The sequence below is a fragment of the Phodopus roborovskii genome, unplaced genomic scaffold (genome assembly GCF_943737965.1).
Source record: "Phodopus roborovskii unplaced genomic scaffold, PHOROB, whole genome shotgun sequence".
NCBI classification, from domain to species: domain Eukaryota; kingdom Metazoa; phylum Chordata; class Mammalia; order Rodentia; family Cricetidae; genus Phodopus; species Phodopus roborovskii.
In genome coordinates, this window is record NW_026125059.1 from 20,081,907 (window position 1) to 20,149,615 (window position 67,709).

The window sequence follows — 67,709 nt, forward strand, 5'->3', positions numbered from 1 at the left end:
ACCTCACCCCGCTTCCTGCACTACTCTCAAACACCCACTAACAAAACCCAGTGCAAATCAGGCCAGGCTTCCGTCCACTGCAGAGCCAAGGGGCTTTACAGGAAGTCACAGGAAGGACTCTGTAGCTTGGTACAGGTTGTTACTGACAGGGAAGTAGACATGAAATAAGGACAGTGACTCAAAGTTTCTGAATCATTTTCTCATTCCACACAGCCTGTCTGGTCAGAAGGTTGAACCATCTCCAGCTGCAGAGTTATAGGAAAAGGAATCTGAATGTGGTTGCAATTACTGCCAACAGAAAAACTAACTTAGAGTGCTGAATGGAGGCGGGGCTTCTGGGCTTCCTGCTGGCCCCTTCAGGTGTCTCCAAGCTTGGGGTGCTCTTTCTAATTGTGATGGGAACTGCTCATCACTGTGCTCTGGGGACCCTTGCTGACCGACACTCTCCAAGTGACAGGTGGCCATGTCCCTCCCCACCCACCCCCGTGTGCTCTCCTTTTCCAGGTTCCTCTGGTAAGGGTCACATACAAATGGGCACGTGCCGTTGTGTCCCTCCCTGGTAGCAGGCTTTATTCTTGTTCCAGCTGAAGCCCCTACCCTTTCACTTTCCTGTACTTCCTGTGTCTAAGGGCCACTGGGTACTCACAACCTTGGAATCTGAATTATGGGTAGCCCTGAGTCAGAGATTTTCCTTATGCCTTCCTGGTGGTTGTTCCCAAGAATATATTGAAAAAATATTATTTTATTATAGATAGCTTCCCTTTCATTCCTTCTTTATATCACAGACTAGGCATCACACTGGAGTTTGTATGCATTACCACCATGAGTTCCATTTCAGAAAATTTAAACAAAAAGAAAGATAAAACACTTGATAAAAATAATGGGCTTGGGCGATTACTCTTGTGATTTCAGGCTTGGGAGCTGGAAGGAAAGAGGGTCGGGGGTTCAAGATCACCCTCAGCGTCGGTCAGAGACCCCGTCTCCAACCCAAGCAAAATCTCAGCTAGGAATGGTGAGTTAGCACCGATTGTAACATCCCCAAGCAGGAAATAGCCATAAGTGTTAGAAGGGTATGTTCCCTGAGGTGCAGCACACAAGGCTGTTCTTGAACTCATAGAGATCCGTCTGCCTCTGCCTCCTGAGTGCTGGGATTAAAGGTGTGCACCACTGCCACCCCATGGCATTCTATTATTTTGTCATTTTTTTCCCTCCGGAGATGAGAACCAAACCCCAGGCCTTGCACTTGTTAGACAAGTGCTCTACTACTGAGCTAAATCCCCAACCCCCATGAACTCTTTATAGCAAGGAATAGGAGCCATGCCCCACTGCTCAGAGGGACACAGTTGGACGGAAGAGGAAGTGGAGAGCCAGACACAACGCTGTATCCACCTAGACAGCCCTAAAGCAGCATGGGTTGCTTCTGTACTGCCAGACATGAGGGAGGCACCTGCCTTTGTGGCCAGTGACCCAGTGAAAGTAAAAGGAGACAGACCTACAGGAAGGTGCTTGCCTGGTGCCCCACTTCCTGATCCATCTGTCAATGTGTGAAAATTCACCAAGCTGCTCACGTGTGAACACTTCCTTGTGTATGTGCCAGTCTTAGGGTTTGTTTTGTTTTGTTTTATTTTGTTGTTTTGTTCTGAGACAGGGTTTCTCTGTGTAGCTTTGTAGACCCAGGCTGGCCTCAAACAGAGATCTGCCTACCTCTCCCTCCCGAGTGCTAGGATCAAAGGTATGCGCCACCACCAACCGTCTATATATGCCAGTCTTAAAGCTTTGTAGAAAGCAGAACCGTGTGTGTGTGTGTGTGTGTGTGTGTGTGTGTGTGTGTGTGTGAGAGAGAGAGAGAGAGAGAGAGAGAGAGACAGAGACAGAGACAGAGACAGAGAGAGAAGATAAATGGATTGATAGGTAGATGATAGAAGAGATAGATGATATATATAGCTGAAGGTTGGATAGATAGATGGATGGATGGATAGACAGACAGATAGATGGATGGATGATAGATAGATATACAGATGGACTATTGACACAGGCTTGCTCCTCAGTGTAGTCCAGCAGGCTGAAGTCAGGAAGAAGGCTACTTGAATCTCAACTCAATTATAGGCAAAGACCTCTGTTCCTCCCAAGTAATTGAATGAAGGCTCAATGGCTATACTCAAAATTTATGGATTTAAATGTTAGATGTTTGTTTGTCTTGTCTGAAAAAAAAAAACAACAAAGCAAAAGCCTTTCATAAAAACATCTAGGATCACACCCGATCATATAACAGGGTATCATGACCTAGTCAGTTGGACACATAAAATGAACTAGCACAATGCTACTATTCAATGAAGCAGTCATTAAAGGGGTGGGGAGCTTCTGGTTGACAGGTTTGAGAACAGCTAATGTGGAAATGCTCCCAAGAGGTCTTATTATAGTTATGGTCATTGCAGAGTCATGTCCACTCTGTGAGCAGGACTGTCAGAACTAGATCAAGGGACACTGTGTAGCCATGAGGCCCCCATGCATTGCTTGTCAGTGTATCCTGGAGAAATCTGGCTGCCTTTGTTATCAAACTTGGGGATTATAGCCTGTACCCTAAGGCAGGTTCAACCACCAGTGTTCGACAAGCCAAGTAAAATAGCCAAACTATGAGCTAGCGAGATGGCTCAGCAGTTAAGAGCACTTGTTGCTCTGGTAAAGGACCTGGGTTTTACTCCCAGAATCCATGTAGCAGCTCACTACCATTGTCACTCCAGTCCCAGGGGATCTGATACCCTCTTCTGATCTCCAAGGACACCATGCACAGCCATACATGAAGACAAAACACTGATATACATAAAATAATAAAATAAATAAATCTAAAAGCATTTCAAAAGAGCCAAACCAATAGTGGAAAGCAAGAAAGAGAGGTTTACTCAGTATGGTCACATTGAAAAGAGATCTGGGGCTGGGCAGTGATGGCACACACCTTTAATCCCAACACTCGAGAGGATATCAGTGAGTTTGAGGTCAGCCTGGTCTACAAAGCAAGTTCCAGGACAGTCAGGACTGTTACACAGAGAAATCCTGTCTCAAAAACCAAAAAGAGAAAAATAAAAAGAAAGGAAGGAAGGAAGGAAGGAAGGAAGGAAGGAAGGAAGGAGAAAGGAGAGAGATCAGGGAACACCCTCCCCCTCCTAAGACTTTTACTTTGGTATTGGGGGTGGGGGTGAGGGTGGGGTTTTCTGAAGTGAAGGTAAAGTTTATAAACAGAGAGCCAAGGGTGCACACATGTAAACAGTCACAGTCACAGGTGGTCTGGCAGCCCACTGGCCATGTCTGGGCTTCAGTATCTTCCTGCAAGGTGGTCTGAGGAGTTGTTAGAGCCCTGTGGAATCTTTCAGAGCCGAGCTCCCCCTCTGGCTGGGACCTTTCCCTGTCCCAGCAGGAGATTCCTTGGGGAAATTCCCATTTCTCTGGAGTCCATTGCTTCAATAACCTGATAGTCATATTGAGAGACCCAAGTGTCTTTGTAGAATATCTTCATTTCTGCCAGTCCTGTAACATTTCTAAAACGTACACACTCACAAGTGACCTGGGCGAGGGTACAGCCAGGCACAGTGAGGCCCTGGAATCCAGCGCTTGGAAGGCTGAGGCAGGAGGATCGATAGCTCAAGGCCAGCCTGAGCTACACACCACAACGCTATCTCAAAGAGCAAAACACAAATAAACATAACAAAAACATCACGGTTTGCATGTGTCATAAGCTTATATAGGGAAAACGGTAAGGGACCAACGGAATGTTATCAGAACTCAAGAGCCAGTTCAGTAAGTTTGAGGGGTAAAAGAGCAATATATAAAATCAATGGCATTTCTACACACTGGCAGTGAATGGCCCGAAATGAAATTAAGAAAGCAGTAGGACCAGAAGATTAAAATACTTAGGAACAGATTCGATGGAAGCCCATGGTTTATATAACAAAAGCCATAGTGTATCACTGAAGGGGATGAGGGTAGGGCTCTAGAGAGAGAGAGGCAGAGGTCAGAAGGCTATCAAAATGGCCGCTCTCTCCACAACCAAGTCCGTGCAAACTCTGTCAGTCACTGGGGAAGGGAGATAAATTAGAACCGAGTGAAAAAGGAAATACAAAGGAAATGCCATGACTGCTCCTAGGTATGGTGGAGGAGAAAGTTTACTGTAGATAAAAGGGAGAGCATAAGCCGAGGCAGGGACATGACTAGGCTGAGCTGGGCCATGTGGGGAGAGGGGAAAGGAAAGGGAGAGAGCAGCAGCCAGGAAGCCAAAATGGCTGGATTATATAGGGAAGAGCCCACCAGCCTCCTGGGCTGGAGAGATCAGGGTATGAGGTGCAGTATGTCAGCCAGACCCTGTATCAGGTAGGGAGTGAGGGATGCTGGGAGAACCTGGACACCAGGTCCGATTTGCTTTGTTAAGTAGGCACCTTGGCCTTTTGTCCCAGGTTTGAAACTTAGCAAGAACAAAGCAAAACAGCACATGTGTGGAAATACTGTAGTGAGACTGTTACTCCGGGTGGTAACCTAAAAACATGTTAATTAAAAGAAAAAGAAGAAGAAGAAGAAAATGAAAATCAAGTATGTCTGGGGAGACAGAAAGATGCAAGCATGATGACTTGAGTTCAACCCCTGAGAGCAACATAGTGGGTGGGAAGAACTCACTCCTGAAAGCTGTCCTCTGCTCCCCACATGAGCATTGTGGCATATGTGTCCCATATATATATATATATATATATATATATATATATATATATATGCGCACAGTGTTTAAATTTTTAATCTCATCCTTAATCCCTGGGACCAGCAAGCTCCAAGTCAGTCAACAAAATACTGCCTCAGACCAAAAATAAATAAATAAACAAAAAATTAAATGGATGGCTCCTGATGAATGGCAGTCTTGGTTGATCTCTGGCCTCTAGTGTCACCCATACTGACACAAACACAAGCACCCAAAAAACACCCAGTCACATGCACCCACACATACACATATACACAAAGTAATATAACAAGATGCCAAATTTAACATTAAAAAGTCCTAACTGGTTTCTTCCCCCCCCCCCTCCAGTAAGTCTTATAGTTCAGACAAGACTGCAAGGGACCCCAAACAGTGAGAATGAGCTGTTTGTTTTGAGCCGGGATCTCGTGTAGCCCCGCTGGTTGGGAACTTGATATGTAGTGGAGGATGACCTTGAACTTCTGATCCTCCTGTTTCCATTTCCTGAATGCCAGGATCACATGTGTGTGTGCCAGTACACCCAGCTTCCAGCCCTGAAAGATGAGCCCAGTCGACAATGCAAAAGTAATCAAGACAGTGTGAAATGGCAAAAGGACAGACGCAGATAAGAGAAGTACATTTATGGCAACTGATTTCCAAAAGTAAGCCTAGACCACTCAGTCCAGGAGAACAGCCTTCAAATGTATTGGATCAGCCTAGCTGGGTATCTGCAAATGTCATACCATGTGCACAAATCAACTCAAAATGAGCTGTGGATCTCAACAGATCTAAACCCTGCCAGGGAATGTAAGGGTAGACCTGCATTAGAAGGGGTTTATCTAAGGTGTCTTAGATACAGGACCAAAGAGTATAATACAAACAGCAAGAGAAAAAACAAAACAAAACAACAAAACAAACAAACAAAACAAAAGAAACTGATGGACTCAGCAATGAAAACCCTCGTGCAGAGCTAGAGAGAAGGTATAGAGATAGAGTGCTTGCTTAGCCAGGCTAGTGGCACGTATCTTTAAACCCAACACTCCAGAGGCAGGGGCAGGTGGATCTCTGAGTTCCAGGACAACCACAGCCACATAGTGAGACCCTGTCTCAAAACAAACAAACAATAGAAGGCTTATGTTATAGACATCACCAAGAAAGTCAAACAGTAATACACAAAACAAGAGAAAAATGCTTGGAAAAGCACATAACTTCTTAAGGAACTTATATCCAGGCTGCATAAAGACATTTAGAGCTGGGAAGGAAGCCAAATAACTCAGCCTAGGATAACAGATGTGTGCCGCCACTGTTCACTGGAGCCTGTTCCGGAAGTAAGACAGTATCCTAATACTGATGACAATGGTGAGCTAAGCTCTGTAATCTACTAGGCTCTGTGGTGGTTGGTGCATTTTACAGCAAGTACCTCATATCTCAACAACAACCAGAAATGAGGGAGCCTGACCTAGGTCTACACAGGGAGAAACGATTCTGAAGAGAGTGGCTGAAAAGCTCAAAGACACAGTTTCTATTACTTGGGGTACATGCCTAGGATCCAGAAAAACCACATTTACTGTTCTAAACAAACATAATATAATGCAGGAAACCGAGTTCTTGCAAAATCATGGAAAGACCTGGAGAAGTAACCAAGGACTTTTAGGATTGACTCCCAGATGTCACCACAAAGTTGGCTTGTCTTGAGAAGCCATTATCTCTGTTAACAATCCAGAAGCCCAGGAATCATGTTTGGGAATGTGCGTACCTTAGTTTTAATATAAGGATCAAAGATACTGCTGTAAACCCCAAACCACTTCTCAGCCCAGGAGCCAGTGACTGGCACCAAGACCCAGCCACAACAAGTTTCAATGCCTCCACACCCATGACGTGAAGAGGTTATCTCTAGCTTCCTTTGTCCTTGAATATCACACAGATGTTTGCTTGCTTGTTTTTTGAGACAGGGTCTTACTGTGAGATCTGACTGGACTCAGACTTGAGCCAGGCTTCCTGATTCTGCCTTCCAACTGCTTGGTCCATTCCATGCAAATACATTTAAAGATTTAAGTTTATATGTGCTCTCTCTCTCTCTCTCTCTCTCTCTCTCTCTCTCTCTCTCTCTCTCTCTCTCTCTCTCTCTCTGTGTGTGTGTGTGTGTGTGTGTGTGTGTGTGTCTCCTCGTGTGTGTGTGTGTCTGTGTGTGTGTGTCTGTGTGTGTGTGTCTGTGTCTGTGTGTCTGTGTGTGTGTCCACAGAAGAACTGAAGTCACAGGCAGTTGGGAAGAGCCACCCGACATGGTTGCTGGGAACTGAACCCAGGTCCTCTGAGGAAGCAGGAAGAACCCTTAACTGCTGAGCCATCTTTCCAGCCATCCCACCTCCAGGCACCCACAAGTGTAATCTAATAGGTAAAACCTAGTTGATCTCTAAACCCTAGCTGCAAAGGAGCCTGGGAAATACCATCTTCCTCCTTCCAGACTATGCATACCAGAAAGCATACAGAAGGATGTTGAAATGGACATTGAATGAGTCAACCTACCACATGAGCCCATGGCTACAGGGATGCCTCTATTTGCAGTAATGAAAACAAAGGAAATGACTGAAGTGTACAATAAAATGGGATGGACATAACAGCGTTCATCTACTGGATGGAATTCTAGGCTGCAGAAATGTAAGTGGCTTGAAAAGCATTAGACACATTGAAAGGGGGCAGGTGGCAAACACATCACATGGCAATTTTCACAAGGCACCATGTCCTTCCTGTCCATCACCTGACACATACTCAGCATGGAGGAGACCCTCAAAACACAAATTGTGAATGATATAGTGGTTCTGTTTTTAGGAACACAACGCATAGCTATGCAAGCTTGCTGTTGCCGCGATGTAATAGAGCAAGGAGGGAGAGATGTCAACAGTTGCTCTCTCTCTCTAGGCTGGTGATTTTCAGAATGACTTTCACTCTCCTCTTTTAGCTCTTTGAACTTTGTAAATGTCAAACAGTGAGCAGGCGTCAATATCAATTAGAGAGAGCACAGATGTTCTGGAAGAGCCTCAGAGGGAAAACACACTGATCTCATTGCTTTCCTCTCTTAGGGCTGGCCAGACTGGGCCACCAGTGGGTGCTACTCCCTGATTGCTAAGCAGCAGTGTGAACCTTATTTGGCATTGGGATGTGTGTGTGTGTGTGTGTGTGTGTGTGTGTGTGTGTCTTGGGCAGGCAGGAACGGGGCGGGGGGTTCCTTGTGTCTTTCTCCAGGAGCCTGAGGGGAGCTGAAGCTTCCAGGGTGATCCTACCTCTTTGGTAGTGCTTCAGTTGACTGAGCAGCAGAGTTTGGGGCCCTTTGAAAGATCCAGTCTTAATTAAGTACTGCTAAGGCTGGCTCAGGCCATGCTCAGGGTCTGTAAGGACAGGATCCATGATTCAGATCAGCTGCTCCATACACCCACCAGGGCCCTAGGCCATTGCTGTGCGAGCTCCCAAACCAGGCCTGACACCAAAGCTCCCAGCTCTCCCTAGAAACAGAGGCTTTCTGGAGATGGGAAATTAGGAAGGCTGCCCAGCATATCATCAGAAGACCCTCACAGGGGTGTGTCCATGTCACTGTTGGGCTGGAGAGGGGCACAGGCCAGAGTCCTAGAGACCTCCGCCAGCCAGAACACATTGGGTTTGATGAAGCAGTTATATGCCCCAGTTTTCCCACCTTTGCCAACAGCCAGCTGGTAGATTGGACTCCTGGTGACAGCTACCCTCTTCCTTCTTGGTACCCGTGTAAGTCTGGAGCCCTTGTAGCATCGGTCACACCTGTCTAGGGGGACAACACAACCAGGGTCACACACTGGGAATAAAATGTGCACAAAGAGGATCATTGTCCCCACCAAGGTCTTCTGTGAATCCAGGGCAGGACCAACAGGAAGATATGGAGAGGGGTGTCACTAAAGGCCCAGGGGCTAGTCAGCCTCAGCCTCAACCTCTATCCCCCTCCCCCGACAGACTAGGTGGGAGCTGCTGCCTTGGGTAGCTGCAGGTACCACTGCCACCTCTGGCCTCCATGTATTCATATTTCAAAAGAGCCCAGGGATGCTGACATCACAAAACCCAACTCCAAGAGCCATAGCTAATGTCATCATCCCCAAACACGCCACTCTCGTTGCTTCTAAATAACGGGCTTCTTGTAAGTCGAACCCCAAAGCTGATGTACTTTGCTGTCTAAGCCACACTCATCTACTCATTCCCTCCATGGCCTTGAAGTTCCTGTGTGTTGAACTTTCCTTTGAACCGCCAGCTCACAAATAATGACATGGAGACTTATTATTAATTATGAAAGCTTGGCCTTTGCTTAGGCTTCTCTCCAACTAGCTCTTATATCTTAAATTAACCGGTTTCTATTAGTCTACCTTCTTCCGTGTGGCTCGGTTACCTCTCCTCTGTACTGTATGAGCAACTTCTTCAGTATCTCACTGGCATTTCTTTTGTGTGCTTAGATCCATCCCAAGTTCCTCCCTCTGCCTGGAAGTCCTGTCTATTGGCCATTTGGCTCTTTATTAAACCAATCAGAAGGTACTTTAGGCAGAGACACATCTTTACAGTGTAAACCAGTCGGCAATACTCCTGTCGTGTGTTTCTCCACATCTGTTCACCTCTGTGACTTGGTCCAGTGTGTACACCTAGGTTTCTGGTTGGAAATACTGTACTTTGCCACATCTGCCTAACCCACACAGCAATGATCAGACTGTCACCTCTGTGAAGTCTGTCTTGATCTTTCAGGCAACTCCTTGGGCCTCACATCTTTCCCTCTGCAGCTCTGAGCTCAGGCTATGAACCCCTTACACAGTGAGCAACTTGGAACCTGCTTGTTTACCCCACCGAGGCAAGAGTTTCTTAACAAAACCCTATTTAGAACTAAGGATACAGAAGTTGCTCAATACATATTCAGGAAATTATCCTGTCAGTTAGTCAATTTGCAAAACACTCTTTGGCTGTGCCTCTAAGTGTTTAGGGGTCTCTGACAATGGGAGCTATCACTTGTTGGCCTGGGTTGTGGCAGAATGGTAGAGAGCTGGCCCAGCATCTTGGTTTACCCTGAGTTATACCACTAGCATCAGAAAAGAATGTAGAGGAAGGGAGAGGGGAGGAGGAAGGAGGGAGAGAAGGAAGGAGAGGGAGGAGGGGGAACTGAACTAGTTGCTTCTGAGGTCATGACCTCATGATGTCTGTCTTCACACAGCTGTGGCCTGCCTGGGCCCTGTGAAGCTGCCAGCTAGTTCCACTATAGAGGAAAGAGACAGAGAGAGTGAAGCTGACTTCGAGGCCACACAGAACCTAACACGTGGGGCCAAACCTCCACTGTGGAGTTCCCTTCCTCTAAGATTCTGAAACTGAGGCACAAAGTTGGGTCAGTGTGTCTGTTCTGTCCAGACAGAGGAAAGAGCCAACACAAAAGTGATGAAGGCCAACTTTTGCTGGAGCAGGGACACTATTGGTAGAGAAGGTTCAAGAACAATGGTCAGGCCATACAAGAGATGCAAGCAGATGTCTTATCACCCCAGACTGGCACCAATGACAGACCAAGTGTGATGCCATAAAAGTCCAACTTGTGAGACCAATGAGTTTATTGGCTTTCCTACAGAGCGTAGGTGAGATGCTTACAGGAATGGGAGTGGTACCCAGCAATTGTATCCCAGCAAAGCCCTACCCCATCATACAAGTTCCTGCTTTTAGTTAGCCTTTCTCTTCTTGTATATCCTGGCATCTCCCCAGGTCACGTGCAGCTGTGGAAGGAGCAATGACAGGAATGCCAGGCAAGCGTCTGATGAACTCTTCAGAAGGTCAAAACTCCAGCCCCATTACCACAGACCTGGCTACCACTGCTCTAGTTGCCATGGCTACAGGGCAAAGTCCAAGGATGGTATCTTGTTCTGGCCAGAGGAAAAGTGCCATACAACAGGAGGTGAGTGAACACTTCAGTCCAAGTGAAATGGAGAGGAGCCATTGCCTGCTCTGGAGCAGGTTGGTGTGATCTTCCTTAGGTCTTAACGAGCTGTTCTTGGCTTTCTGTTGCTGTGATTAAACACTCTGACCAAAGGCAACTTAGGGAAAGGAATGGTATAGTTTATCTTACAGTTCCAGGTCACAGTTCATCACTGGGGGAGTCAAGGCAGGAACCTGAAAGCCGGGCTGCCTGCTATTTCAAGCAGGCAGCATCATCTCCAACCAGGGGACTCACATGGAGAAACTCTGCAGGAATGTTGGCTCACTCAAGGGCTCATGCTTAACTAGCTTTCTTATACAGCCAAAGACCATCTGTCTAGGGAATGGTGTCGTCCATAGTGGGCTGGGCCCTCTAACATCCATTAACTATCAAGACAATCGCCTGTAGACATGATCAAAGGCCAGTATGGCCCGAGCAATTCCTCAGTTAGAGCTCCCTTCACAGGGAGGGAATCTAGGCTGTGTCAAGTTAACGGTTGAATCTAATAGGCCAGGGGTCCTTCTGACCACTATGTGGAAGGAGTATAGATCAGGGACAAGAGAAGATTTAATGCAGGTGAAAGACACTAGGACTGGGGTTGTCCTTTCCAGAGAAGCATGAGTATGGGGACCAGGTAACCCTAGTCCTGAGCAAGTGCCTCAGTTTTCCCATCTGTAGGAGGGTGGGCCATTAGTGGTAACTAAGCTGGTATTCTGGGCCTCCTATGAGCCTGGTGGGGAGGAGTGGTGGAGGTTAAAATCATGCGGCCTTGTGCCTTAAGGAGTCCAGGAGACAGTCTCAGCCAAGCCAGAAAGGTGATCCCAGTGTGGGGGATTGCTGCTGGTGGTTTGGGGGAGACTGAGCAGGGAAGGGACAGTAGAGCAGCTGATGCAGGATGTGTGGGATCCACAGAGACAGATTCAGTTCAAGAGTGAACCTGGCCCATAGATCCAGCTCTCGGCCCAGCACAAATCCCACCAGAGGCCACAGGCAGGTGCCCCACCCACGCTCTTCAACCTCGGGCTCCTCCACGAACACAAGACAGAGAACTTCCCAGAGAATGACAATATGGGATCAGGTGAGGCTGCAGACAAGCAAGCGTCAGTAATGGGCCGGAAGGAGGTGGGAGCCTGCACAGGAGGGGCCGCCCAAGTGTTAATATCTTCCACATCCTCGTCCAGCCATATCTACTGCACAACGTATAGCCACTGGGAAGTGACAGGGTTAATCTAATCAGTCTCCAGATTGTGCAGGGACAATTCGCTTTATTTTTAAAAGATGGGGAAGAAAAAAAAAAAAAAAGCCTGTCAGGTCTCATTTAGGAACTTGAACATTCTGAAAATATTGGCTACGAGAGGGGGCTGGGCCTGCTAGACGATTTCTCTGGAGGAGTGACACTAATGCAAGCTGACAGGGGTATCTCTCTTTTTAAACCAAAAAGGCAGACAGTGCAAATTGCTCTTCTGGGATTGATGGCCTGGGATGCTAACTCAGTGGGCACTCAGCAGCTCCAACCCCCTGGAATCAGTAGAGAGGCAGATGAGCCCCTCTCCCACACCATCCCCCATCACAGCAAACATAGCAGGAAGTGAAACCATCAGCAATGCATTGCTTGATCCCACTTAATCTCTTCACAGATGGGAAACTGAGGCCCAAAGAAAAGATATACAGAATTCCTCCAGCCAGTGGGAAGTTGCAGAACATTCCCTGCCTCCTCCATTGGGGAGATGCTTGCCCACCTCAAAGGCCAGGGAGCCCAGACAAGGGCACTTTACCTTGCAAGGAAGTCCCCAAGACCAATGTGTGTCCATGAGTGTGCTATGTGGGGTGTTTGAGTCTCACTCTTCTAGGCAGAATGAAGACAGATGTCATTAAAGGTGAGAGGGGTTCAGGGTCATCACTACAGCACTAGAAAAGGAGGCATGTGAGAATGTCCACGCAGTTCCCAGCTGATGGCATCCTCCAATTCGACTGGAGAGACAGCTAGAAGACATTTACCCAGAAAGTGAAGACAGTGGTCCTTCCAGAGCAGCACTTGGAAGGTTTACAGCATCTCTTCTGTCATCACCCAGAACAAGTTGAAACCAGTCACATGGTTCACACCAAAATAAATTGTGGAGCACTAATTATATGGAATCCTACTTGGTAATAAAAGGAAACTGAGGAGCTCTGTGGAAGTGTGGGAGAATCCACCACGATACTTTAAGTGAGAGAAGCCATATCTGGCACAGGATTCCACTCATGACATTCTGGAAACAGTGAAAAAAGAGACCTAACAGCCAAGTTGGGCCTGATAGCTCAGGCCTACCATGTGCTTAGGAGGAGCTGATGCTGGAGGATTGCAAGGTCAAAGACTGTCTGGATATAGCTTGGGCTCCTTAGTGAGACCTTATCTTAAAATAAACATTTTTGAGAAAAGAAGGCTGGGGCTGTAGCTCAGAGTAGAGCCATGGCCTCGCATGCCAGAAGTTGTGGGTTTCAAACTTATCACTGTAGACAGATCAGCTGTTGCTGCGCACAGAGGAAAGGGAGCAGTTGTGTTTGCAAAATTGCCTGAAGACAATTTGGGAAGCAACAGGAACAACAGGAAGCAACAGGAGTCTAGATCATGACTATCAATTAGCACCCTCACTGAATCATAGCTGACCTGAGTGAACTGCATGGAATCCAGCATGCGAGAACGGCATGTAAATTATAATTCAGAATCAGGAGTCTTAAAAATATCGAACAAAACTAGAAAGGGCCAACTTGACAAAAGGACCAAACCGAAGCCCACTAGGAACGGATCAGCAACTGAACCTTGCTGAAAAATGATGTCCATGTTGTAAAGATCCTAAGTCCCAGGAGGAGAGTGTCCCATTGGTTGAGTTTGACTATGAACTGGAATTGGATAAGACCACTTGATTGACAGTCCCATAAGCTTGTAGGAAGGGGCCACTATCCAGCTGCAAAACACTGGGCCAGCTGTGTCTACAGAGGGCTCTATCAATCTAGAAGCTCTCCTGTGCTGGGGGCTCTGATCCAGGGCTCAATCCATGCCCTCCCAGGTAGGAACCAGACCTTTCTTTCCTCCAGAACACGGTGGGATCCAGCCTCAGGGTGTCTCACTGATTGCTGCTACGGATCTACAAACCCTCAGGAGGCTCAGGATACATGCGGTAGACAGCGTAGTGGATGTGTTTAAATTAGTAGGACAACCTCAACTGGGGCCCTAGAGGCTCATTTGTTTCTATGAAAGAAAGTGCACTTGGCTGTCTGACTGAACTGGGTGTGTCTGGCAGACACAGCCCTGAGCCTGAGTCAGAGGGAGGGATGAGGAGCCGAGCAACCCTGCAGAATCCGGGGCGGAGGATCCCAGCTTCTCAGGCAGCCCCACTGGGCCTTGGAAGCTTGGATGATCATCTATGCCCATACCCAGATGACTTTCTCTTATAGCTCCAGCAGCATTGAGCCATCCTCCATCTCTTCTATGCTCTGTGACCTTGGACCATTGGCTTCACCTCTCTGAACCTTGCTTTGTGGAAAGTTATGGTCCTCAACTCTTTTGGAGACTTGAGTCTGAGGAGGCGGAGTAGTCCAACATCATTAATCCCAGCTACCAAAGGCAGGACAAGGCGGGATCTCTGAGAACTCAGGGCCAGCCTGGACTACATAATGAGTTCTAGGCCAGCATAGTGAGACCTGACTGACTTTTTTTAGGCGCACAAACAAGGCTGTGAGGTGTACAGTCTGGAAGCCACAGGCTTCAGATGTGGGGGCCCTTTCTTCCTCTTTCTTGCTAGCTCTACTTGTGGCCTCGGCAGGAGAGGTGGTACCAGTGCCAGCGTTGACAGTAGGATTTTCTGGGTTGACTGCGGGTGTAGAGGAAGTGTGTCCCTTCTCTTTTCATCTCTGTACTTCATCTACCCACGTCACCAGCACCCCTCTCTCCCGGAGAATCCCCATGTTTTGTGAAAGGTCCATTCTGAGAGTGCAGAACAGGCTATTCATTCCTAAATTAACCTTCACCTAAGTGAGGCGAAGGATCATTTCTCCACTTTAAAAAAAAAAAAAATGTTTCCTCCTCCCAGGGAACACTGAAACCTTTAAAGGGCACAACCCACCCCCAGCCAGGGCCGGGGCCCCTCCCAGCACTGTGGGCAGCTTGGCTGGATTTTTCCGAACCCTCCCCTGCATGTTTATACTCCTCTGTCCCCATACAACAGGGCTGGTCTGTAGAGACCCCACCCCGGCCCTGCAAATTGCTCTTCTGTCTTCGCTCAACACTGAGACTCAGATTTTATTTTCTTTAAACTGAGGAAGGTTTAATTTGGAGCCAAGCTAGAGCTCTGCCACAAAGCCACAGTCCTAGCTCTATCTCTCCTTTTAAAAAGTGTGTGTGTGTGTGTGTGTGTGTGTGTGTGTGTGAGTGTACGCTCGCGCGGGCACACGCGCATGCTCACGCTAGTCCGGATGTGTGCAAATGCAGGAAGAGACAAAGTCCACATACAATTTATTTTCTTGCTCAACTCTTCACCATCATTTTAAGAAAATTGAAGAGGGGTGACAGGGGTGGGGGGCTGGATTAAGAGCACTGGCAGCTCTTGCAGAGGATCTGAATTTGATCCCAGCACCCACGACTGTCTGTTCCAGGGGAAACAAAACCCTCCCTTTTCTGACCTCTGAAGGCACCAGACTTGGTTCATGATATATATATATATATATATGTATATATATATATATATATATATACACACACACACACACACACACACACACACACACAAAACACCCATAAGCAGGAAAAAAAATCAATCTTTAAAAAGTGGCAGGGACTGAAGTGATGGCTCCACAGTTAAGAGCACTGGCTGCTCTTCCAGAGGACCCGGTTCAATTTCCAGCACCCACATAGCAACTCACAATTGTCTGTAACTCCAGTTCCGGGGTGGGGGGGTATCTCATATCTTCACACCAATGCACACAAAATAAAGCTTTTAAAAAAAAAAAAAAAGTGTCTAACTCATTGCCAATTATATAACGCACATACTCAGTTTTCACCCTTCATCCCTTTCTCTTGCTAAAACCTTTCCCTTCTTATCAAGTCCCCTCCTACTTCAATGCCTTTAGCTCCCTTGATCTGCTTAGTTCTGCTGTGGCATGAACACCACATGACTGGGAGGCTGGAACATGGGCCACTTGCGAAATGCCCCCCACCCCCACCCAAGTACTGCCCCTAGTGGTCAACGAAGGGTCGGGCCTTATGAATTCCTCCCTCCTGCAGGACATGTCTGCCTTTGTTTTTTGAGGCTGGGTCTCCTACTTAATCTGAAGTGTATGGTTTGGCTGGGCTGGCTAACCACAGAGCTTCAGGGTTCTGCCTGTCTCAGCCCCACCCTAACCCCAGTACTGGGATTACAGACACGGCCATGCATAATTCTTATGTGGCTTCTGGGGAATCCAAACCAAGGTCCTCAGGCTTATTTACTGACTAAGCCATCTCGTCAGCACCCTATCTCTTCCCTTTTTATTTTATTAGCTAAATAATACTCCTGGGCACGACTTATTTATCAAAACCCCTTTTGGGCATTTAGGTTGTGGCTGATTTCTGATGTAATAATCAAGGTTGTACACAGTGAGCGTTCAGCTCTTTCCTGGATGTGGGTCTGAGGACTTAGGGTGGCCCCCTCCCTCCTCTGAACCCATACTGTGAAAGGAGAGAAGGACTCCCACAGGTTGTCCTCTGTCCTCCATGTGTGCCTTGTGGTACTGGTGTGTCCTCACACGTGCACAAATAAAGAAATCAATGTAACTTTAAGAAGACCAAGAGCTGTGAGGGGGAACTGAGCATTTGGGGTCTGAGAACTGCTGTACACTGCTGGCCAGATGTGCACTGATCCCTCTACGTGCAGGTCAGTGCTTGTAGAAGCTTGGGAGCTTAGGCCTGGCTTTCTGCTTTTGTTTTTAATGACCCACCTTCACATCCTGTCATTACACGTGTATCATTAGCTATAAATCACACATGAGAAAAAAAAGCCATCCATTTAACGTGGTTTTGGCAGACTCACAGGTGTGGGCAGCCACCACCACACTCTAATTTTATAATACTTTCTTTATGGGCCCCAAGAAATCCCTTTCTCATTACCCATCATTTCTTGGTTTTGGGTGGTAAAGATCTACTCTGTCTCCAAGGATTTGCCTGTCCTGGTGTCCTGTAAGCAGAGCTCTGAGGGACCAGGTTGGACAGTGGCAGCTAGTTCATCTATCCACACGCAATCCTGGGTTCCTAGGATATCTCAATACTCTATTGTTACTTTTTTCCCAATAAGCAGCCTCCTTCAGTGAGTGTTCAAGACCTACCAAGTGTGGTGTTAGACTCAAAAGCCTGTGAGGTTGGCCCTCTTGTCACTTTGCAGAGGTGGACACAGAGGCTTGGAGTAGTACTGTTGAGGCCAGATAGAAGACAGGGAAAGTTACGAGGCCACAAGAAGGGTAAAGATATGATCTTAGTCTGCCAATCGCTGTAATAGGTGTTTCTTCAAAAGTAAGAGCTGTGAAGATTGCCTGCATAGAGGTAAAAAAACAAAAAAGGTGCCCTTTTCTAGTGATTCCTTGAACACTATTGTTAAAACAGCAAAGGAACCAGCCAGAACACAGTGTGACCTTATCACACTGCCTTCTGTAAACCTGTGTGCTTCTACGATGCTCACAGACATGCTTATGACTATATTTATATTTTTTTGAAAGTCTTTTTTTTTTTTTTTTGCCTTTTTTTCTGAGATAGAGTTTCATGTAATTCAAGCTGGCCTTCAGTTTTTCCATATAGCTATACCTAAGGCAAATAATAATACAAATAATAATGCTCCTCCTCCTCCTTCTCCTCCTCCTTCTTTTCCTCCTTCTCCTTCTTCTTCTTTTTGACAAGGTTTTTCTTTGTAATAGCCCTGGCTATCCTGGAACTTTGTAGACCAGATTGACTTTGGATTCATAAAGAACTGCCTTTCCTCTTAAGTGCTGGGATTAAAGGCGTGCACCACCATGCCTGGCGATGCCTCTCTCTCTCTTTTTTAAAGGATATCTTTATGTTTGGATGTTTTGCCTGTATGCATGTGTACCATGTGTATTCATTCAGTGCCTGTGGAGGCCTGGAAGTGGAGTTGCAGATGGTGAGCTGACTTGTGGGTGCTGGGAAGAGAACTCAGAGCCTTTGCCAGAGCAGTAAGCTCCCTTACTCCCTAAAACATCTCTCTCCAGCTCCCTGGTCCTTTTCTTAATAAACCTCAACTTGGCTTCATTCTGGTTGGCCCTGGAATACTTTGCTGTCCTAGCCAAAATCCCAACTGCACCTGAGTGGACAGCCCTGTGACAAAATCCTGCCAGCAATGTTGAGTTTCCTTCTCCAAGACTGGTGACTCTGTGATACACCCTAGATTACAATGGAAAGTAGCTGGCAGGGCTGAACCTGGACTTAGGTCTGTCATGCTCCCAGCCTGTGTCATGTTGCTTGGCTGAGGCACTGCTGTGGAAACCTCAAAAGGGCCTGGAGGCCATTACTGCTAATTGCCATTTGACAGAATCTGGGATCGTGGGGGACATGGACCTCTGGGCATACCTGTGGGTGGGTACCTAGATTGTTCCAGTCAACTGACATGGAAAGATCTGCCCACCGTGGGTAGCACAGTGTGGACAAAGGATTGGACAGACAGCAGCATGCATTCATCTCTCCTTTCTTCCTGACCATAGACAGCAATATGGTTAGCTGCTTCAAGCAGCTGACTCCAAACTTCCTTGAACTGGGAGCTAGGGTAAACCCTCTCCCTCTTAAGATGCTCTTGTTGGAGGATTTTAACAGAGGGGCAGACGAAGAGTGAAAACAGGAATGCTGGAAAGATACCTCAGTTAGTACAGGATCTGCCAAGCAAGCTGAGCACCTGAGCATTACATACAAGCTAAATACCATGGTGAACAGCTTATGTAACCCCAGTGCTGGTAGGGTGTAGACAAAGACTTCAACACTGACCTCTGGATGGAATGCCTTCAGTCAGAGCACCACCATTCTCCACCCTTCACCTCCCCTGCAGCCTAGACATGCCATCCTCTCCAAAGGCTTGCAGGGTCTGGCTACCTCTTGACATTTCCACACATCCCCCATGCTAATGGCCCCACAGCACCATCATCTCAGCTCAGGGGAGTGGCCCAGCTGCCCTGGGTGGCTCACACCAGATATGCTCATTCTTGTTAGTCACAGTTAGTATGGTAGAAGATGGAAGGCTTCCTAGTACCCCATCCCTGTCCACCCTTTCATGCACCCCAGGGTCATCAGCTCTGGCCCAGGGTCCTTTGCTCTATGGGGATAGGCAATGTCTGGGAGCCCAGTCATGCTGTGTGACCTCAGGTTTTGCTCCATCTCTGACTTTAATCTTGCCCTCTGACTTTCCTTGCTATTTTTTTTCCAACTCATCCCTTTTTCTGCAATGTCACAGACATTTTGGACTCCCACAGCGTGTGACAGACCATAGGTCAGATGTATGAGCCATAGCCCTGAGGGCCTCCCTTGCAGAGGGCTGTAGACTAGTCTGACACAGGAAGCCCGAGGGCTTCCCTAGGGCTACTGGAGACAAAGCTGGCCTGAGTCCTGGAAGAATCAGCCTAGGTCTTTTATCTAGAGCCCTTGACTGTGTGAAGTCAGGCACGACAATTCACCTCTGTTGCCTCACTTAGCAAACGACAGAAAGCATGTAGCAAGGCTCCAATAGGACACATGACCATAAATGGAATATTCAAGAATCCAAAAGCTCACCCTTGTCACCACTGTGAGACCCAATCGTCCCTTCAGATGAGAGACCAAATCCTGAGAGCTATAGGACTCAGCACTCTGTCTGACCCAGGCACACAGAGACCATGAGGGACAGAGAGACATTTAGAGCACCCCCAGCAAACAGTGTTCAGCTTTTGTGAATGGCTTCCCATGCCTGGGGAGCCCCATTTTGTGAGGAGGCACCAGACACTTATGATTAGCTGCGTCTACTGATTCTGTGTGTGTATGTGACCAACACCAGGCAGACAATGTCTAATCCCCCAGCTGGGGACCCATCCATCTCACAGATGGAGGGACCAGAGCTCAGGAAGCTCAGATTTGGGGGCTAGAAGGATGGCTGAGTGGTTAAGAGCACTGATTGCTCTTTCAGAGGACTGAGGTTCAATTCCCAACATCCACATGGCAGCTCACAACTGTCTGCAACTCCAGTTCCAAGGGACCTGACATCCATGGCAAAACACCAATGCACATACAACAAAAATATCTATTTTATTTAAAAGAAAGAAAGCTCAAAGCTCAGACAGTGGGCAAGGGACCCTGGTAATAGGACTGGGAACCAAGTCTCTGGGTCCAGCTCTGCCCTGGCCCCTGCCTCCCACCTTACCTGAAGCCAGTCCTGGTTTAACTACCCCAGCCCTGTATAGCTTAAGGCCCCAAGTCACTCAAGTGGCTATAGTTCTGAGGAAAAAGACAGAGGAAGGATGCAGGGGCGGCCGCTGGGTGAGGGGCAAGTCTTCGGTTTCATGTTGAGTCCTTTGCAGGCACCGGGAACAATTGATGGGATGTCCTCCCACCATCTGCCCCATGAGTCACTGCCTGCTAACCCCTGCACAGTCCTGTCAATGTCTGACCCCACATGGACCTCTCAAACCCCGCACGGTGACACAGTGCATGCCTCCACCTTACAGGTGGGGACTTGAGATACAATGATTAAGCCACACCACTGTGGGAGTAACAGACAGGACTTCAGGAGAGGGGGGCTGCCGCCAAAATAACAGGGCCACTGTGGCGGCAAGGGTGACAGGCCTCCGCATCAGCCATAGGGGGCTGGTTGCAGGCCCTACGGCAGTAGTAGGAAGGGGCTGGACAACTCCACAGCATTCCTCTGAGGTACTTAGGGTGGTGACAAAGGTAGGCAGAATGTACCCTCCTGGAACGAGAAAGGTCAGCAGAGGTATCTCTTCCCTTCTGAAGTCAGGGCTGACAGCCTGGGGACACCAGGCCCTCAGGCTAACCTGGGCTCAAGAGTCCTTAGTTGTTGACCATTTTGACTGTGCCCCATTCAAACTTGTGAGGAATGAATTCTTGTCCTTGTTCTTCACAAGGCAGGATGGAAGCCCCCAGAGCTGAGATAGCTTGAGTTCCTAGCTGTCAGGGCCAGCATGGGCACTCAGGGTTAGCCTCTTGGCTGTCAGTCACTCACCAACTCTTCCCTCTGATCCCTCACCAGCCACAGTGAGCAATTCCAGAACAACTACCACAAAGTGGGGTGACCCAAAGCCCCCAGAAACTGTGTGGGTTAGTCCTGGCCGCCCAGTGACATTCTCTCAGGCCAAACTGGTCGGTCAGTCATGTAAAATGGTCCAGAAAAAGGGCACAGGCCTGGGCCTCCAGGAAGCACCCCACTCAGACTTCCTACTGGCAAGGGCGTGTACCAGGCTGACACCAGATGAACTAGGATGGGAACTGGTCCTCGGGAAGGGGCAGAGGTCCCGTCCCTGGAAGGGGGTTCTCCTTGCTTTAGTTCACAGTGGGCTGGCTACAAACAAGGGGAACGCGGGGAGGGAGAGAGGGAAGAAGGGAATAGGTGAGTGGATGAGCGAACAATGGGTGGGTGGGGGATTAACGGAATGAGTGACTGGCTGAGACAGGAAGGGTATGGGTGTCTGTGGGTGTCCACAAGCCAGTACCTGTGCTCCTGTCTGCAACAGTCTATAAGCTCCCACATCCAGATACCGATTCATTTGAGGGCTATCTATGGCTTTGCCGGAACCCAGCCTCACGTCTAGGTGTGTCTATATCCTGTCTGATCTCTAAGTGTCCAGTGTGATTTAATGTCAGATGTGATCTAATCACTATGTGTCCAAAATTGTTAGTGGATTCTGTGGGGCTATGCATGGACCTCTATGTTTGTCTGTTTGGTTGTGTGTGTCTACTCCACATGTATGTGTGTGGTGTGTTCACATGTATATGCATGTGTATCCACAGTGTGTAAGTGTATGTGGTGCATATATGCATGTGCTGTGTATCTGTGTGTGTGGTATGTGTGGTGTGTGGTATGAGCATATGTGTGTGTGGAGCGGTGCGTGTTTGGGGCCTGTGAATCATTTCTGTGTATTGCGTTTTCAGTGGCCCTGGTCTGATCTGGGCATACAACGCGGTTCAGGGTTCTGTTCCAAGATCACCCTGTGTCCGGCAGGGGGCGCCCTTGGCCGTCTTGGTCTCCGAACTGATTGCCCCGGTGTCCGCCCCGCCCCACCCAGGTCCGCCCGGCCACGGGCTATAAGTTCGCGCCGCTCTGCCGGCCAGCAGCACCGTGCTGGTGGTCCGCGCCCGAGTGTCCCGCCGCGTCTGAGCTGTCGCCGCTAACCTGGCCATGGCCGAGGGTGAGTGCCTGGGCAGCAGGGAGGTGGGGTCGGGAGCAAGCCGTACTGTCTCCAAGTCCCCAGATAAGAACAACAGGTGGGACCTCTGGCTCCAAGTTGTGGACCTTAGTTTCCCCAATCCCAGGCACAGCTGTTAGCCCTGCCCCGGAATGAGGTGAAAATGCTACCAGAAGGTGTCCCTGGAAGGGTAAATTACTGTCACCTTTCCCTAACTATCTAGTTGGAGCTGTGTCCCAACTGTGTGCCAGGTACAGGGATGCTGGCGGGCATGTGGTACTTGGTTTTCCTTGGTGCCTGGAGAGGGGTGCAGCCTTCCTGTTTGACTGGGTGACCTCAAGTCGAAGGGACATTCCAGCATTTAGTGGAGCACCGCTGAAGCCAGGCCTGTTCTCTAAAGTCCCTTTGAGCCTTCATGTTCTCTGAGCCCAGACCTTGACCACCTGTTGAAGCTCAATGTTCCCTGCTGTAAGTTAGGGACAGTAGTGCCAGCCTTGGTGCTCCCACGAGGGTTGAGAGGAGTGGAAAGGGTCCAGGGTCCTGTCCATTTCCTGCCTGCCTCCATCTTGTGGCGTGAGCTCACTTATGTAGGTCCGCAGGCAGCACACGGGCACTCATGGGTCAGGACTTAGACGGTGGAGGTGTCTAACACTGTCAGACCCAAATCCCAGCCGACTCTTGGGTCAAATCTACTCAGGAATGGTGTCTGCCTGCACTGTGACCACAGAAAAGAGACCTGGGGACAAGGAGAGAAGGGGCATGAAGAGGGACCCGAAGCAAGGAGACAGGGAGGTTGCAGAGAACTAGCCCTACTGTGCGGCCTTGGTCACTCCCTTCTCTGGAACCCCAGCAGGCTGTGATATGTCATCTAGGAGTCTGCTTATCCACAAGGCAGTTTCTCATCCCTAGTTCCAAAAGTTGGGGGACCTTGGGGATGCCTCCAGCAGGGGCCCCACTGGCCCAGAAGGCATAAGACCATGAGTTCTGTGACTCAGCCCTGTCTGCTATACCCCCAGCCTGTGGATAGGGTACTGCACCGTCTCCCCAGGCTGGGGGATGGTCAACCCCAGGGTTTCTAGAGAGATGGCCTCTTTATCACCTGCCCTAGCTTTCCAAGGTTGAGTATACTGTGGGTCTGTCCTGCCTCAATGGTGCATCAGAGGGGCTAGAGGCAGGAGTATTCTCCCAAATAAAAGCTTGTGAGTATTACAGGCCCTGGGCCTCGGTTGGACCACATGTCCTTCACTGTCCCGGCAACTCTGAGAGTGCTGTGCCCATTCCTGACCCGAAGGACTCCCCAGTCCTGACCGTGAGATTGTTTAGACCTCTACCCCCTGCCCCTATCTGTCACCTTGTGCCTGCCCAGGTCCTAAGCTTTTTCTGGAACAGGAAAATCAAACTTCCACTCCACAGGCCTCTCTCCTGGGTGGGGCCCTCTCTTTACTTCATAGCACCTCTTGAGGTTTTGGAGAAGGAGGCACAGAACGGTAGGGACACTTGTCTAAGATCACAGAGCAACATGGTGGAATGAAAATGTAGGTCTATAACACTCACAAACTTTTATTTGGGAGAACACTGGACATCTATAAAGCAGAGAGGTTAGCACAATGCAATAGATCCTTCTGCTGTCACTACCTAACCTACCCCTGCCTCCAGCCCGTCTGCTATGCTTGGGAAGAGTATCTCATGCTGTATCAACTCCTCTTCACAAGCAGACAAGTCAGCAGAGTCCCTTGAGGTCTCCATTCTGTTACCAATCCAATCCCCAGCTGTCTCCTGCATATAGGAAATGTTTTAAAATCATCCTGTAAAATCAGTCTCAGTAAGTCCCACACGTGGCAATGGGCAGAACCACCCTCAGTTTCTCATTACAGGGCCTTCCTTTAAGCTGTTAGGGTTGTCGTTGTTTGTTTGTTCTTTCTTGCAGTGGATGTGTTAGGGAAAACAGGTCCGTTGATGAAGGTCTCCTAGAGACTAAATGTTGTCAGGGCTCTGATCCTGTCCTTTAGCCTGGTCCTTAGTCAATGGTATTTCCTGTACCTTGAAAGTTGTGTCTGAGCCAGACAGGATGACACAGGCTGTCTTCAGGCAGGAGGAACTGGAGGTGAAGGCCAGGCTGGGCTACATAGTGAGACTCTGTGTAACGAAAGGGAAGAGGGAGGGAGGGAAAGGAATAGAAGGGAGAAGGGGAGGGGGAAAGGTATTTGGCTCAGGCAGCAAACGCTGAGTAATTTCAGCAGATCCCGCCAAAGGCCCCTGGAGGGTTGTGACCTTGTGGTAGGCTGTGTGGACCAGGTGCCTGTGTATTAAATACCGTGCTATACTTCACACACATCAGTTGATTTAATGCTTGCCAGGACCTATGAGGTAGGTCCTGGAAACTGAGGCCCAGAAATTTTCAATTGTTGGAGGTCACATGACTGGGGCATGCCAGAGGCCCCTCTTGCTGCAAACATGACCTTGTGATTGAAAGCACTAGAGCTATTTAGCCTTGTCAGGCTCTTGTGACCATGGGAAACTGTGGGCTTGAAAGGGTCAGGGCTGCTCCTTATAGAGGTACAAAAGAGTGTCACCAGGATCTAGAGAAGGTCACAGGGGATGGAGAGCCCCCATATGCAGGGAGTGGGAATATATCACTGAAGACCACAGCCCTCTGAGATGCCATAGTAGCTCATGCCTGTCCCTTGTTTCTTTCTCTGTAGAGCTGATCTTGGAGAGGTGTGACTTGGAGATACAGGCCAATGGCCGTGACCACCACACAGCCGACCTGTGCCACGAGAAACTGGTGTTGCGGCGTGGCCAGCGATTTCGGCTGACGCTGTACTTTGAGGGCCGTGGCTATGAGGCCAGCGTGGACAGCCTTACATTTGGTGCTGTGACAGGTGGGTGCCTTTGCTGTCCTCTGTGTCTTGCTTCTTGTAGGCCACGGGACAGGTGCATTCCCACCTCTTTTCACAGTCTCCCAACCTGTGAGAATCTCAGCTGTCATTAACCCCATATTACAGATGAGAAAACGAGGCCCAGAATGGAGAGGGAGTGGCCACCACAGGCCACCCGAGCCTGCATACTGGGTTGCCACTTTCCACAGCTTTCTGCCTTGCAGGTTCATCATGATCCTGTAGGTGACTTTTCTGTCTTGCCAGCCAGTTCCCAAATAACCACACAGAGACTTATTACTAATTATAAATGCTCAGCCCATAGCTTAGGCTTGTCTCCAGGCAGCTCTTACAACTTAAATTAACCCATTTCTATTAATCTATGTGCTACCCCATCATCTATAACTTCCCATGTTACATCTTCTGAGTCTGGCTTGTGATTACTCCAACTCTGCCCTCCTTCTTCCCAGCATTCTCTCTGCCCCCCCCAGAAAATTCTGCCTAGCCATTGGCCAATCAGCTTTTTATTAACAATGAGAGCAACCCATCTTCACAGTGTACAAAAGGATTATTCCACGGCATGATCCAGCATAATGTTTCCCGAACCAAACAACGTCCTGTCTTTTCTCACCAGGGCTCCCCAGAACCCACCAGGCCTCTGAAATCTGGTTTAAACCAGTTCTGGGTAGTGGGGAAAGAGTCCTACTAGAGGTGGTGTGGACTGCTGACTTGCTGTGTGACATTAGGACAAGACACTTAGCCTCTCTGAGCCTGATTTTCAACAGCAATTCACTTTGGAAGGTTAAGTAAGATGGCTTGTCTCATTCCCAGGGCTCCTGGGATGGGCAAAGAGATGTTGGACCCTGTCCACCCTGTTCCCAATCTCTCTGGCTGACTGTTCCTAGGAAACTGGCCTTGAGTGTCAAATCAGTTGTCTGGCTTCTGGTAGGAACCACTCCCTTTGGGTCAGCAAGGGGCCACCTGACCAGGATTCTGGCCCAAGGGTGTTAAAGGCCAGCTTTCTCCAGTTTTGGGGGGTAGAAAGAGTGGCAGGCAGGAGGGGCCAACCCAACCCAGCTGAGGCCCTTTCTATTTAAGGGCCGTTTGATAAGCTTATCTCGGGGTTTCAGGCTGCCAGGATATCCCTTCCATCCCTACCTCCTCCCTCCTCATCCACAGACGAAACCATTACCCAGGTCACTCCACACTAACACCTGTAGCGCTCTTTCTACACCAAAGGGTCCTAGTCAGTACCTGGCCTTCCAACCCTTGCAGAGGAGAAGGCTGGCGGCATGCAGTTGTGCAGGCCTGGATCAGGTTTGGAACGGTGACACACAGTGTTACAGTCCACATGCCCACCCTAATGCTCCCAGTGTGGAAACATAATGGGCTCCCATTTTACAGACAGAGTGCTTGAGGTAAGGCTAGATGGTCTAGGAACTCAGTAGGTCATGAAATGGTTAGAAGCATTGCAGGCTTCATTCCGTCCCTGACCCAACTGTGAGTTGAGGCTCTCTGTCACTTAACCCAGTGTCCACCCGAGTGCCTGCCTGGCCTCAGTGTACTCCTCTGTGACATGGGTCACAGGTGAGCTGCCATCCTGAGCAGCCAGTGAGCATCCACGTTCGCTCTCCTCCCTGATACAGACCCTCCTTCTCCATCTCCACGGTCTGGGGAGTGTAGCAGAGGTGCTTAGCATCCTGAATTCAGTGCTGGGAGGTACAATGACCTCCTGAACCCTGCAGCTAATCTCTGTTCTCCAGTCCCCATGGGTCACTTCCATCTGTAGGCAGTCGTGGCTTCTTTGTCCACTATCCAAGACCCTCCCGGGTGCCTGGGAAGCCTGAGGGACAATACCAGGAAGCCAGGCTCCTACCTCCAGGCCAGGCTTGAGTCCGTGCCCAGCCCAAGCCTGGCTAGGGACCTCCTTCTCCTTAGATGTCTATAATTTATGCTCAGCCTGTCCTACCACTTCAGAGAAACTGAGGCCCAGAGAGGGGAGAGAGTTAGTCAAGCCACTCAGTGAAGGAATTTGGGGCCCCACCCCAACTGTTTATTTTTCTCTAGGCAGTTTGGGGTCTGGTGGGCTCTGCAGCAGTCCTCAGGCCACAGTGGACAAACAGCCCTTGTTAAAGGATGAAGCACTCCCCCTTTGGAGGGTGGAGGCATGAGATGAGGCCAGCCCAAGGGGCTGAAGGGAGCAATTGTGAGGCTAACTGAAGGTGTTACCCTAGAAGCCTCCCTTACCTCAGCCCAGCCTGTCACCATCGTCTGGGCAGTGCCAAGACCCCTTGGGTCTCTAGAATTACATGGGTCTAAAGTGGTCATCATGGCACCCTTGACCTCACCAAGACTACCTTGTAGAGCCCCAACCAGGAATTTTGCAATGACAGGTACATAAGCAATGGTGAGACCAGGGGACATTGTGTTCTTACCTGTCCTCTAGCAAGCCCTCTTGGAAGAAAGGAGTGTGTGTGTGTGTGTGTGTGTGTGTGTGTGTGTGTGTGTGTGTGTGTGTACACAAGTATGTGTGTGGCTATTCCCGGACAGAGAGGTGGGATGTGTGTTTCCTGACTTGCCCTAGGGATGGTATGTCAACAGAGACAGGGCCCGTGGGACCTGGCCCAGGCAGGTTACCAGAGTAACCAGATGATTGATCACCCAAACAAGGACATTTCTGAAAAGGGAAGGGCAATGGTCAGGTTGTGCTAGGGCTGCAAGCATAATTATGACTGCCCTACCCCACCCACTCCTAACCAGCCTTACTCCCTGTGCCTCAGTTTCCATATCCGTGAAGTTATTTCATCTGTCTTGTGTCGCAGGCCTCAGAGCCTGCTCTCTGACCCGAGAACTCAGATGTCTCGTGTCCCTTTGGAAGGAGCACATCTGAGGACAGTCCCTGCTCTAAATGCTTTCAGGGCCCCCCTGAACCTGCCAGCTGTGCCAGGACTCAGTGATGAGAATAATAGGCCATACTAACTCTTTACTGAATGCTTACTGTGTACCTTCTTCAAGCTTCTTGGCAACCCAAGAAGGAATGACTTCATTTCATAGACAGAGGAAGGCCCCATGTCACAGACAGTGCAACTCTGGCTTACAGAAACAAAGTCCCTTGCTTCAAGGTTACAAGCCAGTTTCCAACTTGAGACTGGACCTTCCGGGGCATGTGGCCCAAGCCTGTTTCTTTAATGGTGATACTGTGGGTCAGAGAAGCCTGGGTTCTTGGCTTGGATTGCACAGTGCTGGGTTGGGGTACAGGTGGGGATTAAACTCGGGATAGCTCTCTTGAGTCCCAGCGCTAGCTGGTTCTTGTCCAAATGTCAGCTCTGGAAGTGAGGGAGGGTTTGGATGCCTCCACCTCAGCCCCTGGCACCCAGACAGCCTCTTGAGGCCTGTGTCATGCCTATTAGCTCACGGTTATATTTGGGCCTGGGTGCAGTGGTGCTGGCAGGCAGGGAGGAGGGGCGGAGGCTGGGAGGGAGCCCCTCAGTAAGCAGGCCCTGATATTGTCAGCAGTGGATGGCAGAGCCACAGGGAGGGGGTGGAGAAATAAAAATAAACCGTCAGGCTGCCTCCCAGCTAGCCAGAAAGCTCCTCTGTTTCTCCGCGCTCTCTGCCCAAGTGGCCAGCCCAGCCCTCTTGTGACTCAGGCCTGCCTGCGTGGGCCGGGCCACCCCTTACCTGGAAGAGGTCTGTGCAGACCATGACACAGGACCTTTATAACCCGTCAGGAAGCAGCGTCTTTGGAAATGAGTAGTGTGGTGGTTACCAGGGCCTCAAGACCCCAGAAACCCAGGGTCTCCTAAAAGTCTTCTCTCTGGGCCTCACTCCTCTCCTCTCTGGCAGTTGAGGGAAACCCCCCAGTCATAGCTGTGTGTAAGATGTACAGGGCTAAAGGGAAGTGATGGTCCTCATATGCTGCTCATGGCATAGCCAGAGGGTCCCTGGTAGGCCAATGCCCCCTACCAGCCTGTAGCCAGGATCTCAGACTTTCAGCTCCTGTCTCAGAGTGTGTGGCTATCTCAGGAGAGGCGCAGTGATGTTCAGGAGAGGGACCCAGGCAGAACTGAGGGTCCTTGGGAATGTCTGCCTTCATTCCTGCTGGTGTCACAGACAGGCAAGCTGGGCCTGTCTAACGTCACCTCAGATCCGAGGTGGACAACCTCGGCTCTCCCAGGTTGTACTGTCCTCTTGCTGGGGACTCTCTCTGACTGTAGACTCACCGCGGCACTATGACTTCTCAAGTGGGCTTGCAATGCCACCAATGAGAAAACAGAGGTTTAGACCGTGGAACCTCTTGGCAGAGTTCCTCCAGTGGCTGGAGGGGGGACTGGGCCTTGACCCCAGGCCTGGGAGTCTGGACAGTGTCCTGCCAGCCATGCTCATTCACAGCTGTGCTATCTCCCCTCTGCAGGCCCAGTTCCCAGCGAAGAGACACGGACCAAGGCCCGCTTCCCACTGTCTGACAATGTAGAGGAGGGATCCTGGACAGCCTCCGTGCTGGACCAACAGGACAATGTCCTCTCGCTGCAGTTCTGCACCCCAGCTAATGCTCCTGTTGGCCAGTACCGCCTCAGCCTGGAGGCCTCTACTGGCTACCAAGGCTCCAGCTACATTCTGGGTCACTTCATCCTGCTCTTCAATGCCTGGTGCCCAGGTGAGCCATTTTCCATCTAAGGGGGATGGGGAGTGGCAGGAACCATAAAGGAAGTGATGAAGAGGATTGCTTGGGTGGGGCCATGGGTCAGCTCTTCTCCAGCCTCAAAGTAAGGATTCTTTTGGCATTCCAATTCATAGACAGGAAGCCAGGCGACTCATCCGGTGCCAAAGGATGCAGTCCAGGTCTGTCTGGGGCCCATGAGTTCCTACAGCACTAGGAACCAGGTGTCTGAATCTATTTGGCTGACAATTCTGGGGATCAGGGGGTGCAAGATCAAGATTGTGGGTTATATCCAGTAAGGGCTTCCTTATTGTGACCTCACATGATGAGAAGCATCACATGGAGAGAGAGGGAGAGAAGGCTAAACTCCTCTATAGCTACCCCAACCTCGAGGTAACTAACCCAGTCCTCTGCTAGGGACAGGAGTCCATTCATCAGGCCCGCCTCCTAATACCATCACAATGCAGGAACCGTGGGGACACAAGGTGGGAGAGGCACCCCCAACTTACAGCCAGTGCCAGACGCCGTGCTCATTTTGTTCACAAGGCCCAGGTTTAAACTCATCCAGGTTGGCACAAGGATGGGAAAGCAGGGGTGGAATCTGGCTCATAACTACACAACTGGGTCCGGACACAGCCGCCAGGGGGGATGTCAGTATCCTTATTGCCCGGACAGGAAACTGAGACTCAGAGAAGTGAAGTGACCTTGGAAGCTCCTTCAGTCAGCCGGGGGACAGTGGTAAGGGAGGGAGGGAATGAGTGAGGAGAGTTGGGAAAAGCCCAGGCCAGCCAGGCTGGGGCACACCTCCCCAGCCTCAGTCCCCCATCTCAGCTGTTTCCTTCTTCTGACACAGTGCGGCAGGAGAGGACCCTCGGGCCGCCCAGCTTGGGACTTAGTGTCCTTCCAGGCCGCCCAGCTTGGGACTTCAGTGTCCTTCCAGGCTAGGCCCCGTGTCTGAACTCTCTGCTATTAGGCAACCTCTTCCTCTGGGTCATTACTTGTTTTCTTTTCTCCTCTATTTTAGGAAATTTTATGACATACTTGATAGGGAGGCTTTTAAAATTCTCCTGCTGGGCCTACTTTGGCCTTTCTAATTCTAACAGATGCCAGAACAGTCTTTTTATTTATTTTTTATTTTGTTTATTGATTTTCTGAGGCAGGGTCTCATGTAATTCAGGCTAGCCTTTACTCACGGTAGCTGAGGATGATCTTGAACTTCTGACCCTCCTAACTCTACACCCAGTTAAAAATACACCCCCCATCCCCACCTCCCATGAGGCTGGAGAGATGGCTAAGTGATTAAAAGCACTGGCTACTTTTCCAAAGGATCAGAGTTTGAATCCCAGTACTCACACAATGACTAGCAACCATCTGTGACTCCAGTTCCAGGAGATCTGATAGCTCTTCTGACTTCCTTGATGGTGCACATACACCCATGCCACCCAAGTACTCATATATCCATGCACACACACTCACACACATATACATGCACACTCACACACTCATATGCACACATATGCTCTCTCACACACACATGCTCTCTCTCTCTCTCTCTCTCTCTCTCTCTCTCTCTCTCTCTCTCTCTCTCTACTCCAGGGACTCTGTTGTCTGGTGATTTAAATTAATCTTAGCTCTGTCCATACACACCTGGAGAGATTGCTATTTCCAAGATGGCCTCTATTAAACATGAAAGGCCAGGCCTGGTATTGCAGGCCTATGAGCCTCATACTTGAAGACTGAGGCAGGAGGATTGTGAGTTCAAGGCCAGACTGGGCAATTTGGTGAAATCATGTCTCAAAATAAAAAAAAGAGAAGGCTGGGAATGTAGCTCTTGAAGGTCTGGGTCCAATCAGCTAAAATCTTTTTTTTTTTTTCCTGAGACAGTGTTTCTCTGTGGTTTTGGAAGCTATCTTGTAGACGAGGCTGATCTTGAACTCACAGAGATCCGCCTGCCTCTGCCTCCCAAGTGCTGGGATTGCCCAGTCTTTCCAAGAGTCCAAACACCTTGGACCTTGCCAACACAGACTGCATCTGCCCAGTGCCCCATTAATGGCTCTGAAATCATCCCTAGTGACCTGTGGGGTATCTCTCAGAGCATACAATGCAGTGGTTTTTGGAGCAGAGGTAGCTTTGCTGAGACAAACTATACTTTGTTTGGGTGGAGAAAGAGCCCTTGCCAACTCACAGGGTTTTAGAGTTCAGGGCAGGGAGAGGGCAGCTCCTGGGGATGTCCCCCTTCCTCTGGCTGTACCTCACCCTGCCCTGAGGCCCGGAGTGGGTCTCAGCCAAGCAGTACAATGAATGACTAAGGTGACCCACATTGCAGGGTCTAGAGGAGGCCAGAAGTTGGATTCAGATGGGGACAGCCATGGGGGTGGGGAGAACTTCGAGGATGGATGGGAAAGGGCTGCTTCTGCCTGGAAAAGGGTGCCTCTGCCCTGGATCTAAGGCCACAGAATAGTGTCAGCATGCATATGGCTTCATGTCCCCGGTGTATTCAACTTTACCAGAAATCAGAGCCATGATCCCAATACCACATGTGCTAACCACACTCCACATGGCAACCCTGAATTTAACTTTCTCTTTTACTCTCCTTCATTCACTCTGCACAGAGCTCAGTAATGGAAAGCTACCCAGCCCCCAGCTCTGGAGCCAAAGAGCAGTGTGCCCAGGGTGCCCATCACTCTCCCCTTCCTCCCTGCAATGCCGAGGTGCTGGATACTACACAGGTCTCTCTGGAGGTCTAACCTTGCCTCATAGTAGCTCCTGGAGCCCTTTCTCCAGCAGGAACTAAAGTTTGCCATTTTTTTATTTGTTTGTTTGTTTTTAGACACAATTAAGATACTTTAATTTCTTTAAAAAGGGAGGCACTGGGAATTCACCTCAGTTGGTAAGGTGTTAGCCTAACATACAAGGATTCCTAGCACCCCAAACGCTAGACAAGGTAACACACACTTGTGATGTCTGCACTCAAGAGATAGAGACAGGAGGATCAGAATTAGAAGGTTACCTTTGGTTACATAGGGAGTTTGAAGTCAACCTGGGATCCATGAGACCCTGCCTTTAAAAACGTTGTTGTTTAAGTGAATTGTTTCATTGTGTGATATCAAGACATCAAGCACAGTTGAGTTTCTCTGTGATGGAGGGAGGGAGGAATTCAAGAGAATAGACATAGGCTAGGGGCTCACCGGAGTCATCATGAGGTCCTGGGTTTCTCCTCCCAGCCTCAGTTTCCCTGTCTATGAAGCAGATATCATAAAGCCAGCCCGACAACTAAGCCACAGTTTCGTTGGCCCAGTGTACTCCCCTCTAGTCACGGGGGACCCTGTAACCTACACCTTTTTGCGCCAAATCTTTGACACGTGTCCTCAATTTATGCCATCATCTTCCAGCCTCCTCAGTCATGTCTCACAGAGCATCCTTAACCCCAAAGCTGGCCAGGCTCTGGCTTCCTAGGACTGTGGTGACCCTTCCATGGTGTCATTTTGGCTCTGGAACCTTCTCTCCAGGGAGTCCTGGTCCTTCCTCTGCTGGTTTAGGATTCTGTGTCCAGTGCCCACATCTGCCACACCTTTCACTTTAAGGCAGCACCAAGAGGTGCTGAGATGGACTCAAAGGCCCAGGTCACATTGAAAATGAGCCTCAGAGCCAGGCAGTGGTGGCGCCCACCTTTAATCCCAGCACTCGGGAGGCAGAGGCAGGTGAAGCCCTGTGAGTTCAAGGCCAGCCTGGTCTACAGAGCTAGTTCCAGGACAGCCAGGTAAACAGAGAAACCCTGTCTCAAAATACAAAACAACAAAAGAGCATCAGGACCACGGTCTTCTTAGCCCAGACTCCCCCATCACTTATTTGGCTGTGAAATATTTCTGAGCCTCAGTTTTCCCTCCCATGTTTAAGATGGGGAGGGTAAATGGGTTCATGTGTTCTGCTTTCGTCAAGGCTCTGGGCATGCTAGGAAGTGGATGTGTGGCAGCCTTGCCTCTAAATGAGTAGTTTCTTTAATTGAAAGAGGCTTGGACATGGGGCTGGAGAGATGGCTCATAGGTTCTGAGCGAGCACTGACTGCCCTTCCAGAGGTCCTGAGTTCAATCCTAGCAACCACATGGTGGCTCACAACCACCTGTAATGAGATCTCATGCCTCTGGCCTACAGGCATACATGAGGACAGAACACTGTGTACATAATAAATAAGTAAATCTTGAAAACAAGCAAGCAAGAGGCTTGGGCTAGGGAATTAGCCCCCAGCGGCCATGCTGCAAGGCCCCTGACTTGCCAGCTGAAGCTGGGTGCCCTCGCTTTTTTCCACAGCGGATGATGTATACCTGGACTCAGAGGAGCAGCGACGGGAATACGTCCTTAACCAGCAGGGCTTCATCTACCAGGGCTCCGTCAAGTTCATCAAGAGTGTACCTTGGAACTTTGGGCAGGTAGGACAGTGCCTGTCTCTCATGGTGACCAGCCTGTGTCTGGGGAGCCTGAGATTTCAAGATGTGAGGGGGTTACAGAGTCACCCATTCCATCCTGTTAGAAATGCAGGGTGTCCATACAGCTGCCCGACCAGAGTAGTCTAAGGCTTGCCTAAAGTCACACAGCAGAGTCAGCATCCCTGGGCTCAGGGTGGGGAAAGACTGAGGAGAATCTGTGGAGCAATGAAACCAACGGGTTCTTGGAGGAGGGGGCAGTGGAGGCCCCTTGACACAGTAATTACACTCAGTGGATATTCAATGTGTGTCCAGCTTGTGTCAGGAAGTGGATGATGATAGCCTCCCTGGGATACCTGAAAACACAAGTGGCCAAGCCACACCCCTAGCTTTGATTTGGGCAGGGCTGGCGTGTACCTTCTCAAGGCATTCCCAGGGGTGCTGATGTTGCTGTGCAGAGAACATGTGTTTGTATCAAGTAACAAACAAGCCTACCACATAAGTGGCTGGAAATCATGACCATTATCACATCATGTCTCCTTACAAATCAAGACCAGCCCCAGCAAGGCTATGGCATCCTGGCTGGGCTGGACCCAGACAGCTAGCTGGCTACTACTGTTGTTTCCGGTTCCCAGCCAGGGCTGGTTCTGCAAACCCCAGATCTCATTCCCTTCATTAACCAGACTCCCAGAAGAGTTCCTGTAGAGAAAACTTAGAAAGCAGAACCATGGCATCCGGCTGTTGGTGCGTTGGGGGTCTCCTAGGGTGCAGCTCATCTTGCGATGTCCCCCCACCTGCCCCGCAGCCTGTGGGTCAGAAGTCTGGTGTTCAGACCCTCCTTGGGTGGAGTGAGGTCCTTCCGTATGCCTCAGGGTCAGGCTGACCACAGCTTCCTCCTGAGGGATCATAGCCACAGAGATTCTTACCCAGCCCAGGCAGCCTGGCTGTGGGAGTGAGTGACCCATGTCTTCATGACGCATACCCTCACCCACAAACCAGTCTCAGCTCCCAGGGCTTTGCATCCTCTTCTGAGAAACAGGGCCACATCCCTGCTTTGACCTTCAAGGGTCTACTTTGCAGAGACTTAATGGAAAGGAAGCCCATGGTGATCTGGGAGGGCTTCTAGAAGTAGGAAGCATTTGACCTAGGCTTTGAAGAGCAAGGAAGAGTTAGTCATACAAGAGGCTAGCCCCATAGGGATAACTCGGGGTGGAAAAACGTATATCTGTTGTGGGTAAAGGAACCCCAATAGGTGAGATGGGGAAAAGTCCTGGTTGTAAATATCTCTGAGCATCAGGCTGATGGGAGCTACAGCAGGGAGCTGCAGCAAGTCCTAAAGGGCTGTTCTGTAGTATGGAACAAGGCTTGATCCAAAACAGCACAAGAATGAGGAGCAGAGGCAGGAAGGAAAACCCTTGAGGTGCCACATGGGCATGCCCCTCCCCCTCTTCACACCCAAGTCCCCCAGATGTCACCCTGTTCCCTCCTCAGCCTTCAGCAGCTGGCATCCTAAAGGTACCCAGGACCAGCTGGATTCCCATCTACTAGCGAGATGGAGTTGTGGGGGTGTAGGACAGCTTCCTGGAGAGGCTGGCATCCCAGCTTCCTGTTCTATTGTTTTCTTGGACACAGTTTGAAGATGGAATCCTGGATACCTGCCTGATGCTCTTGGATGTGAACCCCAAGTTCGTGAAGGACCGTGCCCGGGACTGCTCACGTCGCAGTAGCCCCATCTATGTGGGCCGGGTGGTGAGCGGCATGGTGAGTGTGGGGGCCCAGCAGACTGCTCCCTTCTAGGGTGATGCTCAGTAGGTCTCAGCAAAAAGAAGTTTGGAAAGCTTTACACAAACAAGGTTCCCCATGCAATTCATTTAGCCATTCACCCAGCAACTATTGAACAATGGCCACTAATGTCCTGGGCACTAGTGTAGAGCTGGATCTAAACTGTGTGTGGTCCCAAATCCCATAGAACTCTATTCTAGTGGGTGGGAGGAGACAGACACCAGTAGAAACATGAGAAATGAGTACACAGGCATCAATCATGCATGTGCTGGTGGATAGGGTGGATGAGCGGCTGAGCACAGGGTCCTGCCACAGGGAGAGGCTGAGGAGCCTCCCTCAGGTGTGGCCCACAGAGATGACTAGAAGGAGAAGATACACAGCCTATGCTGAGGGCCTGAGGAGAGGCTGGAGTAGAGTGAGCAACGGGAGTGGGTGGGTTCAAAAAGATGTGGGTGGACAGGGTCAGGGCATCCAAGGCCATATGGGCTGTGGACCAGAGGCTGGATTCTATTCTGGAAGCAGTGGATGTTTGAGAGATGTGTGGGGCCAGAGTGGGTGTTTGGAAAACTTAAATCACACCACGCCACTTGTGAGTGACCCTGGATTCACAGGGCGGGTTCAGGCCCTGAATCAAATTCTTGACCATGGTTTTGCTAGGATTCTGCCTTCCTGTGTCTCTTGAGCACTTGGCCGCACCCCCAGTTATCCCTGAGATCCCTTTCGGTGCACAGTGGCACACTACATCTGCAATCCTTCATCCTAGGATGGCCTGACTTTGATCCCTTGCTGTATGCCTACCCCTCCTGACCTAACCTCCACCTCAGCCCAGGCTCTGCCTCCCGTGATGCTCTGTTGATTGCAGGTCAACTGCAACGATGACCAGGGTGTACTTCTGGGCCGATGGGACAACAATTATGGGGATGGTATCAGCCCCATGGCCTGGATTGGCAGCGTGGACATCCTGCGGCGGTGGAAGGAACATGGCTGTCAGCAAGTGAAATACGGACAATGTTGGGTGTTCGCGGCTGTAGCCTGCACAGGTAAACTGTGGCTGGGTAGCCTGGGACCAGTCTCAGCCCCAGGGTCCCATGGGGACACAAGGAGACTTGATTTCAGTACTGTTTCTGCCATTAAGATACCATGTGGCCTAGACAATATGGCAGCTAGCTGGTTCTTTTCCTGCCTCTCTTCTTCCCATGGATTCCATACCCTGACCCTTTTCTCTAGGGCCTACACCTTCCCTCCAAGGGACTTCCTGAAGTCTCCTGGAGAGATCCCATACCTCAGCCTCCTACCTAGGTGCCTTCGTCTCTGGCTGTGGCCACCTTCTAGGCTGGTATGTAAAGAGACCTTCAGTCAAGTCCACAGCTCAGAGACCCAGGGAGCAATGCTTAGTCTAACTGCCCAGTCTCTAGGTGGACTTAGGATAGAGAATGGGTGTCTCCAAGCCTCAGTTTCCCCTCCTGAAAAACAGAGTCAACAGTGATAAACTGATCACAGGGATCCCTGAGGCCTAGGAAGACAGTACCACTCAGCAGAGTCTCAAGCCAAGGACGGCTTAGCCCTGGGGACCCTGGGGACCCAGGGCATCAAGGACCCAAGGTATCTTGGTGGCTCCCTGGGCATTTTATCAGTGCCTGGCCCTCAGCAGCACCTACCACACTGACGTTTGCCTTGGAGGACATATGACACACTGTCTGCCCCATAGTACTTCCCAGTGCTTCTCTGGGCACAAGGCAGAAGAGCCTGCCACACCCACTCCTACTCTGAATCACTACATCCTAGCAAGCTGCTATTATAAGCTCCTCTTCCCCAATGGGAAATGGAAGCGCAAAGAGAGGAAGTGACTTGTCCAGGATCACACAGCTGACTCAGGGCACAGTCCGGCCCCGAACCAGGTATGTGTGGCTCTGGGGAAGCCCCAAGTCCTTAGGCTGTGGTGATGACATCTCTCAGGACACTGTCCTGGAGACAGTAAGGGTGCTGAGTCTATGACAGCAACCAGGCAACACAGAGCCTCCTGTCTGTATCTGGGGGCGCACTGCATATGGAACAAGGCCTAGGGTTTACATCAGCTGAGGCTGAGGCTGCAGGAATCAGGCAAGAGGTAGCAGGTCACTGCTGTCCCTCCCCCTCCAAACACCTCTGTGTCTCCTGGCCAGAAGCCAGGGCCATCTGGGAAGCTCCTTCACAGGCCAATGTAAGGCAAAAGGCAAAGGCCACACCCAACTCCCCCTTCAAACATTCATAGTCAATCAAAACGAAAAATAAAACACAGGTTCTATGGCTGTCGTTCACCATGAACTCTTGTCTGGCTATACTTTTTAGAATTTCACTTTCCTTTCCCCACCTGGGGAATCTGTCCCTTTTACAGCAAGGGCTGGGGCTGTCTCAGGGTTGTCCTGCTTGCCTAGTGGGCCCAAGGCCCTTGCAAAGAGATGCTGAGTGCTTTCCTAGCATATACAAGGCCCCCCTACCCCACTACCACATAAACAGGTGTTATAGTGATGTCCCACAGTCTCAGAACACAAGAGATGGAGGCAGAGTCAAGATGGAGGCCGATGGAGGATCAAGAACAGAAACTCAGTGTTCAAGAGTTCAAAGTCATCCTCAACTACATTGCTGGGCCACCAGGGTTCCATGAGACCCTGTCTCAAAAGAAATTAAAGTGGGGAGAGGCATTCATGATTCTTGCCCTCCTCTTTGTGATGAGCCTGCAGAGTTGAGCTTAGCCCCACCCAGAGCACTAAGCACCTTGCTCTATACCCTGCTGTTTCTGACCAGTTCTGAGCTCCCAGGGCTTCCAGGCTAGTGGGGTACTGGAGGTCAGTGTGGCCAGAGTGAAATGTGCAAGGACGCGATCAGGAATAAAGGGTCACAACAGAGATCTGGCTTTAATGTCCAGTGCTATGGGAAGCCACTGAAGATTTTATTTGTATTTTAAAATGATAAAAGAGGAACATAGTGGGGATGGGGTGACCAGCCAGGTCAGTGTCATGGCCAGGCAAGCGTGGCTGGTGCATAATATCACCATCTGTTCAGTGGGCCCGTTGTCCCTTGGGGTGCCGATGGCCCTATGGAGGCCTGGGTAGGGCAGCTTTGTCCAGAGCCTCAGCAACAATGTGAACCCTTCTTCATTCCCCACTACCCAACCTCCAGTGCTCCGGTGCCTTGGCATTCCTACCAGAGTGGTGACCAACTACAACTCAGCCCACGACCAGAACAGCAACCTGCTCATTGAGTACTTCCGCAATGAGTTCGGGGAGCTGGAGAGCAACAAGAGCGAGATGATCTGGTGAGGGGCCTGTGGCGAGGCCAGGAGGGGAACCTTAGAAGCTTCCTGGGATAGGCCACACTTGAACTGGACCTCCATGGCTGAGCAGGAATGGGCAGGGGGACTGGGCTGGAGGCTGAGAGGCAGGAGGCCCACCACAGACAGCCCTGGAAGGGAAGGAAGGCAGCAGGAAGCGGGAGGGGCGGAGTGTTATACGTACAGCACGGGGTGGGACCCTGGTGGATCCCATGGCAGGGCACAAATTCGCCATCAGGCAGAACACACGTGAGAAGGACGTTTTATTGGGAAGGGAATGGGGGAAGTGGGGGAGGGAGAAAGAGAAGAAAAAGAGGAAAGAGAAGAGAGGAAGGAGAGACAGAACAGAGATCTGTCTGCCTCCTCAGAGAGATGGTGGAGAGCGAGGAGGTGGGCAGAGCTTGCCTCTTAAAGAAACCTTTGCATCTGCATGCCGTCTGTATAGTGACACAGCAGCCATAGGACTCTGGGCTGGCCAGGGTACTGCCTGCATGCATCTTGCCAGGAGACAAAGGGCAGGCCAGCATAATGCCTGGATCCTATCAGGGACTCTGGAATGTGAGTTGGGATCCTGGCTGTCTTCCAGGACCACTCTCTGCTCAGAGGGGGCTGAGCCATCCCTGTAGACCAGGGCTGGAGCAGGGAGTAGGAGCTGGGGTGCTCATGGGGTGGAGAGGGGGCCTGGACCCGGCAGGAAGTAAGGGCAGGAGAGGAGCTAGAGCCAAGGAAGGAGAGGTTAGCGAGACCTGGAGGTGCCGAAAGGGCTCCAGAGATTGTGAAAGGTCGGAGGACAAGGAGGCCCCACTAAGGAGCATGTTGCTGAGACAGCCCCGGGAGAGGTCAGAGAGGTGGGCTCAGGACTTCCCGCTTTCCCACAGGCATGGTGAGTAGGATCTATAGGGAATGACAACAAAAGTGTCTTCTGACTCTGTCCCCCAACTAGGAATTTCCACTGCTGGGTGGAGTCCTGGATGACCAGGCCAGACCTAGAGCCGGGCTACGAGGGGTGGCAGGCTATTGACCCCACACCACAGGAGAAGAGTGAAGGTGAGTAGGGACAGCATTCCCTGGAGGGAAGCTGGGGTGCAAGAGGCCAGCAATGGCATGGCAGCTCTTCGTCTGTGTTCACAGTGTACTTCTTTACAGTTAGAAATCCAGCACGCTCCTTGTACAGTAGGGAAAGTGCGAACGAGCACAAAGAAAAAATAACATCCTCACCCTCCCCCAAAATGACATCCCAGCAATTCCAAACGTGATGCTTGTATGTGTGAGGGAGACAGACACATAGCACCAAGACATAGTACATAGACATCCCCTTGGAGAATTTTTTGTAAATGCACAGAATCCAAGGCATGGGGATATAAAGAGCATTAATGTTCTAGAAAGTTCTAGAGAAAACCCTTCATGGCATAGCAGCACTTGATCCTTACAGAGCAAGTTCTAGTGCTGGGAACAGTGTATGCGACAGCTCCTGCTATCTGGGACAACTGCAAGGTGATGAGAAATGCCTCTGGTTCTTATTAGTGTCAGTTGTAAGTGCCCCTGTGCTTTGTCACTTGATTTTGTCATTAGAGGACAGCTGCCAACGCTCAATAAGTTAAAAAATGTCATTTTTCTACATCTAACATCACTGAACCTTTAGGTTCTGTTGGAAGCTGGGCAGGGACTGTGGAGTCGGTAAAGAGTGTCAGTGTTAGGTGGCCTCTTTGTAGCCCAGGGTGACATTCCTGTGAGTTCCATTTTCATTTGCTGTGACTATGTCCCATCTTGGTACATGCCACGATATCCCCACCCATCTCTAGCCCCTAACACTGTAGGTGTGGACAGTGTTGGGCAGTTTTACCTCCGTAAACCCAGGTCCCACATTCAGCATTGGCTGAGACCAAGCTGTCGCAGGCATCAATCTCCACTCAATGTGTCCAGCTGGTAGAATCAAGACCTGGCCTTCTGGTGTTCTTAGGAAGCCTTGGGGGAGTACATTTCTGTTTGACTTAGCAAAGACTGTGGAGCTTTAGACAGAGAATTTATCTCTGTGGTTCATGGGCCGTCATTAGGTGGGCGCAGATACAGCTCCACAGTGAAATGCAGCTTGGAGAAGTAACTGGCTTACCCAAAGTCACACAGCTAATAGCAAGCCAAACTTGGACTTGAATGCCAACATCTGGTTCTGGAATCTGTATCCTGGTGCATTCTGGGAATGGCTTCCCTGGCCAAAGAGTTGTCTGGTCCTGAGAGCGAGCTTCTGCTTCACGTGGGACAATCATGGAGGGGTCTGCTGTCGCCCTCTATGTAGCTCTGCCCATTCCTCCCTCTTATCCCAAACAGGGACATACTGCTGTGGCCCAGTCTCAGTGCGGGCCATCAAGGAGGGTGACCTGAACACCAAGTACGATGCGCCCTTTGTGTTCGCCGAGGTCAATGCTGATGTGGTGGACTGGATCCGGCAGGAGGATGGGTCTGTGCACAAATCAGTCAACCGCTCCTTGGTGGTGGGGCAGAAGATCAGCACTAAGAGTGTGGGCCGTGACGATCGAGAGGACATCACCCACACCTACAAGTACCCAGAAGGTAGGCACCCGCACCCTCCGAGCCTTTAACCTACCCTTGCAGACGAGCAGCTAGTTTTACTACCCATCAGCCTTGTGTATACATGTGTGTTACATTTGGTGACCTATGTATGTCAGTGACCCACATGTTACTGGTCTATCTTAAGACACTCCTCAAGAGCAGGTATAGACACTGAAGTATGTAGTCAAGGGCTGCTTGTTAGAAAAATCATTCAACAAAAAAGATTTCGTCTGAGCCGGACACAGGGGTACGTGCCTGTAATCCCAGGTCCTTGGGAGGCTAAGACAGGAAAATCACGAGTTCAAGAATAACACAGTGAGGCCCTTTATCTTTCTTTTCTAAATGATTTGTTTATTTTTATGTCATACGCATTGGTGTTTTGCCTACATGTATGTCTGTATTAGGGTCCCAGCCCAGCTCCCCTAGAACTGTGAGCTGCCACGTGGTTGCTGAGAATTGAACCCAGGTACCCTGGAAGAGTAGCCAGTGCTCCTGACTACTAAGCCATCTTTCTAACTCTGAGGTCCTTCATCTTTAACAGGGAGTCCAGGAGAGAGTGCTAGAGGCTCTAGAACTGGAGTTACAGACAATTGTGGGTTAACTACTGTGGGTGCTGGGAGCTGAGTAAGGTCCCCTGAAAGCACAGGAAGTGCTCTTAACCTCTGAGCATCTCTCCAGCCTCACCTTATCCTTTAGTCAGAGTCTTCTCTTTAGCCCAGAGCTCACCAGTTGGCTAAGCTGGCTGGCTAGCCCACTATGGGGAGCCTCCTATCTCTAGCTCCCCAACAGGGGTTACAGACATGCGCTACCATGCCTGGTTCTCACAAGGGTACTAAGGATCTGAAGTGAGTCCATAGCAGGCACTGACTGACCCATGCACCCATCCTTGTCCCCCTGGTTCGTCAGCCTCACTTTTTCATTGATTTGATTCCCAATAAAGCTGGAGAGCATAGCTGCTCAATAGGAGAGACATGGATCTCAGGAGGAATATTGATAATATCCATGTTGTGTCTTATGTTATTAATGGGGTGTGTCGGAGCAGGGTCTTTAGCTGTTCGTAGACCATGGTTACAGTACATCTGTGCCAGAAGAGCTTGCAGTCCAGAGAGGCCATGATGCATATTCCTGGAAACCAGACAGTAACAGGTTCAATCCTCCCAGAGGGCAGCATCTTTCTCTGGCTAATGGAGAATCAGTAAGGAAAAGGGTTTGCAAGACTGACTGGGCACATCTACTAGCCCACTTGGTATGATAGAGGTTTCCCAAGTCCCACCGTGTGCCAGCCTCCATGACACTTACAGAGGCGACTGGAATATTGCAATCCTAGCCCTGGCCTGGCCCCCCCTGAGTCCAAGGCTGCCTGGGGATTGGTACTGTCTGGACACGCTCTAGCTGGAAAGGAGACAGAAGAAAACATCCTTTCTCTGACCTTCAAAAAGTTTAGGCTGATGGACTGATAGAAAAACGGAGGTGGGGCTGAAGGGGTGGCTCAGAGACAGAATGCTTGCTGCTCTTACAAAGAGTCAGGGTTTGTTTCCCAGCACCTACAAAGTGCAGCACACACACACACACACACACACACACATATACACACACACGTGTGCACGTGCACACATGCATTCACTCATTCACATACACACACAGTGGCTCAAACCATTGGTAACTCCACTTTCATGGAATCTGACCCCCTCTTCTGGCCTCCATGGGCCCCAGACATGCTTGTGGTGTATATACATATATACAGATAAACACCCATAGCGTACAATACATAAATCTTTTTTAAAATGAAAAGCAGCTGTGTACCTGATAACAGTGGGAAGAAAGGGGCACATGGGAGAGAAGGTGGATGGAACACAGAGGAAGGAATGGTCGTTTCCGATGGAGACCTTGACAATAGGAAGAGGAGGGAGGGGCAGTCCTGTACTGACACATCAGTGTGTCCCTGCTTCATGAGTACCAGTCACTGTCAGAGCTCTGAATGTGGTACAGAGGTTTAAACAAAAATGTAACCTTGACTCTTGAGCTGTTGGGGTGGGGGATAAACACACACACAGAGAGCAACTGAGGAAGGAGTGGTGAGAAAATCTTTCTTGGGGGAAGGGTTGCTTACGGCTAAATCTTGAGGGTTCAGCTGTGGAGAGTGAGATCCAACTTCCTCTTCCTAGCACAGGGGTTGTAGGGAAGGGGTTGGCTCCCTCGGGGCTGCTTGGAGTCACCAGGACTCTGAAAAGGCCAGCAAGCCTCTCCCATTGTCACAGGTAAGATCTGAGTTCTCTTCCCTGTACAGGGTCGCCTGAAGAGAGGGAAGCCTTCACCAGGGCCAACCACCTGAACAAACTGGCAGAGAAGGAGGAGACGGGGGTGGCCATGCGGATCCGCGTGGGCGAGAGCATGAGCATGGGCAACGACTTCGATGTGTTTGCCCACATCGGCAATGACACTTCTGAGAGCCGTGATTGTCACCTCCTGCTTTGTGCCCGCACTGTCAGCTACAATGGGGTGCTGGGGCCCGAGTGCGGCTCTGAGAACCTCAACTTGACCCTGGATCCCTTCTCTGGTAAGGCTCTACCTTCCTAGAGCATCCAGTACTTCACGTGCCAGTCTTACCTCTCAGACCCCTGCCTGGCATCACCAGGGCCAAGTGCCATGCTAAGCATGTTCTTAGCGCCATGGTGTGTGTGCGTGTGTGCGTGTGAAGGCCAGAAGGCACCACAGGTGTCATCCCTTAAGTACCATCCACCTTTTTTGTATATGACAGGGCCTCTTACTGGCCAGCTGGTCGCAGGGTTCTGCTATCCCCACTCCTCCCAGCACTGCAATTACAAACCTGACCTTTTTTTTTTTTTTTTTTTTTTTTTTTTTTCCCGTGTTCATTCCAGGGATGGAACTCAGGTTCTCATGCTTGCAAAGAAAAGCAAGCACGTTATTGACTGTGTGGTCTCCCCAGCCTCCCGGCATGTTTAATTCTTACATCTAAAAGAAAAGTGGGAGCCAGCATGATGGACCACACCTGCAATCCTAGTTCTCTGGAGGCTGAGGCAGTAAGGTTGAGAGTTTGAGTCCAGCTTGGGCTACGTAGTGAGATGTTGTCTCAAAAAACAAAAAAACAAAACCAATGGTGTGTGTCTAGGGGTGTATGGATTCTGTCACTGCACCCGTTTTCTTGAGGCAGAGGCTCAGAGTAGACAAGTCAGGAGTTTGAGCCTATCTTGTTTTATGACATCTCCCCACGACCCTGCTGGCTTTCCCAGAAGCTGTGTTCCCCTGTCATAGCTAATTCCCTTCCTCAGTGTTCTCCTAAAATTGTCCTGGGCCCTGAGGTCATACACTGAGCTAGCACGGCGCCAGGACAGTCCAGCTCCATAGCCCATCTGTCACTGGTCAGTGTGGACAGCTCCATAGCCCATCCATCATTGGTCAGTGTGGATTTTGTGTACTGTTGTGCTCTCAACATTCGGTGATGGAGAGCCCGTGTGACCTGCCTAGAGGAGGTCCAACCTCTTCCTACTCCCACTCCTGCCTACATACAGAGTGCTCCAGGCCCTCCACCCAGCACTGGCATAGCTCAGCTTCCCCGGGCAGACAGAACTGTGTTTGGAGCCAGCTCTTGATTCTTCTCTCCTGGCCTGGAAAGCCCCCTCAGCCCCAGGCTGGGGTCCCAGCACTGATACTATTGAAAGATGCGTTCTGAAGCCAGCTGGGCTCACATAGTGTTTGCCCCTGCCACCCTCACAATGCACAGGCTGGCAAGGCGACCACACCTGCCATGTGAGGCAGCAGCACGCTCACCTGATGGACAGCTTCGGGGAGGCAGAGCACACGGGGAGCCACTGTAGCCAGGACCTGGTGCTATGCTTCTGCTTGAGCGTGACATCCAGGGAGACTGAGAGGCTGCAGTGACACGAGGCAGGATCAGCTCAGGGTATCTCTGCCACCACCTTGATGGCATGGGAAGAACACAACTGACACCACTATGTCTGGATCCCAAGAGTAAGGGGCAGGGCCTCATCACCATGGCTACATGGGGTAGCCTGGACACCCATGTTCTAGCTGCCACCTCCTGCTGCTATTGCCCTGGACACTTCTCTTTCCCATATAGGTCACAGGCCCCCATTTGTACAAAGGTCAGTCCATCTTTTAAGGCCCTCCAGCTGATACCAGTCACTTGAGCCTTTAAATGAGCCACCCCGAGGGAAACGGTGCCGGACCAGGGCCAAGCCCTAAATGCCAGGTGCCTAATTCCCAGCCATGGAGTCACCTCTGCCCCACAGATAGGATCAGAGCTCCTGCATTGTACTGCAAGAGCTCCAGCCAGGACCACAGTTCAACTGAGGGTGTCCTGCCTGCCAGGAATCCACGAGGGAAGCACAGGGCACAGGGAGAACAGGACAGGACGGGGGCTCTGTGTGCTGGGCTCTGGCTGGAGGGTACAACTAGTCCAACATGGCCTGCTGGGGCTTCCAAATCCAAGGAGCACTTGAGATGGATTCTTCTCCCTCTTTGGCAGCATTGCTGACGATTATTGTTCTTTGATGATACGATCTGGGGACTTCCATGTGCTAATGGACAGGAAGCCAGGCCCAGGATAGTTGAATGAAATCCAGTTGTCCCAGCCTGGCCACAGCCCAAGCTGCTCTCCCCTTCCTCCACCCTGCTCTCTCTCTCCCCCCCCCCCCAGCCACCAGCAGGTCAGGAAAGCAATCAGTGTGGTTCTGGGACCATTCCCAGGGAACCTTCTAGAACAGGGCATAGTGTTCAAGGGAGGACTGAGGCTGACCACTTTCAGTTTCTCCTCCCAGCCAGCATTTGGCCCAAGCCGAGGCCTGGTTACTGACCTGTGAACATTGGCTCTCCAGGTCCTGGCCTGGCCTGGCCTGACATTCTGGCAAAGCCCACAGTTATAGCCACATCCTCCTAGTGTCCAATGTTTCCTCTTTCTATTATGCCCCAGGGTGGGGCTGCTCATTCCAGTCTTTCTTCCTCATGGGCATGGGGCTTTGCTCCCCAGTCATGTTGTCGGGCTGGAGTAGATCCCTCTGGGGACAGTACAGCTGGGAAGGCCACCCACTGCCTAGCTTTCTAAAGCCTGTGCCACCTGCTGCTTGAGCCAACAATGGGCAGGCCACTGTCCCTCAGCTTTGTCAATCCTGCAGTTGACCTGAGTGGCAGCCCCATGGTGGGAGCAGAGCCCTGCTAATTTGTTTTTGGCTCCCCAGCCCTTGTGAGTCTCCTCATGATCAATTAGCCCTGGACTCTGTGACATCATTGTCCTGCCAGAGTGCAGTAAGCAAGACTTTGTTGATTTGTATTTATATTTATTATGGTGTTAGTTTGCTGCAAATGATGGTGAAAATCTCTTAGCAAAAGAGGATGGTGGTGATGGTGGTGGTGATGGTGCTGATGCTGCTGATGGTGGTGGTGGTAGCAATAGTGGTGGTGATGGTACTGGTAATGGTGGTGATGATGGTAACGGTGGTAGTGATGGTCGTAGCGGTGATGGTGGTGGTGTTGGTGGTGATGGTGGTGGTGGTGATGATGGTGATGGTGGTGGCAATGGTAGTGGTGATGAGGATGGGGGTGGTGGTGATGGGGGTGGTGGTGAAAAGGGATTTGCCCAGACCTCAGTGAATGAGGAAACAGAGTGGGTTGTGCAAGCCAATAGATTCCAGCTCTGGCTCCTTTCTCCAAAACTTCCTGCATCCAAAAGACCCTTGCTACCCTCAGGTCTCCACATTTTCTCTCCAGAAAAATGAGATTAAGCCCACCCCCAGCCTTTAAGCTGTGTGCCAATTTTCTGCAATCATCTCTGGTCAAAGCTCTGCCATTCATATGCTGAGTGACCACAGATGGTTGGTTGGTGAGCACTTCCTGGCAGAGGTATGTGTTCATCTGTAAAATGGGTCAAGGCTGTGGGCCCAGGGGGGAGTGAATTCACCCTCAGAGGGCAGGTGATGCTGGGGATCTGACTCAGATGCCTGGGTGGCATGTTCAGCTGTGTGATGATGTATGACAATACCATTTTACTTGCCCAAGCCTTGGTTTTCTTGCCTATAAGCCAGGTGGTGATCCAAGCACAGCCACACTCGGGTGTCAAGAAGGTAAAACGGGAGGCACTGGGAGAAGTGTGGTGTCTGGCGGTCACCTGCTGTCCTCCCCTTGTGGCAGCCAGGTGCCTCCATGACCCATTCAGGAAATCTTCCTAGCCTCCTAAGCACCCATACTGCCCAGGTACTATTAATAGGTCCTAGAAGGTGAACGCTTGCTGGTCATTGGCTAGAAGGAACAGAGGCAAACTGGGAATGCAGCTCAGTGAGAGTGTGCTTGCTTGGCGTGCATGAGGCTCTGGGTTCTGTCCAGGTGTGGTGGTACGTGTCTGTAATCTCCACAGTTGGTAGGACCCAGCCCTTACAACTCACACATCACACCGCCCTTCCTCTCTCTCATCACAGAGAATACTATCCCCCTTCGCATCCTCTACGAGAAGTACAGTGAATGCCTGACAGAATCAAACCTCATCAAGGTGCGGGGTCTCCTTGTCGAGCCAGCTTCCAATAGCTACCTGCTGGCCGAGAGAGACCTCTACCTAGAGAATCCCGAAATCAAGATCCGGGTAAGGAGCAGATGGGGCTCCAGGTCAGACAGCCCAGGGCTGGGGAGGAGGCAGCCTTCACCCGTGCACATACCTGCTTCCCTGCAGCCTGAAGCCTTTCTGAGCCTCAGGATCCTTGTGGAAGGAGGGTATCATAAGGCTAAGAGAATGCAGGACTCCGGGTTGCCAGGTTCTAGTGCCCAATTATCCTATACTTGGTGATCTGCTGGGGCCAAGAAGGGTGTCAAGTATGGTGGCCCAGGCTTGTGCCTAGGTGGCGATGAAGATGCTATTTCACCCTTCTGAGGCCCAGTTCACTCCTCTGTGGTACTGGGTAAATGCTGGCACTTGGGGATGCTGGGAGAATCCCAGTGCGGCCACAGGAAGCATCTAGGGCATGTCCTGCATGTTTGGAGACTTGGTGAAAGCCAACTGCATTGTCACCACCATCTTCCTCCTAGCCCTCTTCTGAGGTGCCCCTGAGCCCCAGATGCAGTTGCTCTAGAGTGTCTTGTAGTCATAGGCCAGAGTCTGCCAAAGGCTGTATGCCATATCTCCCCTGTTCTGAAGACCTGGCAGCTTTCACAGAGCTCAGAGAGAGTCCAATTTCCCCAGTATCACACAGTAGAAAGGGCAGGGCCAATAAGCTCCAGTCCTGACCTGTCTTTTAGCTTTGGACCCCGGGACACAGGAGGCCCTTCATACACCCCCAGGGTCCTGGGGAGCTCCATGAAAGAGATCCAGGAAGTAGACATCACCTGCATTTTGCAAATAGGAAACAGGCACTAATACTTGTTCTGGACGTGTCAGAGCTGGGACCAGCTTCATTTAGCAAATGTGGACAAATTCTGTAGGCATCTAGCCTGGCCCCCTGCCCTAGCCTTCATCTGCCCCCCCCCAACTACAGGTGCTGGGAGAGCCCAAGCAGAACCGCAAACTGGTGGCTGAGGTGTCCCTGAGAAATCCACTCTCGGAGCCCCTGAATGATTGCATCTTCACTGTGGAGGGGGCTGGCCTGACCAAAGAGCAGAAGTCTGTGGAAGCGTAAGTACTGGGAACCTAGGCCTCAGGGAGGAGGAGGCTGGAGCCAGGAGGCAAGGCCCTTGAACCCAGCCTGTAGCCCACTCCACTCATCTCCTGCTCACCTGTATCCACCTCTCCTAAACCCAAGCCAGAGTACCCACAGGCACCCTTTCACCTCTCACAGTGTGCTAACTGTAGGCCATTCCCACACCAGCACACACCTGACCCGAGACACACCAGTCACAGTGTGCTGCCTCCAGAGTCCCCACAGAACACAGATGCCCACACATGTGGGTATATCTTCATCCATTCACGTCTATACACCTGCGTGTAGGAATGCATGGTGTTTTCCTTTTCCAGTGCCATGTAACTCACACAATCAAAACAAATGGGGCGCATGCACAATTCACGCAATGCGTTGTCTCTCCTGCAGCCACTGAACAGGTCCATGTTATGCCACCCCACCACCTACTGCCAGCACTGCCAGCACACTCACCACATATCCTTGTCCGTCCACACCAACATTCTTGTTCACACCTACACGTACTTGTATACACATGAACACATGTACTTATTGTCTCATACTTACCTGAACTTACATACACAGTCAAATGGCACACACACACACACCTCTAGGAGACCCAACTCTGTCGGCCCTGCATAGGCCACGGGCAGGACCCATCATTAATACCGGTCTTTGTGTATCTTCACATGGCAGCCAGGCCTGTCTCCTCACCTTCTTTCTTTCTTCAGCTCAGACCCTGTACCAGCAGGAGAAGTGGTTAAGGTGAGGGTCGACCTGTTCCCGACTGAAACTGGCCTCCACAAGCTGGTGGTGAACTTCCAGTGTGACAAACTGAAGTCTGTGAAGGGTTACAGGAACGTCATCATTGGTCCAGCCTAAGGAACCCCTTCACCCAGCTCCACCTCACCTGCTGCCAGCCCTCAACCAAACCTGGTCTTTATCCTGAGATAATGAGCAACTTCACTCCTTCAGGCCGACATGGCTGCCTGGGGGCTCTTTGGAAGGAAATGTACTTCCAGTCCATCCTATTCCTTTGGTCTAGTTCCCCATCTGTCCCCTTAGCTGTGAGAAATGTTCAGTGCCAACACAGTGGGAACCCTGGCCTTGGCATACAAGAGCTAGGGGAAGAGGAGAGCCATTGGCAATGCCCTATGTTGTTCGAACTGTCCCTAGATCACCAGAGCACACACAAAGGGATGGTAAGCCCTCTGGCACAATGAAGGAAATCAGCTGCCCCGGCCGTAGGTATCCCAGCCACCTCCCCTCTGAAAGGGAACTTCTATGTGCTAGGCAAGTTCTCACAGGGCCACCAGCCTACTTAACGTCCATGAGAACCTGCAGGATGGAAACAGGCTGTCCATGCTGTGCTGTGCCAGCCATTGCTTGTATGGTCAGTGCGTGAGCCTGGAGACAGGGCCTGTGCCATCTGGACTCTAGTACTCCATCTGTGACATCAGCCCTGACCTGAGAGAGTCAGAGAGGCCATATGGGACCAATCTGGAAGGACACAGTTGGGCGAGGGGGTAAGGAAAGGGCAGCAAGGCTGGGGACCTGGGAGTCGGAGCCTAGGTTTGAACCCCAAGGACAGCCACATTTTGCCCTCCTCTTCTGGGCTTGATGCTCCTTCATCAGAGCAAGGTTGGTGATCCCATCTCCGGAGTCCTATGGCCCTATGCTTCTGAAGCCTGTCACCCAGGTCCAGGGCATGCTGGGCAGGAGACGGCAGCACCAGGCCTGGACCTGGACCATCCTGCTTCTCGCCTATGCCTGGTCCCTCAGATGCAGCTCCAGGACTGCCCATAAGCTGCCTGCAGTGAAGCCTTAACTGTCCATGCCGGCCACTTCCACCAGGGTCACGACTCCACCAGCCAGCACCCCAGGCACAGAACTTGTCCACAAGAAAGCATGGGAGCCTATGGGTCACCATCCCTTACTACCTCTTCATGGCTGGGCCCTCAAGCTGGAAGACTTCAGAGGTGGAAGGGGTCTCTGGGTGACGAGGTCAGAGGCTCTGGGACCCCCTGAGGTCCCAGAGAATAGCTTGAGAAGAATCACACTGATGCCTTTAATACTTTCCGCTTCACACAGAGAATTGCACCACGAGCCGTGTGTCTACCCCATTCCCACACAGCTCTGCTTCTGTTGGTCTGGGCATGCTTTGGGTTCCAAGCAGGCAGCTTTTGAAGCACACGTGAGCACTGAAATAAAGGTCTATTTTTCACATTCAAACAAGGTCTGCCCTTATCCTTTGGGAGCTTCTGAAAGGGGGTGGGCGAAGAGGCTTGCTCACACCTGTGCCCACTCCCTGCTTCCTCATCCAAGCCTTAACCTGGTCCTACACTTTCCTGGCACTTAAGGCTCTACTCACAAACCTCTCTCACTAGCAGAGCCAGGAACTTCCTGTGTCCCCCAGTGTCCTTCCCTCTTATGCACCTCTTACTTTTTACATGCTGTCTGTGCCCTGTGCCCAGAATACCCTTCTTTGCCTTTCTTTATCTACTTGGCTTAACACGAAGGTCACCTTTGGTTGTGTGTTGGGGTAACAAACCATGGTGTGGTGGTGCCCATCTATAGTCCCAGTTCTAGAGATGTAATTCCAGCTCACTGGCCAAACAGCTTAGCCTACATGGTGAGCTCTAGGCCAATTAGAGACTACCTAAAAGACAAGATGACCAGTACCTGAGAAATGACACTTGAGGGTTGGCATTTGGTACACATAGACATGCATGAGTGCATGTGCACACATACAATGCACTCACAGATACACAGATGCATGCATGCCTACACAAACACACACACACACACACAAATGTAAAATAACACCAACATCATCTTTCCTGGGTGCCAAGTCCCTGTGATCCCTGAATGCTATATTCCTGTGTGTGTTGTCTCAGTAAGTGATATGCTAGAACACAGGGCCAGAAAGATGGCTCAGCAGGTAAAGGTGCCTATCACATGACTGAACCCACATAGTAGAAGTGGAGAATTGACTCCTGAGTGTTGTCGTCTGATTACCACATGCAGATGAATACACACAATAAATAAATAAATAAATAAATAAATAAATAAATAAATAAATAATTGTAGCTGTCTTTTCCCATGGAGAAGGGTTGTGAAAGGCCTGGAAGGGATTGAAGGCCCAGGAATCTGGAAGGGCTGTCTCACTGTGGAGGGGGCTACCACAGAGGCAGGCTGGTCTAGCTAATCCCCCTTCATGTCACCTGCTGGCAGTTACCAGATACCAGCTGGCAAAGGACTCTGGGAAACTCCTCTGGAATGCAGAAGCGGTCAGGAAAGGAAAGGATGGGCTGGGTGGAACCTACTGTCATTGACTCTTCCTGTCAGCCCCACATGGAGGACTCTTACTGGGCTTTCGGACACCTGGCCCCAAGGGGGCCACCTCTCTGAGGTCTTCCCCGGCTGTGCCAGATGCTTCTGCCTCTGTGAGTTTTAGGCAGATGTTTACGAAGGTGGCAGCCAGGGCTGTGAGCAGCCATTTCCGCACCTGACTGTGCTCTAGATGCTCCCCCCACAGCAAGAGGCTTCCAGGGAAGTCAAGGCCACCAGCTCTGGCTCCCTGCCTGCCTGCTCACCGCTGACATGGAGGGACCAACCTGCCCCAGCCAGCTCTGCTGTACATATCTTAGCTGACTTACGCCTTCTCTCTTTCTTACCCAGCGCCTCCACCACAATAAACACTTCTGCTTGTTGCTTGTTCCTTGTGATCCGAAAGTACAGCTGCAGCCAGGTCAATGGCTCAGCTAGAAAAACGCCTACTACACAAGTGTGAGGAGCCTTAGCACACACATAGAAGCTGTTTACCCAGCACCCAAGTTCGCAGTCCCAGCACTGGAGGATGAAGCTGAGCAAGTAGTGGATCTTGGGGTCAGTCAGTCTAGCTAAATCTCTGGATTCAATGAGAGGCCCTGTCTCGAAAAGTAAGCTGGAGAACCATTAAGGAAGAAACCTGATGTTAATCTTTGGCCTTCATGTGTACACACACACACACACACACACACACACACACACACACACACACACCAGGTCCATTGCCTACTTAGAATACAAAAGTTTCAATAAAAGCCTAGAGAAACAGGGCTGTTTGTACAGGACAGACACACATTGGCTCCTGCTGTGGGTCTTCCGTGGAAAGGCAGAATATCTTAAATGTGTTCATGGGGCATACTCCCACATCTGCCTCTGGGATTTTAGAAACCCTGGGGGTTGTGCCATTTCACCTATTTGTAGATGCAGAAATGGAGGGACAGAGAGGTTAAGCAATTTGCCCCAAGTCACACAGCTGGTAGGTTGCAAAACTGAGCCTTAGTCTACACAAGCAGCTATGCCCAGCACAGAGTATGGCATGACAGCCTGTTTCTCCCGGCATTCTCCTTGCTCACCAGGGATCAGGGGTCCTGGAATGGAAGCCTTCATACATGCCTGGCAGCCCTTGTGGAGTGGGGACTCAGGTCCACCCTCCCACTCCAGGGGCCTCTTTCCATTCCAGCTGCTCTTGTTTGCCTAGGATGTCTGCCAGCTCACCCCTCAGCCTCCAGCCAAGCCTGGAATGACAGAACACTGATGGAGTCCAAGAGAGAGAGGATGGGGTGGGGCCAAGCCAATGCCTCCTCCAAGCACATTTACCTTGGGGCTGGTGAAACAGGGAAACCCACTCAAAAAAGCCAGCAGCTAGAAGACATGTAGCTGGGACAAAGGAGAGATTTGTTCACAAGGCCAACAAACCAAAGAAGATGGAGGTGCCCCCAGACATGATCCCTGTGCCTGGGCTGCAGGCACGCACAGACAGAGGGCTGTGTGGGCCAATCAGCTGGGGGTGGGGTTGTCCTTTCTTCCAAGCTGCCCTTATCTGCAGGCCACTGGATACTCTGGGTTCAGCAGGTCTAAAGAAAAGTTACTGATTAGGGAAGTGTATGGCTTGAGTCTTTTTGGTTCCTTTCCTGGCAAAGGTTCATTCTACAGTTAATTATTAGGTTCCAAAAGGTAATGTTTTCTCTGGAAGCCAAGGAAAGGCAAGAGTCCCTTTGGAAGCCCTGAGGGGAAGAAAAGACAAGTTGTATATGCTGCTATTATTGACAACCAGGCTGGGGTGTTACATAGGGTCTCTCCTGCTTCCTCCTGAGCACAGGCCTGAGCAAAGACACAGGGTTTAGTACACAACTTGTGGGTTCTTGGATACCAGGAAAAAGAAACAGCCCATCGAAATGAGAAGCTGTGCCCAAAGGACGGCATATCTAGCCTTGAAGAACAGGGCCAGACTCTCAATGAGTCCTGAGGAAAAAAACAGCAGACACAAAACAATGCTTGGAAACTCTGTTCACATGAATCCACAGCCACCAGTCAGAGAAGCAGAGTCACAGGTCACAGACTCACCCAAGCCTCAGCAAGCAGAAGGAGCTGGAATCCAGCTGGCTCACAAGGCTGGGGAGAGGATGGGGGTTGGGGGAAGGGTCGGGCTTGTTTCCTGAACCCTGGAAACTGGAAGTCCTGATATTATCCACACATTATTTCCCCATCAACAGCCCCAGGGGCTGATAGAGTCAGGGTCAGAAGGCCAGACTGATAAATACAAAGTTACCCTATGACCCAGAAATTCCACCTGCAGATATTTATCCAAGAGAAATGAAAGCATGAACGGACACAGGAAGTTGTTCAATAATGTCACAGTCACATTATTCACAAAAGATGGAAGCAACCCAACTGTCCGTTAACTTAAGAGACAAATAAATATGGCGTATATATCATGGAATATTACTCAGCAATGCAAAGGAACAAAGCTATAGTGAGGAAGAAAACATCACACAAGTGAAAGAAAAGAGAAATGAAAGCTATCAGAATATGTGGTCCCATTTACAGAGAGTAGATGTCGTAGATGGGTGGCTGCCTGGGGCTTGAGGAATGGAGGGTGGGGAGTTAGAACTAAAGCAGGTAATGAAAATGCTGTAAACTGTACTGATAGATACAGCTGTCTGGACAGGAGCCATTGAACTGTGTACTTTAAATGGGTGACTTGCAAAGCATGTGAATTCTATCTCAATAAAGCTGTCTAGATAATTAATATGAACACGGGGAAGGAAAAGGCTGAGCTCAGAGCAGCAGCCTGGTATTCTGCCTGGGCATGATCGGTGAAAATCTCATCCACTCCCTGGGTCTTTGTTATTGCTGCTGTGAGATGAGGGAGGAGAGAAGGGTCAGTGCCATCAATTTGGGAGCATGTTACATTTTTCATGACAGCTGTCCATGATTACGTATACTCCAGCCCACAGGGTAAAGTCAGCAGGCTCCTCTGAGCCTTGGTAAACACCTAATTATTCACCACTACCTCCACTCTGGCTCTCTGTAGGTCACCCTTAACCTATACACTTCACAAATGGCCAAAGAGCTGCCCCTAGACAATGTTCTCAGCCGTTGCCCTGGGTCAGGAAGTACTGAGCAGTGTAGTACATGCCTGTAATCCTAGCACTAAGGCTACGGAAGGAAGATTGTGAGTTTGAGGCAATACACACAAGGGTGGGGTTAGCATAAGTGGCAGGGAAAAGATGCCTTTGCTCAATCAGCTCCCACAACTGGGAATGCATAGGTGGCTGCTGGGCCGGGGAGATGGGGGTAGGAACTCGGAGATACCTGGATAGATCAAAGTTAATAGGTGCTACAGTAGGCTTTCGGGACACAAGGTCACCATGGCAAGACTGCCCTATAGAATGTCCAAACAGACTCCAGGGAGAAAGGAGATGAGCCAAAAAGGAGGGACTCGGGTTGAGAAGGTCAGAGATGTGGTATCGATTCTAAGATCTAAGCTGAGGCTGGGAAAATGGCTCAGTGAGGAAGAGCATTTACTTATGAAGGTGTGAGGACCTGAGTGTGAATCCCCCAGTACCCATGTAACCTCAGCCTTGGTCCTGGGTCTGTAGAGCAGATCAAAGAGAGGCTGAGAGGTTACTGCACAGGACAGGGTCACACCGTTTGGATATAGATGATAAAGCCAGAGCGCCAATCAGACAAGATGCTCCACATTCACTGTTTCCAACTTCCCACACTGCCCTCACCTGCCACAGTGTTCTGTGTGGTTCAGAGACTCACCTACGATAGCCATAGTTTTCATTTTGAATGAGTGAGTTTATTGAGAAGATAGCAAGCCAAAGTAAGAGAGAGAGAGCGAGAGGTCAAGGACATAATCGGACTCGGTGTTCAAAACATCCAGTCGAAAGCAGGCAGCTGCAGTTTCCAAAAGAGAGAGTCATAGGTAGAGCAGAGTGTCCCCTCAGGTGCAACCTCCAGGTTAAAACACACACACACACACACACACACACACACACACACACACACACACACACACACACACACACACCCCTAATCCCAGGAGAGGCAGGTAGATAGATCTCTGTGAATTCAAGGCCAGACTGCCCTACATCATGAGTTCCAGGACAGTCAGGGCTACACAGAGAAACCCTGTCTCAATAAAACAAAACACAAACACAAAACACAAAACAAAAACAAAACCAACACCATCAGACTGGGTGTTTACAACATCCAGCAGAGACTGCCCAAGGATGAGTTATCAATTGAGCTTTTATATCATGGGATAAACATAGCAATGTCTGCTGGGAATGGCTACCTTTTAGCTGCTTTTAAGGACACATGATTTTATTTTCCAGCTGCTTTGCTGTGTCCCTTCACTCCCTGTCAGAGTTAGGTGGGCCAGCCCATCTCCAGACAAGAACCTTAGAAGACATCTTGAGACAAGCATGCTTGGGTCTGAAATAGAGACAGTGGCCCCCACCTCCAGAGATAGCTTCTCAGTAAGCTCCAACAGCATGTGACAGTTTGTTAGTATAATGTCCATCACACACACACACACACACACACACACAGGCAGACTCAGGCAGGAGGCAGGGAAGCTACTATGGAGAAGACCCTGAGGAGCATCTGTCAGGGACAGGCAGGGAGTGTGGTAGCTGGGCTGCCGGAGGTGGGGGTAGCCTCTAAGCTGGGTCAGAGAGGCAGGGAAGAGGATGGGGGAGACCATTTCCTTGGAAGCACAGGATACCTTGGCTGGGACATCTGCGCATCTGTGTGGACCTGGCATTAGGAGCTACTCTGTGTGTCCCAGGCGGGCCAGCCACCTCAGAAGGCATCTGGGAGAAAGTCTTCTTAGGAACTGGCCTCTGAAACTTCTAGAGAAAGGAATCTGCAGTTTAGAGGTCTCTAGCAATTTGCTATGGTTTCTTTTCAGTCTTACTAAATATTTACTTTTGTGTCCGAATTGCTGTTCATCATTTTCAATTTGTATTCTCCTTAAATCCGATTTGTCAAAATAAAAAGTAAAGTTACCATTGCTTTGCCAAAGGGAATAAAATTAAGAAATTAAAAAAATTACAATTTGTCCACTTACAATGAGTCATAACATAACTTTATAGTAAAAATGTGTTTATGGGCTGGGAGCATGGTTTTGTGGGTAAAGTGTCTCTCAGTACCAGTGTGGGGACCTGGGTGTGTCTGTAACTTCAGCACTAGCGTGCTGAGACAGGAAGATCTCCAGGACTCCGTGGCCAGTCAGTCAAGATGAACCACCATGCTCCCAGCTCTGTGAGAGCCCTGTCTCAGAAACAAATCAGACAAGTGATTGAAGTAGGAATCTGGACATCAGTTTCTGGCTTTCTCTTGAGCCCACCCAAGTGAATGTCCCTGCAAACTCCCCATCCTCTTCCATACGACATATTCAGTGCACAACCAGACAGACACACTTGGTCAGCCAGCCTCCCTCAGAGATGCTCTGGCCACTCCAACAGCCTATGGCTGGACAAAGGCCCACTTTACAACAAAAGGCTCACATGCGTTGATTTGGGACTAGAGATTTTGCTTGTTTGTATATTCATTCATTTGTTTTGACTCAGGGTCTCCTGTAGCCCTGGCTGGTCTGGAACTCACTATGTAGCCAAGGATGACCTTGAATTCCTGATCCTCTTGCCTTCACCTCCCAAGTGATAAGGTTACAGTCTTGCCACCACACCCTGGTCTTCTGTGTTTATTTATTTTTATTTTTTTAATGTTTCCCTATAAGAGGAAAACAATATTCTCCTGAGAGAATGTTGTTACACCACAGTAAAGTCATCAGTAAGTTGTGATACACACACACACACACACACACACACACACACACACACGTCAGTGAAGATGTGGAACAGGCTTGGGAAGGGAGATTTGGCACATCACTCTAGGGAACATTAGGCAAAAGTTTAAGCTTAAATAGAGCACTCTCATCTTCCCCTTTGGGCCAGCAAGCCCTGCCAGACATAGAGCAGATGGATGGGAGCCCACCAGCCCTCCAAAAGCCACAAGCAAGAAGTCTCAGGGCATCTTTCTTCCCAGATACCCCAAAGCGGAAAACAATGTAGGGTTAGACACTCACAGCATAGATATGGAATCTGTGACCAGTTCTGCAAATAATGCCATAGGGAGGAAAAATGATCAACATGGTGCTTCGGGACAGCAGGCTGCACCTCACCTGCTAGTGAGCACAGATGGGCTAGCTTCACTCACTTTACGCTCCATCCCAGGCATGGCTGGTCCACGATGGTGGAGGTTAGGATGGCGGTGACCTTTAAGGGCTGGGCAACAGGAAGCTTCTGGGGAGAGGGATGACAGTGTTTAGATTAAAGATGCTAGTAAGCAGGACTGGGTTGTTTAAGAAAACACACTGGGCCAAGTGGTGGTGGCGCACGCCTTTAATTCCAGCGCTCGGGAGGCAGAGGCAGGTTTATCTCTGTGAGTTCGAGGCCAGCTTGGTCTACAGAGCAAGTTCCAGGACAGGCTCCAAAGCAGAGAAACCCTGTCTTTAAAAAACAAACAAACAAACAACAACAAAGATGGTCTCAGCTATCTCAGGCTGGCCTCAGACTGCTCAGGAGTAGAGGGTGACCCCAAATTCCCATCCTTCTGCCTCCAACTCCTGAGTATGCGAAGTGCTGGAGATGAAACCCTAGGCTTTGTGTGAGTCAGGCAGACTCTCTACCAGCTAAGCTAAATTCCTAGGCCTGTCTTTATGTGATTGTTTGTGTGTGTGGTGGTGCATGCATATGTATGTGTATGTGTGTATGAATGCATGTGTGCATGTATGTGTGTTCAAACCTGAAGTTGACATTGGGTGGGTGTCTTCATCAACCTCCTCTTAATTTGTTAGGGCAAGAGCCCTCCTTGAGCCTGGAGCTCACCAATTCCTGGTAGTTTAACCAGCTCTAGTTATCTGGTGCCCCTTTCTCCCATGCTGAAATTCTTGGTGACCACCTGCCTGCTTTCACATGAGGGGATAGGAACTCCAGTCCTCACAACTGCTAGGCAAGTACTTTATCCACTAAACCATTTATCCACCTCTCCCCCCCCCCTTCTTGTTCTTCTGAGCACTCACTGAGTGCTCTTCACTCACTGAGCAGCCCAGACCTCAAACTCTCAGTCATACTCCTGCCTCAGCTCCCTAGGACATGAACCCACACACATTGTTAATTTGTGTGCTCTCTAAGAACATGTCAAACCTGAATGGGGCCAGGCATTGGTGTAGACCAAGCTGGCCTCGAACTCCCAGCACTCAGGAGGTAAAGGCAGGCAGCCAGCATGGTCTACAGAGCTGGTTCCAGGACAGATTCCAAAACAACACAGAGAACCCCTGTCTTGAAAAACCAAAACCCAACACAAACAAAAAAACAAAAACAAAAACACCTGAATGGGAATGCTGTCCTGTGCTGGCATTCAAGCACCAAACTCCTCAGAACCCTGGAGTACAGGGAAGCTTTGATATATATTTTCATGACTGGTGCCCCCTGGAGGGCTGTGCGTTGATCGCACTGGCTGCCAATCTCGTTGCTCTAGAAAGCTGTGTCCAGCTAGGGGATGCTAGGCCAGGGCAGAAGTGGGAAGAGCTGGGAAGGATGGCTGCCAAGTTGTCCAAAAGGGGAGATGGCAAACATGCCTTCCATGGTGGACACAGCAGAGACAGGAGGTAGACAGGACATAGGCTGGGAGGTTGGGGCAAAGCCAGGAAGAAGGAATTTGGTAGGGGCTGTGATGGGGATGGGGGAGGAGGGAACCTGGCCTCTGATGCTTTCCTGAGCTACAGTGGTCATGCCCTACAGGGCTGGCTGAAGATGAGCAGCCCATGCCCCACCAGGCACCGCCAGGCCCCAAACCCCCTGAAAATGTTCTCTCTGCCAACTCCCCCTCCATTCTTTCCCAGGCCTGGCTGGCCCTGCTCAGTGCTGACAAGCTGCCCACACCCAGTTCTCTGCCGTGCCAGATCCTTGCAGCCCTAGCTATCTCTCATCCATCACAGACCACCCTTTCCCCCCCATTCTCGAGTGCACTTCATTCTCTTTCACGTTTCTTTGGCCCACTCTTTTGGCGGGGGCAGGGAGCTTCTTGAACTTGATTCTGCTGCAGTCTGTGTCACTGAGGCATCTGGTGGTCCTGAGAAAAATGAAACCCAGAAAAAGGAAATGACCTTAGGCCAAAGTCACCACCAAATAATGGGCAGAGCTGGATTTTTTTTTAATATAACTTTTGCTTTTAAAGACTTATTTATTTGGTTGTATGTGTATGTATGTGTGCCTAAGTGTATATACATGTGCCGCATACATGCAGGTATTATCTGTGGAGGCCAGGAGAAGGTGTCAGGTCTCTTAGAACTGCAGTTATAGGTGATTGTGAACTGCCTAATTGGGTGTTGAGAACTGAACTCTAGTCCTCTGCAAGATCATGAAATGCTGTTAACTGCTGAGCCATCTGCCCAGACCCAGAGCTAGATTTTAACAATAATTATAATAACAGAGTGAGGCACTGTGCAAGTATTTGCCATTAGCCACTCACAATGTCCTGGAAGAGGAATGAATTGTTATTATCAGTCTCTTTAAATGCTATTGAAGTACATTGCAGGAAATGTACTCCAGGGCATGCACACACACACACACACACACACACACACACACACACACACACACACACACACACAAGAAGTTGGGGGAGAGGGAGGGAGGGGCTCTATGCAAAAGGATTACTGAGCATATGGAAAGATACTTAGCAGAGAAGTTTTCACTTCAAAACAAGGAGATACATCACACCCCCCTTGGGGCTGTGACCCTAAAGCAGACAATGGCAAGCAAGGGTAGGATGCAGAAAGCTGGGCTGCTCTCACAGCTCCACTTGGAGACACTCTGTGAGGCAGCTGTTTGGAGAAACGAGTGCTTATTACCAAAGGTTAAGCACAGAGCAAACATCTGACCAACTGGTTCCTCCCAGGGTGAAACCAGAAAGTGAAACACTTCCACACAAAAGTTGACCACCAGCATTCACAGCAGCCAAAGAGTTGACACAAGGAAAACTTGCACTAACGGATAAGCGGGTAAATGGGGACTGACGATACAGTGGAATATCCTTGTGCAATGAAAAGGAAATAGTGATGTGTGTATAACGTGGATGTGGTTTGAAAACATTTTCCTAAGTGAAAGAAGCTGCTCACAACACGCACACTGTATGATTCCATTTATGTTAATTAACCCTCAAACAGACCAATGGACAAAGAGTAGATCAGCCACGGGTGCGAGAGTGACTGCTACTGAGTGCGTTCTTTGAGGATGATGAAACTCTTGTAAACTTAAAGATGAAGGCAATGCTTATGCAAGTCCTAAACAGACTTGAGAACACTGGATTCCACGCTTTCAGGCAGTGAATGTGTGGTTCATAAACTATCTTGATAGAGCATTTTAAAATAACAAGATGAGGATGAAGAGATGGCTCCGCACTTAACGGTACAGATTGCTATTGCAGAAGACCTAAGTTCAATTCCTAGCACCCACATCAGGTGGTTCACACAGGAAATTCCAGCTCCAGGGGGGGATCTGATGCCTCTGGCCTCCACAGGCACTGCACTCATACACACCCATACTCAGACACAAAGATACACACACAAGATTAGAAAATGAAATCTTAAAATAAGAAGGTACTTGTGTTTTTGTTCAGGCTCTTGTCTTACCTAAGTCGCTCCTACCTTCTTCTTTTTCTCTGAGTGACTACAAGTTGTTGATTTCCAAGACCCAGCTCAAAGACTCCCTCAATAGACTCTAGTCAGAAGCACATGGCTGTCCTTCGTACTCCTTGGTGATGATTTAAAGGGCACCATCCATTGAGTTGCCGGTATTTATTACAGCTGACATGATTTAAGAACTCACCTTGTCTCTGCTACTTTATTATGAGCTTTTGGAGACAGCAGACCTCATCCTCTTACCTTCTGAGTACCCAGAGCCCAACTGGGACTGGCATGAAACAGGCATCCATAGTAGCTACTGTTCTCATCTCTGGCTATCTATAGCAGTTTAAAGAAGAAACATCTGTTTGTTATGCATTTATTTAAGGAAGAAGTAAAACCCACGGTTTGATAGGGCACAGTCCATCATGGCAGGGAAGTCCTTTAAAATGACCAGGTCCATGGCAGCAAGAGCAGAAGACTGCTCAAACCTCAGTGGATCAGGAGGGAGATGGGAAGGGGCGTGTGCTCAGGCTAAAATCATTCGATAACCCATGAGCTCTCACTAAAGGTCCCACAGCCTTCTTAGTCTACTCAGCCATCCTGACAACTGTCTCACAGCCTCCTACCAAAACAGTTCCATAAGGTGAGACCAAAGGTTCAAGTTCATGCGCCTGCCGGGGACATTTCACTTTCAAACAATAACAACAATGGCATTGTTTTTATTTTATTTATTTATTTGGTCTTTGAGTCAGGGTTAACCCTGGCTGTACTGCAATTCACTCTGTAGACCTGGCCAGCCTCTAACTCAGAAATTCAGCCTGCATCTGCCTCTGAGTGCTGGGATTAAAGGCATGGTCCACCACCATCAGGCTATCAATGGCATCTTTAAAAGTATGCAGAGGATTCACTTTAAATGTCCACTCTCTCATATCAGCCTTCTTTCAAGAAATGAGCTGCTAGTGCAATAGTTCTCAGACTTCCTAATGCTGCGACCCTTTAATACAGTTCCTCATGTTGTGGTGACCACAACCATGAAATAACTTTCATAGCTACTTCATAACTGTAATTTTGCTAGTTATGAAGCATAATGTAAACATATTTGGAGATGGAAGTTTTCCAAAGGGGTCTCAACCCACAGATTGAGAACCACAATGGAACACGCTGGCCCTGATTTGCCAATTCATCCACTGTGGAAATACCCTTTTTTTTTTTTTTTTCTTAAAGTAAACACAAAATGATCACATGATGAAGACATCTGGTCGTCACTGTGGTTAGCCAGGAAGTAGTTTTAAGGACACGGGGCTTGCCTCCAGAGTTATCAGTGGCTAAAGACAGACAAGGATTACTAATTCAGACAGAGGGGACCTACATCTTATAAGTAATAATCATTTAAAATGGGGGTACGAGCCAAACATTTCATTGCTGTGAGAAAATACTTGATTGGAACAACATTGAGGACTGTGACATCAGAAGTTTTCAGTCTGTTTTGTCAGGAATGGCACAGTAAGCAGAGGACTTACCTCGAGGTGGCCATTCAGGAACAGAGAGAGCGTGCCTGTGCTTTTGCTTGTCTGTGTTTTACAACTATCCGATGGTGCCACTCCCCCTCACCTGCCTCCCCCTCCCCCTCCTCTTCCTCCTGACTCCAGATGACAGCACACCTCAGAGGTCACTCCTCTCTTTGACCCGACATCACTTGCTTTGTGTTCTGACCAGCCCAGAACCCTCTTCTAAACACTGGATTGACACATGCACTGTCCACTCACATCCATCCCTGTGAGGCTGCTCCTGAGGACCCCAGGCTTCCCATGAATCAAAAAAGAATCCTCTTTTCTAACCTGCTCCTCTTAAACCTGCCCTACTTTAGTAATGGGCATCACTGGCCATTCAGTTGCTTAAAAACCAAGCCCCACAAACTGCCCTCAAACCATCAAGACTGGATGATTTTTATTCCCAAGCCACTCTGTCTGACCTCCCTGCTCAAGTCACCAGGATCACCCATGAGCATAGGCCCAGGATCTGTGTCCTTCCGCCACCTACTCTCCTCTCAGACACTAGAGGGGTCTTTGAGACAGAACCTATCATCATTTGCCTTTGCCCAAAGCACTCAGCAGTCCCTATAGTCTGCCCCACACTTGCTTCTGCCACCCCAGCTGCCTACTAGACTCCAGCTAAACTTGACCGATTTGGGTCTTTCAGATATCCCAAGCCCTTTCTTTCTCCGAGGCCTATGCTCAAATATATTCCATCCAGATCACCAGTATTCCAGTCCTTTAATTTTAAAGTTGCATTTCATTTATTATTATTGTTGTTACTGTTATTTGGTGGAGTGGGCAGTGCCACAGCATGTGTGGGAGGTCAGAGGGCAACTTTTGAAAGTCGGTACAGGGGATCAAACTCAGGTCATCAGGCTTTGTAGCAATTGCTTCTCCCTGCTGTCCCGTCTTGCCAGCCTTCAGTATGGCCTTTCTATATAACGAGACACCCGAGAGTAGCAGCTTAGAGTAGCCACCTTTCACAGCTCCGGAGACTGCCTGGACTCAGTGGATTGCTCTCCGTGGCTACAGTCAGATGCAGTTGGCTCTGTCATCTCAAGGTTCCCTCTGCTATGGGATGATCAGATAGCCCCCCCCCCCACACACACACGCAAGGCTGCATGGATGCCATGGGGCCTACACAGGGACACCCCATGTATCCTCTCCTAGCTCCTGGTTCTAAGACAGAGTGTTCTAAAAACAAACTCCCAAGGACACAAATACGAAATCAGCCTGAGCAGTAGAGTCCAGACATGACTGGACACTGCCTGTGTATGTTCATGTGTGTATGCGTGCTTATGCATTATGTACAAATGTTCATGTGTGTATGTGTGTTCATGCGGTAGCCAGGGGTCGCTTTATGTCTTCCTTCATTGCTCTCCAACCCTACTTTTTGATGGTCTTTCACTGAATTTAGAATCCCCTGATTCAGCTAGACTATCTTGCCAGCGGGCCTCAGGGACCCCCTGCCTCTGCCTTCGGGATTTCTAGCGTGTGCCCCAGCACGTGGTTTTACAGGGGTGCTGAGGACTGAACCCAGATCCCTGCACGCTACTTTACTGAATGACCCATCTCTGCAGCCTCTCTGCTACCGATCCCCATCCACCGTGCTCACCCATTCTAACTTCTCGCACAGCACTTACTGCCTGCCCTTTAGGACAGGGTTGCAACCGATTAAGCCATCAAAGGAGAAAATGTTTTAAGTAAAATGCATCAAATTCCCTGTGGCAGTTTGAATGAGAGTGGTCCCCATGGGCTCACATCTTTGAATGCTTGGGTCCGCAGTTGGTGGAACTGTTTGGGGAAGCATTAGGAGGTGTGTGGATGCGGGCTTTGAGGTTTCAAAAGCCTGTGCCATTGCTAGTTATTAGCTCTCTGCCTCATGCTTGTGGATCAGGATGTAAGCTCTCAGCTACTGCTCCAGCACTGTGCCTGCCTGTCTGCTGCCGTGCTCCTTACTATGATGGTCACAAACCCTCTGGATCTGTGAGCCCCAAATTAAATACTTTCTTTTAGATGTTGCCTTGATCATTGCATTTTATCACAGAAATAGAAAAATAACTAAGATAATCCTTAATCCACGCAAGCTTAGCCGGGTCCTTTGTCTTCTTTGGTGATGGCAAGGGTGATTTGGAGCTGTGATCTCAAGAGGAGAGTGCACCACAGAATAACAAGTTTCAAAGTCCAAAGCATGGTCTACTGAATGTGTTCTGTTTTTCACACCATCACAGGGCCAGAAAATCCCCAGTCCAGCCCTCATATGTGGGAGATTGAATAAACCTGGTTTACCTCCTAAGCATTCAGTCTCATTCCTGCTCAGCCAGCCCTCATATGTAGGAGATTGAATAAACCTGGTTTACCTCCTAAGCATTCAGTCTCATTCCTGCTCAGGACCCAGTCCTTCCCTCTTTATACTACAGACATGCAGTAGGCGCTCAAGGAAGTGGTGGCAAAACATTTTTATGGCATAGGCAAGAAGATCTTGTGCATTTCAGGGTGACCCCTGTGGAAACTGATGACTCCACATGCGAGCAACCATTACCGGAAGGGTTCAGGCAGGGACAGGACCAGCTGCCTCCAGCGCTGGTGTATATGGATTTGGGTGCCGAGTGAGGAGTTGGTCCTTTCCCAAACAAGCCCTTAGCTCTTCAGAGGCCCTGGGAGGCAGCCTCTGCTTGTCTCTGGCTCCTCTCATAGTCCGCTTAATCTCCCCGATGCTGCCAATAAAATGAGCCAAGATTTATGGCTCCGGGAAGTGGTGGCGGCAATCCCTCCTCTCCCCTTTGTCTAATCAGTTTTTGGTTTCAGGGGAAAACCCACCAGATCATTCCTCCTCCCTCCCCTGGCCCCACCCACCAGGCCTGCTTCCTGGCTCAAGAATGCATGTCGGTGGCACACTCCCTTACAGATCTGAAGCAAACAGCAACACCATCACAGGCCTTTGCCCTGTGCCTTGCTTTGTGCTTGAAGTTTTTCATGCCCGACTTCCTGTGACCCCACCACCACAAATCCCCATGAGCTGGGAACCTCTATCAGCTCCCAGGTGACACAGAACATGGGGACCTGAGACTTGGAACATTCTCTGGTCAGACCACCTGTTCTGATAAAAGCCACGCTGTTCTGTTTGGCTTTGGGATTTGTAGCTGTTTCAAATGGAACTTTCCATGACACGGCATAACCCAGTTGGTGTCCTAAGACCCTCCATGGCTCTCCTGTCTTCTCCTGAAGTAGCTCCCCCAAACTGCTAAAGTACTAATCCTCATCAGGGAGGGACTGAGGAGGCAGAGAGAACTCTGGAGCCAGACAGACTGACAGAGACAGAACTGAACTTTGCAGCCTCAAGACCCGTCTTCTCCCCTGCAAAATGGGTTATGGCTGTACCTGCTTTGCTGAGGTTATAAGAACTGATGGAGCTAGCCAGGATATGGGCTCCCCATCACAAAGGCTTTTGACTTGCCCAAGGCACCAGGGGTAGAACTAAAGTCCCTCTTCTGACTTTAAGACAGAAGACCTGTGGCTAGAGCTGATGCCTGTTGGGGACCTGGGTAACTTCACTGTGGTACTCTCAGCTGGCCCATTGCGGACAGATGAAGGGTGGGGAAGCCACTAATAAATATCAGCTTTCAGGATGTCTCCCTGTCCCCAACAAGAGTCCCTCCTCTGATCAGCACCCTGGGAGGGCTGGGGCTGGCTGACTGCAGTGCCAAATGCTCCTAGCCAGCTGCTCAGTAAATCCCTGCTGCCTCCCTTCAAGTGCAGATGCTAGGGTTACCCCTTCCATCTCCAGCCAGTAGAGCCTGGCACAGCCCAAGGGGATGAGCTG

General features: G+C 50.0%; 1 protein-coding gene across 2 annotated transcripts; it reads left to right on the plus strand.

Moving 5' to 3' along the window:
* The first annotated feature begins 21,951 nt into the window (after positions 1-21,951).
* Positions 21,952-51,553, plus strand: Tgm2 (transglutaminase 2). Of its 2 annotated transcripts, XM_051187590.1 has the most exons (13): positions 21,952-22,070; positions 24,770-24,949; positions 29,358-29,600; positions 33,912-34,030; positions 35,657-35,785; positions 36,669-36,846; positions 38,966-39,101; positions 40,060-40,163; positions 41,442-41,684; positions 43,972-44,241; positions 48,134-48,294; positions 49,181-49,317; positions 50,050-51,553. In XM_051187590.1, the coding sequence occupies exons 1-13, from the start codon at positions 22,061-22,063 to the stop codon at positions 50,198-50,200; spliced, it is 2,061 nt and encodes a 686-aa protein (XP_051043547.1). In that variant the 5' UTR covers positions 21,952-22,060; the 3' UTR covers positions 50,201-51,553. The 2 variants fall into 2 exon arrangements, with proteins under 2 accessions (XP_051043547.1, XP_051043557.1); XM_051187600.1 differs by lacking the exon at positions 29,358-29,600.
* Positions 51,554-67,709: the final 16,156 nt, after the last annotated feature.

Bases quoted from the DNA above. Each gene is read 5' to 3' on its own strand.
- Tgm2 (XM_051187590.1), top strand. The intron at 36,847-38,965 runs GTAAACTGTGGC...CCCAACCTCCAG, and splicing joins CGCGGCTGTAGCCTGCACAG to TGCTCCGGTGCCTTGGCATT. The intron at 39,102-40,059 runs GTGAGGGGCCTG...TCCCCCAACTAG, and splicing joins AACAAGAGCGAGATGATCTG to GAATTTCCACTGCTGGGTGG.